We start from the raw sequence: 52,918 nt of genomic DNA on the forward strand, positions 1-52,918 counted from the left end.
TCCCCCAGGAATCTTGGTTCCTGCCTAGGTTGAATGCTCAGCCCAGTGACTGGCTTAGCTGCTCTGCCCACACTATGCTAGAACCTTAAGGTACTTCAAAGTTGATGCCGCATAGCTGCTGTCTCAAGGTGTCCCCCTCACAACCCTCTCCCTGCTTCTAGTCACTGTCATAAGTCCCAGCCTCTTCCACATCAGGCTCAGCACACCACCTTCATGTCTAGTCTGACTATTCAGGACTAGGCTAGCTTCTGTGTCATCCATGATCAAGTGACGTGACCAGCTTACCCAGGCCGGGAGCCTCATCTATGAATAAAATGGGAGCGCTCCATCTGGAACTGCTTCTCCTGAGAGAGGTTTCGGACAGCCTGGGAGTTGGTCTTCCCTGAACCACTAGCTCCAAATGTGTCTCCCTGAACTGCTGCAGATCTGGTCCTTAAGGAAAGTTCGGTTCTAAGCCACTCTGTTCAACATGGTCTCCAATAGATGAGGCTGAGGCTAGTTCTGTGGGCTGATATGCAGCCTACTGTTTGGAAGAGACCGGCAACCCCAATGACAATAAGAAGACAGAGCACAAGCTGCTCTCCTGCCTAGGCAGCCTCAGGAAGCAGTTGTAGGGAACTGTACAACCTGTAAGCTTCACCCCTCAGCTCAGCATAGCTGTTTCCCGGGATGGGCTTTATTGCTTTCATTTGTAAGTGTTATGTGGGGATCAGAAACTGGGTACCCCCGTGTTTGGGAGTGTGAGCTGGGTATGTGGCTGCTTTTGAGTCTGTATATCAGCCATTGTGGTTTCCAGGAGTGGCCGTCCACGAGAGCACTACAGAAGCACGAGGGTTTTCTTGTCTGAGAGTTCACCAGATAGCTCACACCTTTCTGGAACATGCTATGTAGCCAGACTAGGCTCCACTTAATGATCTTCTTGACTGTAATTCCTAAGTGCTGGGATAACAAATGTGAGCCTCCATACTCGGTTAAACATGAGTGTTTTTATTGCTAGTTGAGTGACAGTAGTAATTCCTGACCCTCTCTTCCTGTTCTTTTAAAATAAAGGGCTGGAGAGATGGCCCAGTGGTTAAGAGTGCTTGCCGCTGAAGCCAAGGACCTGAGTTCAGTTCCTGGTACCCACATGGCTCTCACAACTGCCTGCAACTCCACTTTGATAACTTCCATGGGCTCCTGCATGAATGCAGTGCACATAAATTAATGCAAAAAAACCCCCACATAACATAAACCTATCTTTTAAAATTTAGAAGACAAATAAAATACAAAGGCAGTCTACAAAGTGCTCAGACAAGTGTTGGGAGCTAGCTGCTTTTATTGGGTGTTCTAATTTCAAAGATAACTCCCACAGATCCATCTGTCACAGTCATGTGCCTTTGGTGCTTCTTCTAGTCCTAAGCAGGGTGTGAGAGCCTGGAGTCAGCCAGGAGGCCTCAAATAACAAGTTTCATTTGAAATTCTGGCATGTTCTGAGATAAGCAGTCAAATCTCTTTACCTCACTGAAGCTTTGTTTCCTAATCTGTAAGGCTTGGTGATGACAAGACCCACCTCTTGGACGCATGTAAGCAGGCAGGGTGCTTAGCACAGGCCCCTCCCAAGTCCAGGTGTAGGTATTTCCTCTGGGTTTAATGAACATAACCATGACCATCATGCAGCTGAGCAGCTGTGGTGACCTACAGACTACACTGGCCTGCAACCATAGCTGTGAAATAAATAACAATATCCTGATGTGGAGGTCTATGATAATGGTTATAGGGTTAACAGTCTCTGCCGGGTAGGAAGCAGGTCACCAAGCCCTCACAGGAGATTCCAGCCGCCACATCCGCCACACCCAGCTGCACCATTGTCTTGGTATAGGAAGTAGAAAATCGGCTGGGGGTGTGAATTACAGCGATGTACCTTTCATGAGTTGTCACCTATGCTGGGGTAGGGGCTTGGGGTGATGCAACTATTTGAGAGTTACTTACGTTCCTGTAAGTAACCCCTCACCGTGTTACCATAATCTCAGAGAACTCACTGGTTCATCAGGCTAGACTTGAGTGGTCCTTTGGTCTGTAGTGACCTATCTGGGGTGAAGAGATGTCCGTTCATATCTCCCCAGGAAAAGTCACATGATGCTAGCAAGGGACCAAGAGCCAGCTTGGCTTCCTCCCAGCAGAATCCCACACACTCAGAGGCCTCCCAGGTGCCTCTGCTGCTTGAGCACCCTAAAAGACAGGTGGACCTGATACTTAGGTTCACCTGAGAACCAAGGTGACCTGTCCACCCAGGGAAGAGAGCCCGCCATATGCTCACTACTAAAGAGAACCAAGGTATGGGGCAGAAAAGCTGCCCTTCCTCCATTCCCCAATCCCTTCCAGCCTTTCCAAGGATTCCTGAGAGGAAAAGAAGAGGGAAGGTTTCTGGAGTAAGCTTGGCCCTAAATGAACTGTAGGGCAAAGAGACAATGTATATAAATATAAATATATAGGCTGTATATATATTATAAATATCTATATATGTATATATGTACATGCGCAAGGGGGTTGATGGCAGCTGTGTTCCAGGATGGGGAGCAGGGTGGCCATCACAACAGTCATTGGAAGTTGAGAGTCCTGGTGTTGGGGATATAGAGGGACTGGGTCTGGCGGCTGCGTTGGCTGCGTTGTGGAGTGGCATTGAGGACATCCACACTCTTGCGGCTGGAGCATACTACATCAGCCACGAAGCTGGTGCAGTCACTGCAGACATCCTTCAGGACACAGCCATGGGCATAGATGTGGGGGAACTCCTCCTCTACGCTCCGCCACTTCGGTCCTTGCAGGGATCTAGGATGGAGAGATACCAGGAGAGAACCATGAGAAGAGAGAACCCTATTTAGGCCAGGATCCTCCAGAGGCCTTGTCCTGCCACTTCAAAATCCCAAACCTTGCTTTTTATGTCTGCAGTCACCCCTCCAAGCTGCCTGCTGCCTCATCTCTCCTTCCCATGACTCATCCACAGGAGTCTGACTGAGCATACCTGTCAATGTGCATCCCTGCAGAAGCTCTTCCTCAACTGGCATTGAGGTCCTGAGACCAGACCACCCAAGCTCAGTCCCCTACAACTCTGCCTTCAGAGCCCTGCCAAGTGACTTGACTGTTCCTTGGAGAAATCCTCACAGTGCGATAAGGCACTACCTGCCCTAGTTTCCTGGTTATTTTTAGTTCCTCACTACCACAGGATACCAGCAGCAAGGCAACAGAACATACTGAAAGGCATCTCTCCTCAGCATTGGTGTGGCTTTGGTAGTTGGCACCTTCTGAAGACTCTCAAAGCCAAGTGTGTAGACAGGGATGTGTGCACACTTCTTGGAAGGCATCTTCATCTGCAACACAGGGAAGAGTGTGGACAAGGTTCCTCACCAACCATCCAGGCACCCCAGGGGCCTAGAGACCCAAGGTGGCACCCCATACACTCATCTGAGGGCCCAACATAGGCTCCTCCCTTGTCACACTCCAACTACATTTCATGCTCATCCAAACTGTAACTTCTTAGGGTTTGGGAACTATTTTATGCCACAATGGGTGTAATTTTAGGTTCTGCACACAACCAGTATTTCACATTGACAAGGATGGAGTGTTCTTGTGGTCCAGGGACAGATTAGAGAATTTGAGAAAAGTAGGTTCCTCTCTCTGAGCTGAGGCATGACGGTCAGTACACTTCCAAGGGCTTCTGTCCTTTACCTCTGAGTGGAAGCTAGCATCCAAAATGCAACATGGTCTTGCTGAAAGCTTTCTCATGTCAAAAGGAGGATTTTTTAGGAGAGAGAAAAGCTGTGGGTGTCCAGCCTACTCACATAGAATACTTAAAAACTGTTCAAATGTTTTACTTATTTATTTTTACTTTATGTGTATGAGTGTTTGGCCTGCATTTATGTCTGTGCACTATGTGCATGCAGTGCCCTTGGGAGACAGAAGAGAGTGTCAGATCTTCTGGAACTGAAGTTACAAACTTGTTAGCTGTCATGTAAGTTCTGGGAACCAAACCCAGGTCCTCTGCAAGAGCAGCAAGTGCTCTTAACTTCTAAGCCGTCTCTCTAGCACCTTAAAAACAAGATTTAAGACTACTTATGAGGACTGGGCACAGTGGTGCACACATATAATCCTAGTACTCAAGGCAGAGGCAGGCATATTTCTGAGTTCAAAGCAAGTTTGCTTTACATAGCCAGTTCCAGGCTAGCCAGTGCTATACACAGCAAGACCTTGTCTCAAAAATATAAAAGAAAATACTACCTATGAGTGTTTTAAGAAACTGTAGTCTTGGCCAGGCATAGTGAGTTCCAGATCAGCTAGGGTTACATAGTGAGACCCTGCCTAAAAGAAACATCAAACAAACAAAACAAACTGGCTAATGTAATCCCAGCACGTGGAAGGCAGAGACAGGAGGAACTGGAGTTCAAAGTCATCCTCAGATACATAGAGAGTTTAAAGTCAGCCTAGACTTTATGTATTTTACACGCAAATATACTAATTGCAGTCTTGAGAAGTGTAAGAACAGATTCTTCTTAGAAGGGAATGGATGAAATGCCTCATAAGAGGGCGACTGTCCAACACATCCAATTGGAAGCAGCAGTACCCTATTCCACATCACCAAGACTTGAAGGTTCCCTGAATCCTCACCTTTACACTGCAGGAAGTGCACACAGCTCTGGAAGGAACAGAGAGAAAGCAGTGTCAGTGTAAGGAAGGCCTTCCCTGTCTGCTGCACACATCTGAGTCAGCCAGCCTTGCTTTTGGCCACATCCCTGGTCACTCGGTACTTCACTTTCACTTTACTCCAGAACCTTCCATCTTCCCGGAGCACATTCATTTACCTCTGCCTCTTATCTCTCTCAGGGATATCTGGTGCCTTTCACCATAGAAGCACCATCTACGTAGAACGGCTTTGAGTAAGATGTTCAGCTTTATATAACAATTAGCATTTTAAAGTTTCCACATCCAATTTCAGAAGTAAATGCCTGCCAGGTGTGGTGACACAGACTTATATAGTTCTAGCACTGAGGCTGGAGGATTGAGTTTGAGGCTAGCCTGAGCTATATAGTGAGGTCCTGTCTCATTAAAAAGAAAACAAAAACAAATTCCTTCTTGTAAAAATTCAACTCTAGTCGAGCAGTGATGGCACACGCCTTTAATCCCAGCACTGGGGAGGCAGAGCCAGGCGGATCTCTCTGAGTTTAGGCCAGCCTGGTCTAAAGAGTGAGTTCCAGGACAGGCTCCAAAGCTACACAGAGAAACCCTGTCTTGAAACAAATCAAAACAAAACAAAAAAACCTTCATTCTCAGGATAAACAGGGAGATGTAGCTAGGGGCTGCATTTTGACAATCCATGCTTTAGGATTAGGATGAGGCTAGTTCTTTTCCAAGCTCTGTTCTTCCTTTTGCATGCCTGCTCAGGGCTCAAGGACATCTTGGAGGCATCTCCAGGTCTCTCTGTGCTGTTCTCTCCTCTCCTAACCCCTTTCTAAGATCTCCAGTGCCCTGGTCTCCTGCCCCAGCTCCAGTTGGTGAGCAGAAACTCCCAAGGCCAGCACAAGCTCCCTCATCTGCCTCCTTCAGATGCCTGTGCCCAGTGTCTTAAAGACTGTTGTTTTATAACCTTTGCTTGATTGTTTGGGGCTGTTTCAGCCAGAAAGTAGAAGTTACCCCATCTTGGCTAAACATGGGTGTCCCTTCGCTATTTAAATTTAACCTAAGCCAGATGTGGTGGCACGTGCCTTTAATCCCAGCTCTTTGGAGGCAAAGGCAGGCAGATCTCTATGGGTTCCTTCCCTGGTCTACATAGTGAGTTCCAGGCCAGCCAGGGCTACATAGTAAGACACCGTCACAAAACAAAACCAAATAAATATAAATAAATAAATTTAACCTAAACAAAGCATGGTGGCACTAACCTACAGTCTCTGCTACTTAAGCAGCTGAAGCAGGCAGATCATGAGTTTGAGGCCAGTCTGGGGTGTACAGTGAGACCTGTCTCAGGGGTTGGGGACGACAGGAAGGAAGAAGAAAAGACTGAATTGGCTGGGTGTGATGAAACATCCCCCTTGTTAGTCTGTCTGCTGATAAAGGCTCACCTCTTGCAGAATAGACAGGTCGGCGGCCAGGAAAACAGGGGAAATTTGGTTCTGCAGCAGCAACATATCTGCAGGGAGAGGCGAGGTTATAGCATGGCTGTGGAAGGCCACAGGAGTCCAAGCCCAGTCCCAACAAGCCCTTGCCTCGGGGCTTCTACCCAACCACCCAGACACCTGGTCCCACCCTCTGTTGCTCAGAACAGCCCCTACCCTGCTGCCCAGGGCATCCAAGTCTCACCTTCCCCCTCTTAAGGCTGCTAAAGAGCTCCTTGTCCTGAAGAAACTTCTCCATCTCTGCCTTCACCAGCACTCGGCGCACATCCACCACCTCCTCCACAGTCAGAGCCAAGCTCTCCACAGGGTGGCTGAACTCCTGGGGGCAAAGGGTAGGGTCCTGCTTGCTCAACATCCTGGGGACCCCACAGTTACCTGGTCTCAGTCCAAATAACCTGGCTACTTACTAAAGTATGTGAATCAGCTCACTCACTACCGGGGGCTGGGTCTGCTTCAAGGAGGCTCTGCTGATGTAGCAAGGTTCCCCAGTGCCAGGGCCCCAGGACCCCATCCCTTGTCCTCACTGACCCCATGCCAGAAAACTCCATCTCCTGCTTGCAAACACACACCATGGCTCCAGCCTTCTCCAATCTGCCCACCCCGCTCTGCCCCTGATCTGGACTGTCCCCAGAAGCCCTGGGAATCATCTGCCCTACCTAGCCCCGAGTGTGCTCTTTTGTACTCAGCAGGCCATCTGCCCTAACTGGCATTATGGTGAGTGATCCTGGTTTAACCTTACTAGTGTGTGGCATAAGACTAGACACTAAACCTTCCAAGCCTACTTTTTCTGTAAAATGGGGCTGCTTCAGCTCCCTTGAGGCAATACAACATACAATTCTTTTTTTGTTGTTTGTTTTTTTGTTTTTTTGTTTTGGTGCCTGTCCTGGATCTTGATCTGTAGAGCAGGCTGGCCTCGAACTCACAGAGATCCGCCTGGCTCTGCCTCTGGAGTGCTGGGATTAAAGGCGTGCACCGCCGGCTCAACACACAATTCTTTTGTCTTTTTTTTTTTTTTTTCCCCCAGAGCTGAGGACTGAACCCAGGGCCTTAAAGCGCTCTACCACTGAGCTAAATCCCCAACCCCTCAACATACAATTCTTAACATGGTACCAGGAATACAGAACTCAAAACACTAGCTCTTGTTCGTGGAGGCAGATGGGGAACAGCATTCTGGGTGCCATAAGGATGGTAACTGGATGTTTTTTCTAGGATGTGCATTGGTAGCCCTGTGCAGGGCTACTTAGTCCTGGAACAGCACCAGCGTTTCTGCATGTCCCACAGGATCTGAGGCCCCAGGACTTCCAGCTTCTTTCTATTGTTAGTATTTATAGTCAGGAGTTGCCATGTCCAATGCAGAGGTTAGCAGCTACCTCTCAGGGGCTAGGGCAGGACTAAAGGCCACACCAGGTTCTCTGATTTTTATAGCTTAACTTTCAGAAAGTACTTTTTGAGATCCCAGAACTGAGAGGCTACTGTGGGACTTGTGGAATTTTAAAACATGCCCCTTCCTTCCTTGAACAAGAAATGGTCCTTAATTTTCTAGCCTTAAGAAATGGCTAGATGGGCCGGGTAGTGGCGGCACATGCCTTTAATCCCAGCACTCGGGAGGCAGAGGCAGGCGGATCTCTGTGAGTTCAAGGCCAGCCTGGTCTACAGAGAAAGTTCCACAACAGGCTCTGAAGCCACACAGAGAAACCCTGTCTGGAAAAACAAACAAACAAAGAAATGGTTAGACTTGTTAACACTTGCAGTGCATAGTGAGAGTGTGTCAATGCAGACACTTGGTCATAAAATATGCTGTGGCTTTCAGCTGCCATAGCATGCAATCCCTGTTTATATTCTACCTGAAACCTCAGGGAGAAACTAGCCATACCCCCTAGTTAAATTGCTTCTGAGGCAGAAGTGGAGCAAAGCAAGTTTGAGGCTAGCCTAGGTTATGTGATTTGTTCCAGGCCAACCTGGGCTACATAATTTGCTCCAGGCCAGCCTGAGGTAGAATGTGAGACTGTCTCAAAAATAAAAATAAAGGGGCTGGAGAGATGGCTCAGTAGATAAGAACACTGGCTATTCTTCCAGAGGACCCAGGTTCAATTCCTAGCACCCATATGGTGGCTCACAACCATCTGTAACTCCAGTCCCAGAGAATCTAACCCACCTCTTCTAGTCTCACAGGCATGGCATGCATGTGGTGCACAGACTTTCATGCAGACAAAACATCCAAACACATATGACAAATAAGTAAATAACAAATGAATAAGTGTTTTTTAAGAGCTGATGCTTCTGAAATTTTAATGCTCAGAAACTGTAAGAGAATGTTTATTATTATTATTTTTTTAAGATTTATTTATTTATTATGTATACAGTGTTTTGCCTACATGCATGCCTGCATGCCAGAAGAGGGCACTAGATCTCATTATAGGTGGTTGTGAGCCACCATATGGTTGCTGGGAATTGAACTCATGACCTCTGGAAGAGCAGATGGTGCTCTTAACCTCTAAGCCATCTCTCCAGCTGGAGAACGTTTATTATTTTAAGTTGCCAAATTGAGAAGTCATTTTTTTTTATTTGTTTTGGTTTTGTTCTTTGAGACATGGTTTCTCTGTGTAGCCCTAGTTATCCTGGAACTCACTTTGTAGACCAGGCTGTCCTTAAACCCACAGAGATCCACCTGCCTCTGCCTCCCAAGTGCTGGGACTAAAGGCGTGCGCCACTACTATACAGCTAAAAACAGTTCCTTAACATGTATTAATCTTATGTGTGTGTATATATGTGTGTAGAAGTTAAATGGCAACTTTTTGAAGGCGTTCTCTCATTCTACCATATGGACATTACCTTTCAATTAAAGTTAATGAGAGGGCTGGAGCAATGGGTCAGTAGTTAGCATCACTTACTGTTCTCTCAGAGGGACTCAGGTTCAGTTCCCAGAACCCACAGATTGGCTCACTCTCATCTGGAACGACAGTTCCAGGGGATCTGATGCCTTCTGACCTTGGCAGGCACCAGGCACGCACATGGTGCACAGACATACATGCAGGCAAAGTACTCAAATAAATAAATAGCCTTATTCTTACACAGAACTTACACTTTGTAAAGCATTTTAACACGTTTTAATCCAAGCCTCATGAGATGATGGTGTCACCCCACAGTTAATCTCCCTCCACACACATGTAGGATGCCCTGTAGGCTACCATCAGCTTTTACCTGTTACTTCATTTGATAAATCTGCACAGTGAAGTTCGGGCCCAGGTCAGGGCTCCAAGGCAGAGTATCAGTTCTTCACACAAACAACACAAAACTCATAGCTGATGGGAACCAGCATGTCAAAGTCTCAGCCAACAGAACACTCCCTGTAACACTGTACTGCCCTCAAATCTCGCAATTCAGGGTTCAATATCCTGACCACCCTTGGAATTGAACAAAGAGCACTTTAGGCCAGGGGCAAATGGTTGAAAGACAATTCTCTGGGTTTGGGGTTGCAGTACCAATGTGCACCAGCAAGTGGCAGCAAAGAGCAATCTCCCCAGATACAGGGAACAGGACCCTGGTACCCTTAAAGACAAAGCCAGCCACATCCTGAGGAATGCTGCCCATCTCTCTCTTGAGCATCAGGCTAGTGAAAGGATGAAGATGATGCTGAAGAGGCCATCAAGGGCAACCTACCCTGTCACTTACCAGCCACAGGTGTCTGGTATCTGGTGCAGAGGCCTCCGGTTTATCCACTGAGCTCAAGCTGCTGGGCAAGGCGGAGCTGAGGAAAGGCTGGGACTGGCCACTTGGAGGACAGAAAACTGGAGAAAGAAGACAGGCCCATTGGGACCACCGGGCAGGAGTGCTGTGCCAAGTGGACAATGGGGACAGCATGTATGTCCCAGTGGGGAGAGGGAACGAGCTTTAAGTGGAGCCGAGAGAGTTAGTGTTGGTTCTGTGGTTAAGAGTGCTTATTCTTGCAGAGGAACCAGGTTCAATCCCCAGCACCTACATGGTGGATCACAACCATCTGTAACTCCAATTCCAAGGAATCCAAAAGCCTCCTCTGACCTCAGCAGGTACCAGGCATCCATATGATACACAGACATACACAAACATGGTACATTTACATGCAAAACACCCATACTTATAAGATAAAAATTAAGTTAAAAATTTTAAATTACTTTTAAAATTTTGTAAGGAAGCTACATGACCGAAACCCACCTTCTGCCAGAGTTTGTACTTCCTGATATCAAAACATATGCTCAGGGTTGCACTCAGTGCTGAAAATTGCATTCTGCTCATCAACTGTCATTTGAAATTAGCCAATCATGCAGGAGCATGAGACCAAGCTCTGACCACTCAGAGGCACAGGACTCCTTTAGAAATAAAAACTGAGCCTGGTGTGGTGGCCCATATCTTTAATCCTAGCACTCAGGAGGCAGAGGCAGGCAGATCTCTGAGATTGAGGCCAGCCTGGTCTACAGATCAGTTCCAGGACAGCTGAGACTGTTACACAGAGAAACCCTGTCTTGAAAAACCAAACAAAAAACAAAAAACAAAACAACACACATCAAAAAAAAAAAAAAAGAAAAAGAAGAACTAAAAGCTCACTGGGGTCGCCTCTTGATTTTGACATGGCCGTGCACCCTTCTGCAGAACTGAAACGTTTTGGCTTGCCCAAACCCTCTGGATTGTATGGTCATGTTCTTGGGACCCCAGACCCATTTCTAACACTCCCAGCTCTTGATGTAAGTCCAGCCACTGACTGATGGGACTAACCCTGTGCACCCAGGCCAGAGGGGCTATTTCTAGTTTGAGTCCTCTGGTGGGGGACGGTGGCTGGTGATAGGTCAGGTGCTTCAAGAGCCCAGCTGTGCACAGAAAAAAGAAAGAAAGAGATGCCAGCCTCCTTACTACATCTCAGGATACCACCACTAACAATTATCCCTACGGAACAGAATCATGAGAATTTGAATTTTCTTTAAAAAGATTTACTTAGCTTTCTTTCTTTCTTCTTCTTCTTCTTTTTTTTTTCTTCAAGACAAGGTTTCTCTGTATATCCCTGGCCATCCTGGAACTCACTTTGTAGAACAGGCTGGCCATGAGCTCAGAGATCCACCTGCCTCTGCCTCCCAAATGCTGAGATCAAATGTGTGCACCACCACACCTGGCCTGATTTACTTATTTTTATTCTATGTGTATGAGTATATGTATGTGTACCACTTGTGTGCCTGGTACCCACAGAGGCCAGCAGAGGGCATTGGATTCCCTGTAACTGGAATTAGAGATGGTTATAAGTCACCATGTGAGTGTTGGGAATCATACTCTGCAAGAGCAGCAAGTACTCTTAACCACAGAGCCATCTCTCCATCCCCCAAGGATGCAGAAATGTTTTGCTATGAGTACGGGTTGGTTAGCTGGTTTAAAAAAAAAACCTCCATGGAAAGCAGGGATGCGTGTGTTAGGTGGTGAAGGACTCAGCACTATCCTTGCAGGCACAAGCTACACACCGTGGGTACCTGCCGGCTTGAGAAGATGTGAGGCTGCAACACCGAGTCCATGGAAATGAAAAGAGCAGCTGGTGTGAAGACTTACCCTGGTCTTGGGTGCTGGGTCTCCAGGAGTGCATGCTGCCCGCTCTGGCCCGAGGTGGCTCCATCCCTCCTGGGGGCTGAGTGACTGATTGCAAACCAGAGACCATCTCACTCCGAAGCTGAGCTAGGTCATGTTCCGAAAAAGAGCGGTCCCGCTTCAGGGTCACCTCTCCACAGGGGGACTCTTCTTCCTGAAAGCACACCAGGCACAGCTCCTTCCAGACCACCGCACCCTCCCGACCACTGCCCCTAGTTCTGACCACTACCTCCAGCACCTCTTGCTCATCCTTGGACCAAGGCAGTGGATCCAGGAGTGCTAACTAAGCCCACCAAGACCTGCACTGTTCTCTACATATCGCTAGCTCATATCTGCTATCTTCTGGACAGTTCATGGCAAGTGTCTCTATAGTCAAACCATTCCCTGAGGTCTTCCTGAAAACCCTGGAGACCACAGTTCTGTAGAAGGCTGAGCCCTCTGAGATGGCCAGCACTGAGGTCATCTTCTATCCTAGTGGGCCTGAGGTCCTCACCAGGACCAGCTTTTCATGCTGACGGAGGGCTACTCAGGCTATTCCTCCAGCCACAAGAAGAAAATAACTTACCAAACAGACCCCTGTCCCGTTAAGCCTTTCCCAGCCCCATCAGCATGATCTTTTGAAGAATCCCTATTCTCTGACCTCAGACGTGTTCATTTCTTCCATCTCTGCTAAGGTGGGGGCTTTAAGCAGGACCCGGGGCCGTGGACGCTGGCTTCCACTCCCAGCGTCTGTGACAGACAGGTTGATGCAGGAAGTGGACTTGATGTCCCCAGAGCAGGCATTGAGGATGCAGGGCAGAGAACCAAACCCTGAAGGCAGGAAAAACAAAGGCAGAGGTGGATGGTGAGTGGAGAGGGAGAGGAGAGGAAGTGAGCAGCAAAGGCAAGGAGACCAGGGCAAGGGTGGATGTGGGGCAGGGAGGGAAGGAGCACGAAGCCAGAGTGGATGATGAGCAAGGAAGACAAGGGGGCAGAGCAGGAACAGGGAAGGATGTGGAAGGTCAGGGAAGGAGTGGACAGTGAGTGGGGAGATGAGGAGGCCAGTGTGGGAGTGGACAGTGAGTGGGGAGATGAGGAGGCCAGTGTGGGAGTGGACAGTGAGTGGGGAGATGAGGAGGTCAGGGAAGGAGTGGACAGTGAGTGGGGAGATGAGGAGGTCAGGGAAGGAGTGGACAGTGAGTGGGGAGGACAAGGAGGCCAGGGTAGGAGTGGACAGTGAGTGGGGAGATGAGGAGGCCAGTGTGGGAGTGGACAGTGAGTGGGGAGGACAAGGAGGCCAGTGTGGGAGTGGACAGTGAGTGGGGAGATGAGGAGGCCCGGGCAGCAGTGGACAGTGAGTGGGGAGATGAGGAGGTCAGGGCAGGAGTGGACAGTGAGTGGGGAGATGAGGAGGCCAGTGTGGGAGTGGACAGTGAGTGGGGAGGACAAGGAGGCCAGGGTAGGAGTGGACAGTGAGTGGGGAGGACGAGGAGGCCCAGGCAGGAGTGGACAGTGAGTGGGGAGATGAGGAGGTCAGTGCGGGAGTGGACAGTGAGTGGGGAGATGAGGAGGCCAGTGTGGGAGTGGACAGTGAGTGGGGAGATGAGGAGGCCCGGGCAGACGTGGGCCGTGAGTGGGGAGATGAGGAGGCCAGGGCAGCAGTGGACAGTGAGTGGGGAGATGAGGAGGTCAGGGCAGACGTGGGCCGTGAGTGGGGAGATGAGGAGGCCCGGGCAGACGTGGGCCGTGAGTGGGGAGATGAGGAGGCCAGGGCAGCAGTGGACAGTGAGTGGGGAGATGAGGAGGTCAGGGCAGACGTGGGCCGTGAGTGGGGAGATGAGGAGGTCAGGGCAGACGTGGGCCGTGAGTGGGGAGATGAGGAGGCCAGGGCAGACGTGGGCCGTGAGTGGGGAGATGAGGAGGCCAGGGCAGACGTGGGCCGTGAGTGGGGAGATGAGGAGGCCAGGGCAGACGTGGGCCGTGAGTGGGGAGGACGAAAGAAGGTCAACATGGAAGTGAACAGCTCCCTGAGCACCAACCACTTGGTTTAATTCTCCACTTAGAAGGGGAAAGCTCGGGCTGCTGAGCCAGGTAACAGTGAGTTCTCTAGCTAAAGAGGAGAGCCGTCTAGTCTCCCAAAGGCCTGGCAGCAGCAGGTTGAAGTCCACCATCCTTAATTTTGCAAGGAAGAACAAGTCTCAAATATCTGAACGTATGTCTGGCTTCCAGTCACTTAGAAACTTGACTTTTATTTCATTTGACTCCCAAATGTTGAGATCTGTCATCCACTATAACAACATATAAAGGCAAAATCTGATCAAAACCTAGAGGACAGCATTATTTCACTTCACAAGGCCATTATAACTCCTCTAAGTTTACAGTTAAAAAAAATTAAGGGGTCCTGGGTCCTCTACCCATACAGGACTCTCGGGGCTAACAGTCCTCAGATTTGATGTGTAGCCCCAGCAAGGTCCACTGGGGGATGTCTTCTCCCCATCACTCACCCCGCCCTCACTCACCACGAGCACCTAGGTGCTGGGCTCCTACTGGACGAAGGCTCCGTTCCTGCTTGATTTCCTCCAGGATCTTCTCATGCAGTGTTCTCTGCTTTTGTGGTATAGGGCGAAGCCGTCTCTCCGAGACCTGCCGCCGACATGACACACTAAGTAGGAAGGGGAGGCAGGTGGTGACACGGGCCTGCTCTAGAGTAGGGACATGCTGGAGTAGTCCAGGAGACTCAGTGCTACCTCTCAGTACCTCAGAAGGAAGCACTAGCCAAGGAGGCTTTGTGCACACCTGGTGTGAGGTGTAAAAATGGCTAAAAGTTCTCCCCAAGAGGAAGAAGACACAGACCCAGAAGCCCTATGCCAGAGATCATGTCCAACCATCCAGCCAACAGGCAAAAGATCCCTCAATGGCCTCCCTCAGAAAGTAGACGTGATAAGATACCTCCCGGCTTGGTCACAGGAGAGCAGCAGGCCCCACAATCTCCAGAGGAGGAAGTGCAGAGCTGGTACCTGCTTTAGTGGGGGCCGTGAGCGGATGAAGTCCAGGATGAGCTCGTGTGCATCCTTCTTCACTCTGGGAGGGATGTCCCCATCAACCTGCCAGGAGAAGCAGAGTCACCCTGAGCTCGCAAGGGCCAACTGCTGGTGTTAGGGTGACCAGGAGGGGCTCACACAGCCCTGACTACAGCCTCGTCTTCACAGCCAGCTTCCCTCCTATGGCCTCTGTTCCCTGGGACTCAGCGGCTTCTCTAACAGGTATACAGCAGATACATGGGCCACATCCAGCAGTGGCTACAACGTTCAAGGTCTAGTGAGTTCTAAACTCAGCAGCCCGAGCTTCCTGAACCTAAGATTCTTCAGGAAATGGGGCTGTAGGACCCATCTCAGGGGTTGTCAGAAGAGTGATACCAGTGCACATAAGGCTATGCATATGTGTGTTACATGGGAAAAGGTGGCTGGCTCTTAGGGCCCCTCCTGACCCTCAAGAACCTTCTCCTTTCCCTAATTATTATACCGTATTCCCAATACAACCAAGAGCTGTGGAAACCAGCCACTCTGTCTTATTCATATCTGCAGATGAGTATCAAACTCTACTCAAGCACAAGGAACAGGGCAAGGGTTGCTAGCAGAGACAGAGGGCAGGGCCACTAGTCGACGGCAGCAGGGTAAGTAAGAACTTGCAGAAGGGAACAGGGCCGGGGGTGCTGGTGGAGGACAACAGGGCTGTGGCTCACCATGACTTTGCGCAGCTTATAGTTCCTGGCACGGATGTCCTGCATCAGCATCTCGAAGGGGGTGAGTTGGAACTCGGTGGGCAGTGGGTTAAACTCCTGCTCCTGCACTTTCTTCAGCTTCACCCCATGACGTAGCTCCCGCATGAGCTGGACCCAGAGCCGGGCCTGACCCAGACAAGAAAATGGCCTCAGCTCTGGCACCCACGGCTCTTCCGGCACAAACCTTTCTGGGTGTATTGTGCTCTCCTCTGTCCCAGGTCAGGAGGGGTCCATGTCTTACCCAGTCTGTGTGTCCCAGGTGGTCGAGCTCAGCCAGTGGCTTCTCTACCCGTGGCTCATCTTCCCCCAGCTTCTGCAGCATCTGGGACCACATGTCTAGTTAGTGCAGAAGTGGCAGAAGAGTGGCCACAGCAGGACCCTGCAAATCCCATCTAGCAGGAGGCACTTCTCCAGCACTCAGCCAGCTAAAGAGGAGTCACGAAGGCACCCGGCCCAGGCATTGGAAAGATCTGAGGAAACTATACCATAGCTTTGGAAAGGCACAGGGAACTTTTAATCTTCTCTCTAATGGCTTCTCTTGAGCAGGGCCTGGTGACAGCCCAGTGTCCACATGCACTGGCTCCCATCTGACCCACATGCTTTAGAGAGGCACTGTCCTTCACAGGTGGTTGATGCAGAAGGGGAAGCACTCCCTGTTGCCCTCCAGATTTCAGTTCACCCAGCACCTCGGGACACCCTGGCCAGCCCACGAGCCCACCCTTTCTCGTGGCTGCTTCTCTATATGCACGGCCCATACTAGAGGTCACCAAGAACCTATCTCCTAGAGGCTGTGTATGCTTCCTCAGCTGCTGTTCTAAGTCTGGAGCCAAGCACAGTGTGGCAAGTGTTAGGACTGGCAGAATTGATGAAGGCAGATGACCAGGATGAGTTAACCAGCAGGAGGCCGTCCAGATATGGAGTGCTAACATCATGGTGAGGGTCCAGGAAAGATGCCAGGGACTCAGGCAACTAGGAATTTGGGGGAAGATGCCAGACTTGCTGCTTTGATGGTTCTGGGTCTAGGGGGCAGCCTGGGGCTTCTGCTTTCACTAACTGCCCACAGTAGAGAAGCATCTGCCCTTCAGCAGCACCCAACGAAGACAGAACCAGTTACCTTGGCTTTCACCTTAAGCTACTTGCCAAACTGTGTTAAGACACACTATTGTGTGGGACTCCTGAGGCAAAGGGCATAGAGGATGGCTCTCCTGTCCTACTTAGAATAGCTACACCTGACCCTATGCACCTGTCCAAAATCGCCAGCCCAGACAAGCCCAGGTGTGTCTGTCCAGGACCCCGTGTCCCCAGCACCCATCCCCTGACTGTCTCTGGGATCAGTGGAATGGAGTGTAGAGGTGTGTGCTCCTGCTAAAGCTCATTTGTCTGGGTAAGGAACTGGTTTGAGCAACACAACAGACCATGTTCACAGAAGGACAAAAAACCCAAGGACCACCTGCCAGCCACAGGGAGCACAGGCAGAGAGTGTCTCTGAGACGCCAGGGAGGAGCTGAGAGGGAAGGGGAGCTGAGAGGGAAGGTGGGGATGATGCATGGAATACTGGGAGCTAAGTGGAGAGCCTCCCAAGACTGGCATGTGACAGTTACAAGTGAGGATCAATGGGTTCAAGCTGGGTCCCAGATTCCGTCACTCAAACATCCCTGAAAGCCTATGTAGGCTCCAAGGGTCAGAATGCTAGCTATGGCCCTTCTAGGCTACAGGAAAAGGGATACAGCACAGAAAAGGGCAGGGTGGAACCAGAAACCAACATCAACTAACTTAAAAATTAACTTCTGCTACCTGAGCAAGAGAGAATGACTTGACCCTCACCTGACCTGTTCCCAGTGTCCCTTTCATCATCAGTGAAATGTTCACAGAGGCCTGGACAGCCTACTTCACAGGGGGAAAAAATGGTTCTCCTCCAAGGAAGAATGGAGACAGTCACAAGATGCCAAGCCCTAACTCTGGGTCAGGGGAAGTCAGGACAGCCTAGAGGGAATCCAGTTTAGGAGCCGGCTGTATCCAGACAGGCTCTGACACTGGGCTGAGGGACCCTGACTCTCAGAGGTAGCATTTGTTCATTTGTAAGACAGGAGACCACCAAAGAATGAAGTAGGACTGTGGTAAGCACAGTAAATGCCCTGAGGGGTTCTCACCAGCCCACCCCAAGTCTCCAAGACCATGGGCCTGCCTGTGTGGTGCCCCAAGGGAAGAAGTGGCTGTCTTTAGCATCCCATTTTCGGAAGGAACTGGGGCTTGGAGAAGCCAGCCAGTGAGCAGTAAGCAGAGATGAAGGAGGAGGCAGGGAGGGAATGGCTAGTTGAGAGGCAACAGGAGTGACGGCCAGGGGCCACTGACTGATTCCCTTCTCTGAAAACCGGTGAAAAGAAGGCATGAAGTTAAAAATGTATGAAACATTTTGGGCACTGCCCAGCATGGGAGAGGGGGAAGTTACGGGTATTCCTAGGAAGGTGCAGTCAGGCACCAAAGACCTTAGCCCCGTTGGACAACTGAGGATGGGGCCCCATCGCCTCCCTAGCCCCATTCCCACCCCGTTTGTACCCCCATGTCCCATCCATCCTCCTCACTCCACCCAGCATCAGCCCTTCATTTGCAGCCCATATCTCACTCACCTCCTTGGCCTCCCTCACCCGGGCCAGGAAGGCACGAAGCTCCAGCGTCTCCACAAACAGAGCTCGGCACACTGCCTGGTAGTGGGCCTGTGCGCCATGGGGGTCGGTCAGGCGCGAAGCGCACAGCCGCATGGCCTGGGCAAAGGTTCGCACGGCTCGGGGGCCACCCTCGGCCTCCTCCTCCTCTTCTGGACCCCCATAGCCCTCATCCGCTGCCCCACAGCTGCTGTCCTCACAGTCACTGTTGGCCATGAGGTCGATGAGCCTCTCCAGCTGGGGGCTCAGCTCTCGCTCCTCACTCTCATCTAAGCCCCAGTCCAGGGCACGGTAGATAGCGAAGCCCAGGGACTGCACCATCTAAGGGACAGAGATGTCATATGGTCACCAGAGATAGCACTCTGAGCCACAAGGGCACTGGGGCCCACAATCAGCAGCACCCTCCATCATAAGACAGAGACACCAGACAGAATGACAGGCAGGGAGAAGAGGAAATCACAGCACGGCTTATAATGATGATATAGAAATACCATCTCGGGGCTGGAGAGATGGCATAGGCTGCTCTTCTAGAGGACCTGGGTTCAATTCCCAGCACCCACATGGCAGCTCACAACTGTCTGTAACTCAAGTCCCAGGGGATCCAACCCCCTCACACAGACATGCATGCAGGTAAAACACCAATTGATATACACCAAATAAAAACAAATAAATCAATAAAAAAAGAAATAACACCTCTTTGCCAGAGGGGAATCACAGCACAAACAAAACATGGACCACTGTTAAAAAGATGTCCCCCAAAGAGCACAGTCACTTCAGAAAACAGGAAAATTCTTACCAATATGCATGGAACATGTGATTCAGCACCTCCCCTCCTCCCTGGCATTTAACCCAGAGAATGGAAAAGTACATCCACCCAAGGTTTGTTCATAAACTACTCATGTGTTCTTCATAGTGGGGACAGGTATGTGCCCACAGCAGGGCACTACAGAACAGGAAACAGACAAACACAAGCATATACCACACAGATCAGCTGAAAAACTGTTATACAGTGTTGTCCCGTTAGCATGACTCAAGCAAGCTGAGCCCATCCACGGCAAGAGAAGTTAGTAGCCCTCTCCCTGAGCTGGGGCACAGCTGGGATGGGAAGGCTCAAGATGCCTTTTACGTAAAAGGAGACGACTTGTCTTAACTCTGGTGCTGACTGCACAGTATGTATGACCCCAAAAAAGATAATTAGGAATGAGATAACCCAGCTAAGTATTAGCTTCTCGTGTGATATAACAGGGTGGCTGAAATCAAAGGAGAAGGCCCGGCTGACGCGGCAGTGACCACTGCTGCGATGCTGTTTAACCACTGGAGTTTTGGGGGCTGGGGGGTTTCTTTTTTTTATTTTTATTTTTATTTTTTTATTTTGCAGTGCTGGGTACCAAACCCAGGCCTTCACACATATGGGAGTACTCTACCACCATATCATACCCCGGCCCTAGAGTTTAATTCTTAGATGTCCCCCAAAGGCCCATGTGTTAAAGCTTTAGTTCTCAGCTTCCTTCCATTGGGAACTGGTAGAACTTTTAAGAGGCAGGCTTGCTGGTCATGGTCACACCTTTAATCCCAGCATTTGGGAAACAGAGTCAGGCAAATTTCCATGTGTCCCAGGCCAGCCTGTGCTACATAGTGAGTTCTAGACCAGCCTGGGCTACATAGTTAGACCCCGTCAAAAGAAAGAAAGGAAGGAAGGAAGAAAGGAAGGAAGGAAGGAAGGAAGGAAGGAAAGAAGAAAGAAAGGAGGAAGCGTTAAGTGGGAAGTCTTCTGCTCACTGAAGGTGTGGCCTGGGAGGAGCTATTGGAAACTGGCCTCCAACTTTTCTTCTTTTCACACCCAGCCAAAAGATAAGCAGCCTTCTCCTCCTGCCATGAATATGTTACATCACCATAGTCCCAAAGCATTAGGACTACGTGATCATGAACTGAAACTTCCGAAACTGTGAGCCAAAACAACCCTTTTCCCCTTTGTGGAGCTTGAACCAGAGCCACATGGCATGCTGAGGATGCACTCTGCCACTGAGCCACACTCCCAGCCAAACCTCACCTTCCTGATTATCCGAGGAGTCTGTTACAGTAACAGTCGACTCACATCATTGTAAGGACAAATTGACATCTGTACTCACTCACACACACAAATTATGTCATGCTGAGCAAACAGCTCACACCTTTAATCCTGGCACTCAGCAGGTAGAGGAGCTAGTGAGTTTGAGGCCAGCCCAAGTTTTAGATCAGCCAGGGTTATACAGTTAGACCTTGTCTCAAAAAGAAAAATATTATACTTCATTATACTTTGTTGTTTGTTTGTTTGAGTCAGAGTCTCTCTACCTAGCTGTCCTGGAACTCACTATGCAGGCCACATTGGCCCCAAACTCACAGAGATCTGCCTACCTCTGCCTCCCAAGCGCTGGGACTAAAGGTGTGCACCACCATCCCGACTAAAAAGAAAAATTATGTGTATGAGCATTCTACCCAAATACAAGCATGTGTACCCTGTATGTGCCTAGTGCACTCTGAAGAGGGGTTACAGACAGTTGTGAGCTGCCATGTGTATACCAGGCATTGAACCTGGGTCCTCCGAAAGAACAAGTGCTCTTAACCTCTAGTCCAACTCTCCAGCACTATTTTTCTTCTCTTTATTTCTTTTTTGTTTTGTTTTTTTGTTTTTTTGTTTTTTGTTTTTTGAGTCAAGAGTTTCTCTGTGTATCCCTGGCTGTCCTGGAACTCATTCTGTAGACCAGGCTGGCCTTGAACTCACAGAGATCTAACTGTCTCTGCCTCCCGAGTGCTGGGAATAAAGGTGTGCACCACTTCCTCCTGGCTTTTTTTTTTTAAAGCAATTAATTTATTTTTATGTGTATTGATTGGTATCTTGCTTGTACCTCTGTGCACCACATGAATGCAGTACCCATAGAGGCCAGAAGAGGGCGTGAGATCCCCTAGAACTGGAGTTACAGATTATTTGGGAGTACCCACGTGGGTGATGGGACTTGAACCAACGTCCGAGCAGCTGATGTTCTTAGCTGACAAGCCATCTCTTCAGGCCCTCTGTTTGCTTTTATTTGTTTGTTTTTTGAGGTAGTATCTCATGAAGCTTACTCCTAGTTCTCCTACCTCCACTTCCCCAGAGCTAGGACTACAGGTCTATGCCCAGCTAGTTGTTTTTTATTTGAGACAGGGTATCTATGTAGCTCTAGCTGGCCTCAAATTCATGATCCTCCTGCTTCAGCCTCTTGAGTGTTGGAATTGTAGGCACACTCCACCATATCATAACCAGCCTCATATCTTTTTAAAGAAATGTTGTAGCTGGAGAATTTCTCTCCAGCTCCCGCCACCAAGTCCCGCCAGTCCCAGAGCCCACTTATAAAATAAACACACAGACTCTTACATTATTTAAACTGCTTGGCCATTAGCTCAGGCCTGTTATTGTCTAGCTCTTACTCTTATATTTAGCCCATTTCTATTAATCTTTACTTTGCCACATGGCTCATGGCTTACTGGTACCTTACATCTTTCTTGTCCTGGCGGCAGCTCCAGGCAGTCTCTCTCTTCCCTTCCTGTTCCCTCAATTCTCTTCTCTGTTAGTCCCGCCTATACTTCCTGTCTGGCTATTGGCCAATCAGAGTTTATTTACATATAGCGATATCCACAGCAAAATGTAACTTTTCTATGTCTATACATTTAACCTGACCAAAGCGGGGAGGAAACACTCTACATAATAACCACTCCGGAGGGCACATGATGGAGCATGCAGACACCTGAGGGCATATGATGGAGGATGCAGACACCAAGGGCACATGATGGAGCATGCAGACACCTGAGGGCATGTGATGGAGCATGCAGACTCCTGAGGGCATGTGATGGAGCATGCAGACTCCTGAGGGCATGTGATGGAGCATGCAGACTCCTGAGGGCATGTGATGGAGCATGCAGACTCCTGAGGGCATGTGATGGAGCATGCAGACACCTGAGGGCATGTGATGGAGCATGCAGACACCTGAGGGCATGTGATGGAGCATGCAGACTCCTGAGGGCATGTGATGGAGCATGCAGACACCTGAGGGCACAGGGGCAGACCCTGGCTATCTTGCTATGTAGTCTTGGGTGGCCTCAAAGTTTTAAGCCTCCTGCCTTAACTTCCCAAAAGATTATAAGCATGTTCATCATGCCTGATAATAACTCTTTAATTTTTGTTTTCATTTTATTTTGTGTGTATGGGTGTTTTGCCTACATGTAAGTCTGTGTATCACATGCATTCAGTGCCTGTGGAGGCCAGAATAGGGTGCCAGGTCCCCAGGGACTGCCGTTAAAGACAGTGTAAGCTGCCATGTGGGTGCTGGGAATCAAACCCAGATCATCTGGAAGGTCAGCCAGTACTCTTAATTGATGAGCCATCTCTCCAGCCTCAGTAATGCTTTTTTTAAAAGCACATCAAGCATCTTTGAGGTCTTTCTGTAGAGTCCTCTTACCTCAGCATTTCTCTATTTCACTTGGCAAGGAACCCTGTCTTCACAATTTACCATCAATGACCTGGGGACAATAGCTCTGTGGGGTGCACTGGAGGATGTTGTTTTGTGTTCACCCCCCAAATGCTGCCTGCACCTTGATTCTCTGTGCCCATGTGACCACCCCCCTGCCTCAGTTAGGTTTAGTAGGACGGAAACACTGCAATGGGCTGCCAGCATAGCTGAATACACAGGGGGATTAACAGTATCCCTAATTTGCATAGCATTTGCTTTTATGTTGCAAAGGACTTTCATACATTTGGATGAGGAGGCACAGACCTGTGATCCCAGCACTTGAGAGGCTGAGGCAAGAAAATCCTAACCTTGAGGCCAGCCTGGGCTACACAATGAAAACCTGTCTCAAAACAAATAAATATAAATATGAGGCTTATAGGCAGGACTTGGTGACACAGCTTGTTAATCCCAGCTGCTCAGGAGGCAGCGGCAGGAAGACTGCAAGTTTAAGACCTTCCTGGACTACAGAGTAAGTCTGAGGCCAGCCTGGACAATTTAGTGAAATTCCATCTCAAAATAAAAAGATAAACTGAGGCTGGAGATATTGCCTAGCACATGCAAAACCTGAGGATCAATCTCCAGTACTACTGAATGAATGGTTTTCATATTTTCCTTCTTTGGACAGACTATCTGGGACTGGAGAGATGGATTCTGTGGTTAAGAGTATTGGGTGCTCCTCCAGAGGACCTGGGTTCAACTTCAAGTACCTGCATGATGTCTCACAACTTTCTATAACTCCAGTTACAGAGGATCCAACACCCTCTTATGACCTCCTCGGGTACCAGGTATACACAGTACATAGACATACTTGCAAGCAAAATAAATAGATAAATAAATACAAAACCTATATACATAAAATATTTGTTAAGAAGAAAGAAAAGACTATCAAAGGCACATACACACAAAAATAACAGCTCTACTATGTAGACACTATGCTAAGCCTATGTAAAACATCCTGTTTAACCTCAACAACCCACCGACACAGACTCCTATCTCGTATACAGAGGGACAGAGGCAGAGAGGCTAGGCCACTTCACCACAGCTAGAAGCTGGCCAAGCTAGCCCTTGGAGCTGGTCCTGTCTGTGCTATGCTCTAAGTTTTCTGTTACATTGCTAGGGTGAGAGGACACTGCTGTAGCAGATGGAGCCATAGTCCCATCAGGAGACTGTCCACTCTCTGGTACTACCTTGCCCCAGTGGCCTCTCCACTCATTTCTGGCTAGCAAGGTATCCCAGGAAATCTGAGCCTGAGGCAGGCAGAGCAATAACAGGCCAAAGACAGAGTCAGGCAAGAGATAAGGGTCTCTGGGTCCTACAGGGACATCTCAGAAGACGCTGGAGCCTAAGGGGTCTGAGGAAGGTAACCCCTGACTTATCAAGACTGGTGGAAAGGGTAAAGTCACAGTGGACCAAAGCCCTGGACCACCCTCGGGGCTGCACTCCCCCTACTTTTATCTCTACTTTAAGCAGGTTGAAGTCACAGACTGTTTCCAAGGCACACCCAGAATGCCGAGGAAGAGGGCATGGCACTAACATCTAGTGGCTGGTCACACCTGACAGGTGGCAAACAGCAGGGTTTTGGCCAGCAGCCAGGATGGAGGACCCTGGGAAACTGGAGACTCCAGAGACTATCTCAGGACCGCTCTTGGGTATGACAATGGAAAGAGAAAGCTAGCACGGTAAGGGGACAGAAACATGGAGAGGCCACACAGTAAATCCATTGGTTGTAGAGGTAGATGCCAGGTAAAGGCAAGGTGGTGCATGATCTCTAGTGTGCTTCATAGCTCTGTGAGGCTCAGTTGTGAGGCACAGTCTCCAATGGAAACCACATGACTCCATGGAGGGAGACAGGCTGAGAAGCAAGCAGGAAGCCCTCCTACCCACCCCAGTGCACACTGCAGAGAGGTAACCCGATCCATCCAGGCCAGTCTTTTTCCAGAGTGCTGGCCTACACTAACACCAAGTGAGGGAAGGGTTAACTCCAGCAAGCCTCTTATCTGATGGCTTCTTTGGTAAAAAGCTTTTCTGTGCCCAAACTCGCTGGAAACTTTCTCTGGAACACAAAGAATGCTTTCCATTAGGAAAATCCTGGGCACCTGCCCAGTCTCAGGACCTCCAACCTGCACGGTCAAGCATGGCCATCAGCCTGGAATCCGACTGCAGTTAGAGGGGGCTGCCTGGGCAGTTCTTGAAACCTAGGCAGCCAGAACGAAGCGCAGGTTTTGAGCGGCTCCCCTCACGCTCTTTCCTGGGATGGAGCCTTCAGGTTAACATTTGGGCCTCTGAGAACCGTCCATGAGACTCCCTCATTCAAAGCTTTTACGAGGATTTTTTATGGTGTGTAATACTAGGCATCCTTTAGGTGGTAGGTAACAGTTTCACCTCTGTGAACTCTGGACAACCAGGGTCAGCTGACCTCCCAGGCCAGCAGACATGGACTTAGGGAAATAAACTATCTAGGATATTATACAGCTGTGAATACAGATAACTGGCAGCCACATGACAAAGCAGATGTCTTAGAAAGAGTTGTTCTCCCCCCAGTTTACAGCTACCTGTATGTGAAAATACCTCTTCACAGAGTTCCTACGTGACACACAGCGGTGTCGCTTAGGTGACAGCATCCCAAGGTAGCAGGGCTATCTTGTCACTGGCATTAAGAATTATGTGTGGTGGTGAGATGTAGTGCCAGCCGGTGTACTGGCACACGCCTTTAATCCTAGCACTTGGAAGACAGAAACAAGTGGATCTCTGTGAGTTCAAGGCCACCTTAGTCTGCATAGTGAGTTCTAAGACAGTCAGGGCTAGGTAGAGAGACCCTATCTCAAAAAGAAAAAAAAAAACTTAAGGAAGTATAATATTTTTCTTTTTGAGGCAAGATCTAGGTAGTAGAGAAGAAAGAGGAGGCAATGGCAGCGGCGGCAGCACATGGTGGAATCCCTTTGGTCTATGCTCACCTCTCCCTTGGAATGCTACCATGCTAAACACATAAATGCAAAGGTTTCTTTCCCCCCTCCCTTCATATCTCTTCTTTATTTTTCCTCAAAGCTTCAGTCTCCCAAATAGCTGGAATTACAGGTATGTACCACAGCATCCAGCCCTATAAGTTCTTATTATATTAAAATTATGCCGGGCGGTGGTGGCGCATGCCTTTAATCCCAGCACTTGGGAGGCAGAGCCGGGCGGATCTCTGTGAGTTCGAGGCCAGCCTGGACTACCAAGTGAGTCCCAGGAAAGGCGCAAAGCTACACAGAGAAACCCTGTCTCGAAAAACAAACAAACAAACAAAAAATTATGCTTTGAGGGATTGGGGGTTTAGTTCAGTGGTAGAGCGCTTGCCTAGCAAGCGCAAGGCCCTGGGTTTGGTCCTCAGCTCTGGAAAAAAAAAAAATGCTTTGAAAAGGCCATGAAAGGCCACATTTCAGAGAAAGAAAACATCAGAGCAGGCAACATGTCCTGGAATCCCTCTCTCTGACCCTGTTTGCCGCTCAGATGCTGCTCTTTTCTGGTCCCTAAGGCTCCCTTCTCATCCTAGGACACGAGTGGTCTCCACTCTCGATGCCTTTTGGGAAACAAGCAGAAGAAACAGATGCATCATCACTCATTGAAAAAAAAAAACAAACACTGAAAGAAATAAAGGAAAAAGGCTGTGGAGAGCCAAGCACCGTAGCTCATGCGTGTAACCCCAGCATTACCTGGGAGAATGAGCCAAGAGGATCGGGTTCAGAGTTCAAAGTCTCACCCAGCCTCAGCTACACGGTAAGTTGAGGCCAGCGCTGGTTACACAAAACCATTAAAACAAGAACCGAAATAAACATCACACTCAGACCATTACCACAGGACAATGGAGGTTTGGGTTCTAGGCATTGGCTGGTTTCTCATTTGTCCTAAACTCCATGCCCTGCAGACCACATCACTTCCGGTGGGCCAGGGCGAGGTCAGCAGTACTGTCTCCCTTGCTTCCCTGGTACGGGAGTGAGATCAGTATCTAGGGCTGTGACCATGCTAGGTTCCTTACCCGGCCTGTCCCCTGTGAAGAGCTTCATCAAACTTCAGTTAAGTCCTTCATGTGGTTTATCTGTCTTCCCTCACCTAAAGGACTGTGTGAGTTTGTGTACTTTATAATTTACATTCTACAATAAAGGTGTCTTAGTTAGGTTTCTACTGTTGTGATAAAATACCATGACTAAAAGCAACTGCAGAAAAGATTTATTTTGGCCTACTACTCTCAGGCTGTAACTCCCATCACTGAAGGAAGGAACTCAAGCAGGAACTGAGGCAGAGCCCATGGAGGGCTGCTGCTTACTGGGGGCCTTGCTCCTCATGGCTTGCTCAGCCTGCTTTCTTAGACCATCCAGGACCACCTGCCTAGGGGTGGCACTACCCACAATTGGCTGCAATCCCCATCAATCAGGAACCAAGAAAATGCCCCACAAATTTGCCTATAGACCAATCTTATATTGTCATCTTCTCAGTTCAGGTTCCCTCCTCTCAGATGGCTCTAGCTTGTGTCAAGCTGGCAAGCTAACCAGGACAACAGATACGTTTTATTATATATCAGGTAATCTAAAATTGCCTTTCAGTACCTGGGCTTCTGAGCTGGCTGGCGGCATCACTGTAGTTGTAGGTTCTGTAAAAGAAAACGGTGAAGGTCACATTGGAAGCCCCAGACAACACTGCTTGCTCCTTCTCCCTCTGCTCCACCTTCCCTAAGGCATAAAGCACACCCCCAAAGAACACCAGAAAGCTCACAACAGGCTGAGATACCTGGCCCCTTGAACAGAAACCCCAAGGCCTAGCCTAAGCCAGCCCTGGATAGGATTCAGGCTACAGAGCACAAGTGATGTGGACCCTGCTCTTAGACAGCTGTCCATCCCCTGGTCCATAGCAACAGCTCAGAGGAGAAAGTCAGGGCTGAAGGACAGTCAGCAGACTGTGTGTATGTCCAGGCTCTGAAGGAGAGGGGCTGCTCAGTTGTCACTGCAGGAAAGACTCATGATCTGAAATGGGGATACCACTTCCTAGAACCGAGGTCCTGTGAGCCAGAACACAACAGGAAGATAAGAAACCCTGACGGCCCTGGTTTGGGGTTTTTCCAATGGCACCTCTCAAAGGAGTCACTGGGTTGAAGGGCAGGTAGAAGCTAGACTCTACATTTTATTTACAGAACACATCACTGGTAAATGCCAAAAAGTGAGTCAGCATTTCCCAGGGCTTACTCATGTGGCTCAGCTACAGCCCAAGAGGTGGATAGCTCCAGCACCCATTTCACAGATGAGAAGCCAAAGGCAAAGAGTAAAATCTGACTCCAAGGCATCACAGGGGAAGGGGTGGTGGCTCAAGGTGGCAGGCCAGAGACCCTAGGATCTGTGCAGCCAGCAACCCCCAGTTAATTACCCCACTTCCAACTGTCCCCTCCTCGGGCTTCCTTTAACCATGTATAAAGGTAGAACCATGTAATGATATGAACTACAGCTTCCTTAAGTTCTAGGATGAAGTGAGACATAAAAAATAATAAACCATAAAATTGCCTGCTAGGTAAATCTGCTAACTCTACAAATATGTTCAAATTGCATCAAGAACCAGGAAGATTGCCAAAGATAGAGACTGTGAGATCCATTAAAATAATGGAAAACAATCCATTCTCCAACATCAGTGAAACAATAAAGAAAGTGAGCTCAAAGAGCATGCTGTCGGGGTATTTGTGATCCCAGGGACTTGGTCCCCAGCCCACTTTGGATGTTTAACGAAACTTTGTAGATGTGACTGGACTCACACACTAGAAAGATGAAAGAGAACTGATCGAGTATAAAGGTACTTCCTGGAAAAGGCGAGTGCTCTGAGTCAGGGGGTCATGAACGCAGGGCAGGCTGGTGGACATTCGCCAGTTCCGCACACAGCCAGTCCTGGTCTTCAGCTCTGAGCAGCTTTCTGGTCAGAACTTTTTAAAAGACAACTTCTCATGTATCTCAGGCTGGCCTTGAAAGTCACTATAGCTGAGAAGGACCTTCAATTTCTGACCCTCTTGCTGGCATCTCCCAGTACTGGGATTATAGATGTGTGCAAACACACCCAGTTTATGTGGTGGTGGAGAGTGAACCCAGGGCCTCCTTGCTGTGTAAGTACTATACCAACTGAGGTACAATCATAGCCCATGAGTAGACTATTTTTAATGCTTAAATAGTCAATCTTAACAAGAAAAGTACTGGGGCTGGACAGATGGCTCAGTGGTTAAGAGCATTGGCTGCTCTTCCAGAGGTCCTGAGTTCAATTCCCAGCACCCACATGGTGGCTCACAACCATCTGATGCCCTCTTCTGACCTGCAAGCATATATGTAGGCAGAACACTGTACATATAATAAATAAATCTTTAAAAAAAAAAAGAGAGAGAGAGAGAGAAGTCCCAAAATTGTTTATGGACCTAATTATGCTTCAAGTTACAAAGATTTAGGGAGTTTGGTCATTGCTGTCTTGGGGATAGAATATTATTTTCTAGCTCAAAGACATGACAATCCTCCTGCCTTGGCTTCTTCAGTGCTGGGATTACGAGTACATCCCACTATACCAGGGGAGTCTTGGGTTTTAATGAACAAGCTATGACTTCGTGAGATTCTGGGATGACAGTGACCACCACACAGCCAGAGGCCAGGCCCAGAGATGATATAAGACTAACAAATGTCAATGGTTTCTCCAACACTGTGCTGAGTGGGGGGACTGTGAGTGTGCACCATCACACCCAGCTTCCGAGATGTCTTCTCTACATAGGAAGAAACTGGAACTCAGGCGGACTAAGAATTTTACTTGAAATCATACAGATGACAAATGATGGAGCTGGGCCAAGGAGTTCCCATTATGTCTGAAATGCTATGTCGAGGTGGAGCTGGAAGTGGACCACCAAGTTTCTGTCGGCATCATTTCTGCGAAGGACTCAGACTCAGCTTAGTGCTCATTTCCCCAAGAAGGGTAGCCTCATGCTGAAAAGAAATTAGCCATTCCAGATGATCTTTTTAAAATAGCAACTTGATTTCTGAGGAGAAATCAAGGGGCTAGTGAGTTTTCCTGGAAACAACCCTGTGTCGTGGAAGTAAGGCAGCAGGTTTGGAGAACTGCCTGTGGCTTCTGCATCCCCAGCCCCTTCTCCAGAGGGAGCATCCAGGGAAGGTACGTCTGTCACCAACGTGGGAGGAGCAGCTTGGCAGCTGGAGCCACCGTTTGCCTCCAGGGAGCCAGCTGTCCAAGAGACTGAAGCCAGGTTCTGAGCAGTCCACGGTTATGGGGCAAGTGCCTGACATCACTTCAACACCCTCGCCAACGCTGCCTAACTTATGGTATCACCTCAAGGAAGAAGTGAGGTAACAGATGCAGAGACGCTTCCTAGGGTGCAATACCGGATGAATGTGGAGTGCCCGGTCATGCAGTGGTACAGTGGGATGGTAGGACCTCTGGACTCTGATTCCTTTTGGGGCTTAAGGGCAGGGGCAGGGTTAGCTAACCACTCTACGTGATATAACCCCTCTTCACTCAGCTAAAGGGGACTTTATACATCTTAGGAAGGCCTTCTTCGACACAAGACGTTTCCCCACCTCAAGTCTAGACTCCTGAGAGTATTTTGACAGTGAATGAAAGCTAAAGAGCAGTCGTTTTAAGTCCAAAAGACTTCCCGTCCTGCATCTCAGGCACAGTGCTCACAGGTCCCTATATGGCCAAAACACACAGTTGAGGGGCGTGCGCAATGAAAACAGGGATACACAGTTCCTGGTGGACAGGGGAACTGGCCACAGCCCTCACAAGGCAACCTGCCAAGTCCACAAAGCTACACACTCTCCCCTTCTGATCTGGCAGGCCAGGCTTTAGAAGGCACACCCACGCATCACAACACCTATGAGAACACTGCTGAATCTATCCTACACCAAAATGCATACGTGCCCACTGAAGACAGACACACAGAGCATTCACACCCAGGACGTTAGGTGTCACTAAAAAGAACAGGTGGCCAGGAAAGGTGGCAGATTAAGAAATTTACTTGAAACCAGATCTGGGTAGCTGAGGCAGTAAGATTCCAAGTTTAAGGCCAACCTAGGTAACAGAAAGAAAGACCCTGTTTCAAACAAACAACCCAATAAGATGTCTTTTGTGTGCTGAGTTGATCCAAGGCCCCCACTCAGGGGAGAGAAAAAAACAGCAGCCTGACTTTAGGAGGAAGTGCCCAGGCCTCGGGGCTGGCATGTGCAGGAACCCTCACATTCTTGGCAGCCTGTGAGGAGGGAGGAAGGGCATCCAGGCACCGTGACACAGGGCTCCTTCAAGGCCTTCCCTTTCAAGTTTCTGAATCTGAGCGCTGGCTGGTCTTACAGAAGACTCATTCCATTCCCAGCACTCACAGGACAGTTCACACCCACCTGTAACTCCAGTTCCAGGGGATTCAATGCCCTCTTCTGGCTTCCATGGGCATCAGGCATGCACATGAGACACATACATACATTCAGGGGAAACACTCATACATAGAAAATAAAACTTAATGTGTGGATTTGCTAAACTCAAGAAATAAGTTTGGAGAAGTGAAAATACAGCACCTACATATGTCCTAGATCAGGGTGCAGCCTCCAGCCAAGGGACTGTGGAGTCAAAGGTCATATGACTGATGGTGGCAGTTCCTTCTCACCAAAGTGATATCACTTACCACCGAGGGCTTGTCAGGATTGAGTGAAAACACACCCAGTGACTGGCACTTAGTAAGCCACACGTACAGGGGGTGGCTTCCATTGTCAAGAAATGAACAGTAAAATGAGTTGTGACCCAGGTCGAGTGTCAGCCTTAGAAACTGGTGAAAGCCAAGAGAGAACCACCCACAAGAAGGCACAGAGTCAGAGTCCTGTGCTTGTTGAACAAACAGAGTTCTGTGGGGCAAAGGAATATAGGTGTGTCCTTCCTCCTCTTCCACATATGGGTGGCGGCTCGTCCTGGACTGAGTGAGAACAGCAGCCTTCTCTAAGCATACACACACACACACACACTGCCCACACACCCCTCCCAGGAAGTGTCTTCCTACAGCAGGAACCCAGTCCACCAGTGGCAGATCTGGAGGGGACCCACATCAGCAGTGATAATATCAGACCCACGTCACAATTAAGGTCTGCCTTACATGTCAGCAGTGCATGATGTGGAGGCCTGCCTGGCATCCCAGGCCTTGAGTACTCATGACTCTCTAACAGTGGGCAAACCGTGGGGACTGTGAGGGTGGGGTAAAACAACGGGCAGGCCTGACTTCCATGTTACACTTCCATACCCAACCTCTGGCGACACATCTGGGGACATCACCAAGATCACACCACTGGTCCTAGCAGGAAGATAGAGCACACAGCTGACAAAATTAGATTCTGCAAGATGGCTCAGTAGATAAAAGGGCTTGTTTTGCAAACCTCATGACCTGAGTTCCATCCCCAAAAGTGCGGTGGAAAGAAGGGTCTGAACCCTGGGAGTTATCCTCATGTGTCAAGGCATATGCATGCTCATACTCACAGACGTCTGTCTGTCTGTCTGTCTGTCTGTCTGTCACACACACACACACACACACGATGTTATAAAATAAAATGTTAAACAAAATGTGTTAGAAAGGGGAAGTCTGGGGGGCTGGAGAGATGGCTCAGCGGTTAAGAGCACTGGCTGTTCTTCCAGAGGTCCTGAGTTCAATTCCCAGCAACCACATGGTGGCTCACAACCATCTGTAATGAGATCTGGTGCCCTCTTCTGGCCTGCAGGCGTACACACAGGCAGAACATTGTATACATAATTAATAAATAAATCTTTAAAATAAAAAAAGGGGGAAGTCTGTATTCCTTTGGGGTGGGACATTGGTGAAATGGCTGGGAGGGTAAGGGCACTTTTCACCAAGCCTGACAACCTAAACTCAATCCCTGGGGCCCATGTAGTGGAAGGGAGAGAACCGGCTCCTGCGAGTTGTCCTCTGACTTCCATGTGTGCTATGGGATATATATTTAAAGATTTATTTATTTTTAGTTTATGTATATGAGTGTTTGGTATGCAGTGCCCACAGAGGCCAGGAGAGGACATCAGATCATCTGGAACTAGTTACAGACAGTTGTGAGCTGTTTTGTGATGCTGGGAACCGAACCCTGGTGCTCTGCCAAAGCAGCAAGTTCTTCCAGGCCATGAACCATCTCTCTAGCCCCACACTTTATTTTCTTTCCTTTCCTTCCCCCCCCCCCCTCCTCTCTCTCTCTGTAGCCCTGGCTGTCCTGGAACTCTCTATGTAGACTAGGCTGGCCTCAAACTCACAGAGACCCATCTGCCTCTGCCTCCCAAGTGCTGGGATTAAAGGTGTGCACCACCACCACACGCTGGAAGTATTTTCTTGCTGGCGGTGGTGTCGCACGCCTTTAATCCCAGCACTTGGGAGGCAGAGGCAGGCGGATCTCTGTGAGTTCAAGGCCAGCCTGGTCTACAGAGCGAGATCCAGGACAGGCACCAAAACAACACAGAGAAACTCTGTCTCAAAAAAAAAGAAAAGAAAAGAAAGAAAGAAAGAAAAAAGAGAATGTCATAATGAATTCCATTTTATGTATAAATAATATGTGATAATTTAAAACTTTTTTTGGTATTTTTTATTTTTATTTATTTTGGTATTTCTAGATATATGGATTCTTAAACTGGAAGCGAATATACTTGTGTTATTTTAAATCAGTTTAAGGGTTTTACAAAGCCATAGGAACCTCATACATTCTCTTTTAAGCTCTGCCCACCCTCTCCTCTTGCTTCCCTGGGGAAAGCACCACAAACCCACTGTCCTGGAGTAAAGTAGGATTCACTGGACTGAGAAAGCAGTGGCTGAACTTCCTCCAGGTACTCTGGTCCTTAAGCTGATTTGCCTAACCAGCAGGGTATCATCTCCAGGCAGAAGGCCTTCCCCCTTAGCACTGTCTTACCTAGAGGCCAACTCTCTCTGAGGAAACAGTTAATGACCAGAGCAGAAACCCTAGTACATCTGTTGAAATGGTCTACATTCTGGAACCAGAACTCCCAGTATGAAAGGCTGAGAGGACCTTAGCTGTGCCCAACACCTTTAATATACTTGTGCTGTGCTGGACATTAAAGGATTCTCTGTGGACACCATGTTGGCAACAGATGAGTGTGGAGAAGTCCAGGGCCTTAGACATGGCAGCAAGGCCACAAGCCGAACCAGGCAAGTTACACAGAGACCCCACAGATGCCTTAAGACTTGAGGCTTTCTCCTTCTAGAAGCACAATGAAGAGCATGTAAACAAATGTTTGGGCTAGTATCCTGACATCATGTATCTTGAGGCCTTCTGGGACAGCCAACCTTAGGCACAGGCAGTATCGCAGAGGGAAAATACACTTGAAAAATTGCCTTCTTGCAAGGCCTAATTCAGAGGTGAAACTAAATCAGAAAAGCTGTACACACACACACCCAGCTCACAGACACACCCAGCTCACACCCACATCCAGACTGTCCAGGCATCCTGCCACAACCCCACAGCATTAAGTCCTTACTTCTGAGTGGGAGGGCTCAGCAATAGGGCACTGGCCGTCAAGAAGTACACAGGCAGCCCTTTGCAGAACTGCATTCCTCGGATGCAAGCCACATTTGTGTCAAGGGTTCATTTGCATGGACCCTGGACACTGCATCCCAAGCTGAGTCCGGCCAAGGTACACAAAGGTGTGGCACATGGACACCTGCTGCTGTGCCCCGGGCCAGAGCTCCCTTTTGGTGCTGTGCTGTAAGGCTACAGAAACACAAACACTAGCTCTGAGGCAGGTGCCAGGTCATGCCCATCTCATTGACTTTGGACAGCTGCTTCTCTTGTGTGACCTTCAGTTTCTTTGTGTGCAGAGTGGGGATCTCAACAGGATGCTCTGGGGGAAGAGTAAACCCAACACTGTTGTGCACTTGCCCTGTGAGCACCTCTGAACAGGCTCCAGTCACCCATCCACGGTAGCCTGGTGTTAGCCCCACCGTAACTTAGCTGAGCGACCTTCACAGAACACAGGACTCACAGCTCTGGGGTGCCTTGCGGTAGTGAGGTGGGTAACACAGCTGTGACAGGGATTCAAGAACTATGGGCAGGAACCACATGGGAAGGACCTGGCTCAATAACCATGTTTCAACCACAAATATTCTGGCATTGAGGGGGCTCTGGAGGGACAAATTCCCTCCTCTGCAATGGAATGTTTCCTTCCTAGTCATTTTTGGGTCCTCTCGGGATGACTGGGAGCACTGTCCCTGGACAGGGCCACATGCAATACTAGGCTGTTTAAGAAGAAAAGCCAGCTGAACAGGCAGCCCTAGTCATGGTGAAGCTCGGGGGCTTCAATAGCCAAGCCCCAGGTTGTGGCTTTTCAACTCCAGTGGTCCAGTGATAATTCTCAGAAGCCAAAGATCTACTTTAGGTCAAAGAGGAAGCACGGGACTGAGAGACAGACAAGTGAGCACCCAGTTTAAATAGATGGCCCATTTACACGTGCAGTTACAGTGACAAGCTACACAGGCAAGGTGGAGGACAGAACCCTGGCTGTGCTTCTTGGACACGCTCTCTCACTCGCCCACACTGCCTCATTCCAACCTGTCCCCACCACTGCTCTGTGACATGCAAGTGCCTACTCTTTAGCACTGTTGGGCAATAAGAGTGAAAATATACCAGGCGGTGATGGCTCACGCCTTTAATCCCAGCGCTCGGGAGGCAGAGGCAGGTGGATCTCTGTTCAAGACCAGTCTGGTCTATAGAGTGAGTTCTAGGACAGCCGGGCTGTTACACAGAGAAACCTTGTCTCGAGTGTAAACATAATTGTAGTTCCACAGACACAGAGTCAGTTCTAGTCCATACTGGAGCTCGGGTCTACAACACAAGCAGGGTTGGGAAGCCTCACATCCACGCAGGATAAGCTGGAACGGGAAGCTACCCACAGGAACCCAACACTGAGATCTAGAACTTTTCAAGGGACAGTGAGCCTCAGACCTGCAAGCAGAAAAGGGTGGGTGGAGAAGGGGTGTGGAACTGAGAGGCACCCCAAATGCAAGATCGGGCCACCTGGGAAAAGGCTTATCAAAAGTTATTAGGGGCAGGTGTGGGGAATATAGCTCAGTTGGTACAATGCTTGCCTAATGTGAAGGAAGCCATGAGTTCCATCTCCACCACTGCACAAATCACGTGTGATATTACACATTTATGACTCCAGTCGTTGGGAGGTGGAGACAGGAGTAACAAAAGTTCAAGGTCAACCTCAGTTCCTGTCTTAAGGTTTCTATTGCTGTGATAAACCACTATGATCAAATGCAATTTGGGGAGGAAAGGCTTTATTTTAGCTTACAGTTCCATATTATAGTCTATCACCGAGGGAAATCAGGGCAGGAACTCAAGGCAGGAACCCAGAGGCAGGATCTGATGCAGAGCCCATGGAGGGGTGCTGCTTACTAGCTTACTCCCCAAGGCTTACTCAGCCTGCTTTCTTATAGAACCCAGGACCACCTGCCAAGAGTTGGCATCACCCACAATGTGCTGAGACCTTCCACATCAATCACTCATTAAGAAAATGCCCCACAGGCCAATTTGGTGGGGCATTTTCTCAGCTGAAGTTTCCTCTTCCCAGATGACTCTAGCTTGTGTCAAGTTGGCATAGAACTAACCAACACATTTACACAGTGAGTCAAGGACAGACTGGGACGTGTGACACACACACACACACACACACACACACACACACACACACACACACACAACCACCAAACAAAAACCCCAAACTCCCTGAAAATAGAGAATTGTATGTACACGAGCATGAAAAGAGAGCAGGGAGGTAACGGGAGAAGAGACGACATAACACTCACTCCCACTTTGGAGGACGGTGAAAGATGCTAACCCCCAGTTCAGCCTCTGCCTGTCCACATGGGTTTCCTGCAGGAAGAGAGGACTGACAGCAGATTCAGGCTGGTGGGTCTGGAAGCTGCAGACTCCATGAGGCTGATGGCCAAACCCCACTTAGGAAGTGGTCATGTCATGTTCCTGAATAAACTACCCTGGAGCTTGAGATAGACAAAGGTCACTGAGAACTGTGGGGGTCCCTGATCTCTAACCAATCTCCATTTAAGGAGCTGGCTTTGTCCCTGGAAACCATCACCTGATAGTTTCTTATCTGGGCTTTAAAAACAAACAAACAAACAAACAAACAAAAAAAAAAAAAAAAAACCCACTGTCCTAGCCAGGTAATGGGTGTGTACACCTTTAATCCCAGTACTCAGGAGGCAGAGGCAGGCAGTTCTCTATGAGTTAAGTTCGAGGCCAGCCTGGTCTACAAAGCAAGTTCCAGGGCAGCCAAGGATATACAGAGAAATCCTGTCTTGAAACATCCCAAAAGAAAAAAAAAATCACTCTTTCCTCAACATTCAGTTTTAGTAACTCTACATGTTACTACATGTAGCTCTGCTTTCTCACTCTCTGCTCCCCACCAAACAGCTCAGTGGTTAAAAGTATCTACTGTCCTTCCAGAAGACCTGAGTCTAATTCCCCACACCCAGGTCAGGTAGCTCACAACCTCCTGGAACTCTGGCTCCAGGGGACATCCAATACCTCCTGAACTCGGGAATGTACACACACAATTAAAAATGATAAAAAAAATAAATACTAATAAAAAAATAAGTCAGGTGTAGCGGCAACGTTAGCACTTGAGAGGCTGGGGCTGGAGGGTCTTGAGTTCCAAGAACCTGTCTCTGGTATACACACACACACACACACACACACACACACACACACACACACTTACTTCTAGGGTGACTATGAAGCTGTCTTCCATGAAGAACTGAATTTGGATCTGTAGCATCCATGTAAAAGCTGAGCTTAGCAACAGGGGCCTATAACCCCAGTGCTGGGGACATATACCAGGTGGCAGCCAGTCTAGACAAAATGGTGAGCTCCTGGCTCAGTGAGAAACTCTGTCTCAAAAAAAAAATAAGGTGGAGAATAAGACCTGCATGGCTTAGAGATTGGCCTAACTGGGTGACAACCTCCAATGGACCCAACATCCAACGCGGCAGATTAAGAAACTCTACTGGCGTCAAAAACAAACTCAAATGCTGACAATGAAGATTGAGCATATTTTGGACAGCTACTTCAAGAATAAGCTACACAAATTCTTTAGGGAATTCACTAGTCGCTCAAGTGCTACAGAAAAATGCTAGGCTGGCTACTTTCAGGGGGGTGGCTACCTTAAACTTACAGCTGATTTGTGACGCTCAGAGACTGTTCTGGTAAATACAGTGGTTTTTTGGTTTTTTTTCCTTTTGGTTTTTCAAGGCAAGGTTTCTCTGTGTAGCCCTGACTGTCCTGGAACTCACTCTGTAGACCACGCTGGCCTTGAACTCAGAGATCTGCCTGCCTCTGCCTCCCAAGTACTGGAATTAAAGGCGGCACCACCACCTGGCTTCACTTCTCTTAACTCTTTTTTTTTTTTTTTTTTTTTGGTTTTTCGAGACAGGGTTTCCCTGTTTAGCTTTGCGCCTTTCCTGGATCTTGCTCTGTAGACCAGGCTGGCCTTGAACTCACAAAGATCTGCCTGCCTCGGCCTCCCGCGTGCTGGGATTAAAGGCGTGCGCCACCACCGCCCGGCACACTTCTCTTAACTCTTAAAAGAGCCAACGAGGCCCTGTAGTCCCAGCATCATAGGGCTGAGTGGGAGAATCACTTGACCTCAAGAGTTCAATATCAGCCGGAACAACAAAGCAAGATCCTATCCTAAAAAAAAAAAGCAAGTCATAAACCTCATTCACCTTCATAAGGTTTGTTAACCAACAGACACCAAAGATAAGCTGAACAGAAAGTGAAATTGGACTCCTTGGTGCCACAGACAGGTTCCCCTCCCCAAAGGTCAACACTGAGTGCCTTTGCTACTGGTCTGAGAACAATAAGGCAGTACAGACACAACTCTGGGGGATGGAGAACAGGCTAGACTGCCCTTTTTGATGCTCCGGAGACCCAACAGCTCAGCTTGGTTTGGTCACAGTGTAGCCCACCACTGTGACAGCAAGCCACTTGCAACCCTAGGCCTCAGCTTCCCTGTCTCTAACATCAGCGGGCTAGCCCGAGCGGGCTCCCTGCAGTCTTGCTCTGCAGTCCTGGGAGCCAGATCCTGGGTTATCTTCTCTACGGCAAGCCGTGGAGTAGGTCCAGGAATAGTCTTCTAAGGAGGCTAGAGCCTCAGAAGTAAAGTTCCATGAACGTGCAGGCTGCAGAGTCCCCAGGTCAAAGCAGTTGATGGTTCGTGTACCTGTCCCTTCAGGCCAGCCTTGGGAAGGTGAAGCAATACAGTGATTCAGAGCATGAGCACCAGTTATGGCAAATTATGCTACTTTCTGAGCAGATGTGGTCAAGGTTAAACCTCAGCCTACCTGGGTGCTGTGCTTATTATTTCCCTGTGAAATGTATCAGTGCTTGTGTGAAAAATTTAACAACTCGCAAGTGTCAGGCAGGGGTGTGGAGGGAGGAGGGAAATGGGTACAGGCTAGGAGGCCTGAGAAAGCAGGGATGGCTCCTGTGTGCGCACAATGGGCCCTCCCTGTTACAGAAGCAGCTGTTGTCCATTGCTTCTCATTCCTGTTCCCCCGCAGATGCCTGCGTGGGGGAATTTCTGCAAGCCCACAGCTCTCAGGGTTGGAGAGAGGCCAGCCTTCATTCAGCAAACACACAGCCTGCCTTTGTGCTCCCAACAGGGTATCAACTTTTAGGGTAATATCACTGTATGCTGTATACTAGAACTACAATTCTCCAGGGGGGAAAATAAAGGGGAACAGTAAATAGCTGCTTGAACTCACAACTTTGAATAGACTTCAAGAATCTTTCAAAAGCTTAAGTGTTGGTTCTTATTGATGTTTAAGTTTTTTTAAATCACAAATCATACACTTTTCTTGCACTTTCAGTTAAATTCAGGAAATCAGTATCAACTCAGAACAGATTCAGAGCAAGGCACACAACCTCCCCACACACACAGAAAAAGACTCACATCTCTATGTAACCTTACGGTCTGCAATGTCACTAGGAGAGTGCCAGCTTCATGTGAAGCCTCAAGGATTCACCCACAGGCCCTACTAGAGCAAGACCAAAGGGCTACAGACTCCCCCAAACCCAGCTTGGAGAGAATAGGCTACAGAAAGGTTTCGAAAAGAAGCCCTCCAGGACTTTAAGGTAAAAGATACTCAGGCTTCTAGCCAATGCCCCTCTCCCTAGGGGAAAGCGTGCCCGGGCGCGAGCAGCCAAGCGACCGACCGCTGGCCTGCACATTAGGAACTATGGGGCTGCTGGTAAGATTATCCTAGACGGTTTGTGTGTGTGTGTGTGTGTGATGGTGGGGCTCTCCTAAGTCGAAAAGAAGACAAGGAGTCCCAGATTCAGAGGGCAGGGTGGGGCCTTCCCGGTCCCGCAGAGCGCTGTCTCCGCGCTGATGAGAGAAGAAAGGTCGAGGCCCCATCACCTGGCACCCGGTGTCCTCAGCGGCCTCCCGCCCGCCGCGCCGGCCACACCCCCACCCACTCCACGGCGCCTTACCCGGCTCCAGCCGCGCGCCAACCGAACCGTCCCTGCGCAGGAGGATGTCGGCCGTGTCCCGGATGCGCCGCACGCCCCCCGGCTCGCCCCGCAGCCCGCGGCAGCCCTGGAAACACACGGCCCAGGCCTGCTCCTCGTTGATGGGCTGCTCGTACACCTTCAGCACTTCCTCTAGGGACAGCTCCCACGGCTCGGGCCGCGCCGCGCCCCCCGCGCGTTCGGGAGCTGCCGCGCCGCCGCCGCCCGCCCGGGCCATGGCCGCCCATCATCGCCGCCCGCGCGCGCGGCGGGTCTCCATAACAGCGGGCCGACGCACCGCCGAGCGAGGGGGCGGGTCCCGCGCCGCCCGTGTGCTTTGTCATTCCGGCCCCGCCCCTCGCGAGCAGATGCAGGTGAGGGCGGGGGCTGCTGGAAAGGAGGACGCAGGCGGTCAAAGAGGCGGGGCCCGACAGGGTGAGAAGGGAAGACTGGCTAGGGAGGGGCGAGCCTGGAGGAGGGCTGAGGGCCAGCTGGGGGGGGGGGGTGTGTGTGCACAAGGGCAGAGGACTAAGGAGATTTGTTAGAAGTGGGAGGGTGGGGGGAGAAGGCGTAGAACATGACTGGGAACACACACACACACACACACACACACACACACACACACGTACACTCGCTCCCTTGGCTCTGGCTCTTTAAAGCAGACAGTGCCTGTGGTGGTCTTTCTGGAAGGCCTGGATGGCAAAGTGACCTTAGAGGGTTTCTATCATGTGATAGACACGAAAATGACAGCAGCTTTTAGGTCTTTCTGGAAGACCTGAAAGGTCCTGTCTCTGCTAGGAATAGAGGCAAACAATGTGACCGTGATAACACAACACCTCATTTCCAGAGTGTATTGCCTTCATTCTAGGCCAGTTACTACGCGACACAGAAGTGGTATCAAGCTGAGCACAGCACACAGCTTTGTTGAAAGAAATCTCAGCCATATTTATAACTGTTGAGAACAACAGAGCAAGAAAATGCAAGTGAAAGATAAATGATAACAAGGCGATTGGTCTCAGGTCTGGCCACCGGACACAAAGCCAGGACCGGATCTGACCGGATCTGGAGCAAACTCTGAACTGTGGAGTTCCCTGAGGTTCTCACAGCCAAGGATGGAACCACAGTCATAAGATAGTTTCACCTCATTTGAGGGAGACTTGGTCTAGGGGGTAGCTGATTGTTTCTTTTAGGTTCTTAGTCTTCAACTGGAAAGAAACTTGATACAAATGAATTTTGCCTGGAAGCGTTTATAATCAACAGCTGGGCAAGTTTCACATCCTTCTCCCAGTTTGCAAGCTTATGAGACACAACTGATTTAGCAGGACCAAAGGACACTGGGGAAGAGGAAATGAAAGAGGAAGCTTGCTTTGTTCAGAATACATTGTGCAGACAATCTGGAACTATGGCTCCTCTCCCCTAACCATCAGAAAGGTCAAGGGCTACCTCAGGAACAGTAGGAACCTCCCACCGAGAGTCTTGTTTGTGTTAGGAGTGAGAGTATGTATGCCAATAGTTTAAGGAAAGCCTCCTACTCACACAATGCCAAGTGTGTGGTGACAGGGCCCACTGAAGAGGCCAGCCTGCTTCTTGTGGGCCGATTCAGGGAGTAGTTTCTGCTTTTAGAACTGGTGGGAATATGACCTACTAGGAAAGCCTCCACACCAGCTCATCAGAAACTGGAATCATGACTCACTCAGTCAAGGAGTGAGCCACCTAAAAGCTTTGTTTTCCCAGGAGTGATGGAGTACAGCTGGGGATATCACAGCAGGGGAGAGTCTCTCAGGTGAACAGGGAAAAGTACGTACGATAGGGAGTCCCAGTGAATAGGGGTCCCTGATCTAGAGGCAGAAGACAGGCACTGTGGGGTGGGGTAGGGAGTTCTCTCTCTACTGGGCTCCCTCTGCCTTGCCCTATTTTAGTGGCAGAAGTACCCATCATCACAGTCAGTGAAGTGAATGGATAGAGTTCTGGGGCATTTGGACATAGCATGGAAATTACCTATGGGGAAGCTATTTAGGATGTAGCAAAAATACTTATTATCATTACAGTGCTCACATGTGGAAGATTCGAGCCCTAGCTGTTTGCACCAATCACTAACAGGTGATTGAATCATGAGGTCTCTGACATAATCGGTAGCTAATCGACAGAAAGATTCATTATTTTCTTATTGTTATTGTGTGTGTATGATGTGAGCATGGGTGCATGTGTCCCATAGCATGTCTGTGGAGATCAGAGGGCAACTTTAGGGAGGTGACTCTCTTCTTCCACTGTGGTTTCCGACTCAGAGAGTCAGGCGTGTATAGCAAGGCTTCTTACCTAGTTCGCCATCTTGACAGTCCTCGAATTGCAGTTTCAGTGGCATCAGGGAAGTGGTGGGGATGTTTGGAGGTGGACCCCAGTTAGAGAAAGCAGATCACCAGAAGCAGGTTCTTAAGGACTGTGTCATGTTCTAGGACTCTTCTTCACTAGTCTCTTTCAGTTCACCGGGAGGTCAGCCACTTTGCCACAATACTCTGCTTTACTATACAGTAGGATTCAGAAGCAACAAAGCCAAGCGACCATTGACCGAACCCCTGAAACTAAGCCAAACTAATTCTCCTTCCCTTCAGCTGTTTTTCAAGGAACCATGGCACAGCAACCCACACTAGCTAGCGTACCCGCCCTCTTTCTGTGGAAGCTTTGAATTTTCCCCTTAGCTACGACTGTTCGGGCTCTTATCTAATAAGTGTAGGCCCCCAGCAGCTGCTGGCTTTTCCACCTGGAATTATTGTCGGGAGAATCCCTAAGTACTCCCAAGATATCAGTCATGTTCAGAACAGTGGGTTACACATGCACACTCACACGTGCACACAAACACACATACATACACACATGTACCTGGAGGGGAGTTTCTGTCCCACCAGCAACCCCCACATACCCCGCAGCCACTTCCCAAATTGCCACTCAGAGTCTTATATTAATTATAAATGTCTGACTGATGGCTCAGGCTTATTATTAACTAGCTTTTACATTTAAATTAACCCATTCCTATTCATCTCTTTATTGGCACGTGGTCCATGGCTTACCGGTAGGTCCTCCAACATCCTGCTTGGGCCACTTGCGCGCAGGCGGGCGTCCGTCTCAGCCCCTCCCCTCTTCCTCTGAGTCCTAGTTCGATTCTTTCACCTAACCTTATCCTGTCTTGCTACAGGCCAAAACAACTTTATTATCAACCAGTGAGAGAAATACATATTCACAGCATACAGAAGGACCATGCCATAGCACACACATCTTCTTATGATCCTGGGGATTGAACCTAGGGCCTTGTGTGTACTAGGAAAATGCTCTAAAACTGAACCAAGCTGTGACCCTATTACTAATAAATGTACAAATTAGGTTCTACTATCCATCTCCTCTTATCTAAAGGAGGATGACTGATTCCCCCTAGCCATGGCCAACATGAGGAAGCAGAAGGGCTAGTCATCTCTGTAGTCACTTGTAGAAAGCATTGCATTCTTTCCTCCCAGGTCATTTACTTATACATTCCCCAAGTGCCAGAGGAACCCAGAAATGGACCTCAGGTAAGACGTTAGACCCAAACCTCTTGATGGCCACCATAGCAGCAAGAAGGATTTCTGCCTTGTAGCCTGGGAGCCCTGAGTGACTTACAGCCAGCCATCAGAATTAAAGAGTGGGTCAACTCAAAGATTGATTAAACTGACCCCCTGGTCCTTCAACTAGATGAATTGGGTTCTGACTTGATTGGTGTTCTTGGTGCAGTGATGAATTCACCAGTTTGTATCTGATGTCAGTCAAGACAACTGTTTCCACTATTTCCTACAGTTAAAAGTGGCATGACACCCGCACCCTGCCCATCAGTGCCTGCAGTAGCTGGGAGAGATGGCCCTGAGGTCATAGGAGTGGGAGAGCTGTCCCTGCCCTCCACCAACTGCAACACTCGGGAGAGCAGGCCCTGCACCTCGCCTAGGCAACACAATAGAGCCAACCCTGTTGGTGGAGGTGTGGGTGAGCCAGGCCCAACGTAATGAGCATGGGAGAGCTTTCCCCATTACTCATCTGTCTCATGGCAGCATGGGTGGGAGAGAGATGCCCCCTGCCCATCAACACCTGAGGCATGGGAGAGCTGGCCCTGAGGTCATCAGAGTGGAAGAGCTGTCCCTGACCCACACCAGCTGCAGCACTCCGGAGAGTGGCCCCTGCATCTCAACACAACAGAGCTGGCCCTGAAGGTATAGGTGTGGGAGAACCAACCCTGAGGATGTGAAATCAGGAGAAATGGCTCATCATTGCAAGGGGTGAACTAGCCAGGGCCGTGCTGGAGATCTCACCCTGGTGGCGAAGACTGGAGAGCTGGTGGGCTGACCAACCCTGCAGCTACCCAGGCCCAGAACCAGGGTTTTGTGTTGGCCCAACCACCCACCCCATCTGTGATCTCCTCCAGCATGGGGGGAAGGGAGCTTGGTCCTGCAGACCCAGGGATGCAGGATCTCCACAACACAGGGCAGCAATGGGATGTCCAGGAAGAGTCCCAGTGAGGGCCCAGTGTCGATGGTGCAGCAGAGATTAGCCTCAAACCAAACCAATGATTCTTTGGGATGAACACCTGTGTGTGAAAATGTATGGATAAAGGGATGTGCTGCACGACTCTGTGTCACACTGCAGCTTCCATGAGGAGATTCTTCCTTTCTTCCGTTTTTTAAAAAATTAATTTATTTTTATTTTATGTGCGTTGGTGTTTTGCCTACATGTATGTCTATGTGAGGGTGTCAGATCTTGGAGTTACAGACAGGTATGTGCTTCCATGTGGGTTCTGGGAATTGAATCCAGATCCTCTGGAAGAGTAGTCAGTGTTCTTAACTGCTGAGCCATCTCTCCATTAAAAATAAATAAATCTTTAAAAGTGGCACTTGGCTGGGCGGTGGTGGCGCATGCCTTTAATCCCAGCACTCAGGAGGCAGAGCCAGGCGGATCTCTGTGAGTTCGAGGCTAGCCTGGTCTACAGAGCGAGTTCTGGGAAAGGCACAAAGCTACACAGAGAAACCCTGTCTCAAAAAACAAATAACAAACAAAAAAGTGGCACTTGAGTTGTGGCACTTGAGTTGGGTGGTGATGGAACACAACTTTAATTCCAGCACTTGGAAGGCAGAGGCAGGAGGATCTCTGTGAGTTCAAGGCCAGCCTGGTCAACAGAGTGAGTTCCAGGACAGCAAGGACTACACAGAGAAACCCTGTCTTGAAAAACCAAAACAAACAAACAAACAAAAAGGAAGAAGAGAAGGAAGGGTAAGTGAGGGCTTTGGGTACTTGGTAGGAACTGGTTTATTTATGTTTTTGGTCTTACTCTGTGCTTGGTGCTTTGAAAATACTAATGGGAATTTTCTGAGGGAACTGCAATTTTTTCCTGTGTAGTAGCAACACCTGGGGATGGCTGTGGGCTGATTATTATGCAGCCACAGATGGAAAGCTCTAGAAGTTAATCTGTGAGCATCTTTAAAGACACAGATGCTAGAAAAGTCCCAATTTTAGGTTTCTGTAGGTCAAGTGGGTGGGGGGGGGGGAGTGATGGATCCTCAGGTATTCTGTGACTGCAATTTGGAGGCCATTTCATGGTATGAATTGCAGGGCTGCAAGATTCTGGAGCCTCTAATGACAGCAGAACAGGTGAAGCTCCTGGCACCAAGGCCAGAGACAATCAGGCACACAGCCAATTTCAGAGCAAAGGTCTCCTCCATTCACCTAGACACAGGCAGAACCGATCCACTTGCCAAAAGTAGAGTGCTGGGGCCCCTGCCATCCAAATCCAAGTCCATTTCAGATTCAGGTCGCCTTCTCCCCAGAGACTCCGTGTATACTGTTTGCAGCGACCAACCAGGCTTTGTGTTACCTGAATTCAAAGGCCCCTGAATGTGCTCTTTGTCACATTCTGTGCGGCCAGGTAGAGCCAGAGTTCAAGGGTCCAAGAGGAAAAGCTGAAATGTGAGAGACTGGTTTTGTGTTTAGGTTTATTTTTGGGATAGCGATAAAGGCTCTGAATCTCCAGGGGTAACAGATAGAGCCATGCTGTGCTCAGCCAATGAAAGAACTCAGGACAGCTCACAGGGAGAGATGCTGGGAATTGGTGTCACAAGGTTTCTGGGCTAGTGGTTGGAGGTACAGAGGCTGAACCTGGGTAGTGAGAAAGGATCCAGAGAATAGGACCACAATTGCCACAGGGCACAAGAAGGTTCCAGGGCGAAGTCAAAATGAAGAGAGGGAACCTAAAATCCAAACTGCAGAGAGAGAAGCAGTCAGAATCCTTTGAGATGCATGATGCTTCAAAACACAGATCATGGGCTGGAGAGATGGCTCAGTGGTTAAGAGCACTGGCTGCTCTTCCAGAGGACCTGGGTTCAATTCCCAGCACCCATAATACAACTCTCTGTAACTCCAGTTCTAGGGAATCCAATACCCTCATACAGATACACATGCAGGCAAAACATCAATGTACATGAAATTAAATATTTAACACACACACACACACACACACACAGAGTCAGTGAAGCTGGAGATGGGAGAAGGGAACTTACTGTCGAGATCAGGAGGTAAAAGCATTTGAGTGTTTGATGCCCATTGGGAACAGTTGAAGTCATTTGCCAATTTTGAAACTGTTCCAGAAACTCCAGTGACCAAACATGAATGGAATGCTGTCCTAGGGGCTCACTAGTTGTTGCTACAACTGCTCCTCACAGCTGACATCCAGTCTTGGATGATGATATGAGCATCTACTACTTTCCCAGGGGCCCGAACACTGTAAGACTGAAGAAATGGTTGTGATAAATACCGTTCAAATTGAGTTTGACCCAGTTTGATGTTCAAAGAGTCAAAAATGGTATGTACTGGAAACTCTTACACTCCACACTGGTCCCAGCCACTCACATTCTTCTCGGAGACAATTACTGCAGTGGTGTGCTGGCTAGTTTTGTATCAACTTGACACAGGTATTAGTCATCTAAGAGAAGGAAGCCTCCATTGCGAAAATGCCTCCAGAAGCTCAGGCTGTAAGCAGACAAGCCTGTAGGGCAATTTCTTAATTAGTAATCAATAGTTTAGCCCATTGTAGGTGGGGCCACACCCTGGGCTAATGGTCCTGGGTTCTATTAGAAAGCAGGCTGAGCAAACCATGGAGAGCAAGCCAGTAAACAGCACTCCTCTATGGCCTCTGCATTAGCTTCTGCCTCCAAGTTCCTGCCCTATTTGAGTTCCAGCCCTGACTTCCTTCAATGATGGATTAGAATATGGAAGTGTAAGCCAAATAAACCCTTTCTCCCCCAATTTGGCTTTGGTTATGGTGTTATATCATAGTAATAGTAACCCCAAATAAGACAAATGGGCTTTATGGTTTGAATAAAAATGTTCCCATAGACCCATGGGGGTGGCACTATTAGGAGGTGTGGCCTTGTTGGAGGAAGTGTGTCACTAGGGGATGGACTTTGAGGTCTCAAAAGCTCACACCTGGCCAGCGTGTCACTGTCACTTCCTGCTGCCTGTGGATCCAGATGTGGAACTCTCAGCTACCTCTCCAGCACCATGTCTGCCTGCCATGATGATAATGGACTAAACCTCTAAACTGTAAGCCAGGCTTAATTAAATGTTTTCCTTTATAAGAGTTGCTGTAGTCATGGTGTCTCTTCACAGCAATAGAAACCCTAACTGAGACATTTTCCTTCCCAAAGTCATTTACCCATGACAATAGGCACATCTCCTATTTATATAAAGAGGCATATCACATACCCTGCTCTGCATTTTGAATTTTACCACAGTCATGAGAAAACAATTTGTACCTTTGTGCAAAGTGCTTCTGCGTTCTACAGAACTGCAGATCTCTTTGTGGGTATTCCAGAATCGGCTTTCCAGTTCTCACTGAGGGACATGGAGGTTGTGTGCAATCCTAATCAATAGTCCACACTGTTTTAATAACTGCCTCACCCAACTTTTCACAGGGTAAGAGTTTAGATGATTCTTTTCCATATCTACACAAGTGGTGTTAATCTCAAGAAAGGAACTCCCTATGGGCTGGAGAGGTAGCCCAGCAGGCAAGATCACCTGTTCTTTCAGAGGACTGGGGTTCAGTTTCCAGCACCCACATGGTAGCTCACAACCATCCATAACTCCAGTTCCAGGGGATTTAGTGCCCACTTCTGTCCTCCAGGGGCACCAGGTATGCGCACAGTGCACTTACATACATGTAGGCAAAACTCTAACACACATAAAATAAAAACAAATGAATTCAAAAAAATTAAAAAGAAGTTTCCCTGGATGAAAAGGATATAAATTTATAATTTTCTTGCATGCCTAGGAGTTAAACTCAGTCCCATTCAGCCAGTGTTCTACATTTGACTTACTCTGGACTTCAGAACAGGAACTTAAAACAAGTATCAGTAAACAGCCCTCCCCAGAGGCTGTCTCCACTTGTGCACACATCTGTAATGTTTGAAGGTATCTGTTTTCCTTAGCTCCCCTGACAGAGAATAGGATGAGACTCTTCAATCCGCCAGATGTGGTAGCTCATACTTGTCATTAGCACTCAGTGGGCAGAAGCGAAGGGATAGGGAGTCCTTATGCTGACATGAGCTACTCGGTGAGACCTTGTCTCAAAAGCAAAATGAGCCATCCTGGCGCACACCTTTAGTCCCAGCACTTGAAGGCAGAGGCAGTTGAATCTCTGAGATTTCAAGGCCAGCCTGATCTACATGAAGAGTTCCAGGTCAGTCAGGACTACACACTGAGACCCGTCACACACACACACACACACACAAACCCAAACAACAAACAAAAACAAAAACAGGCCAGGAAGATGATTCAGCAAGTAAAGGATTTGCTGCCCAAGCCTGATGATCCTGATGATCCTGATGATCCCCGAAACTTACAGGGAAAGGAGAAAATAGACTTCAGGAAGTTGTCCTCTTACCTACATATACACCATGGCATGCACACACCTAAACACTCTCACACCCTGTCCTCTCTCTCTCTCTCTCTCTCTCTCTCTCTCTCTCTCTCTCTCTCTCTCCACACACACACACACACAATAATAATAATAATAATAATAATAATTAATAATAAAAATTAAAATCTTTGTGAATCTTGGATAGGTGTAAAATGGCTTAATATATGTTTTGCTTTTTAGAGTGAAGAACAGATTAAAAACTTTTGTGTTATTAGTGGGGCGGTGGTGGTACATGCCTCTAATCCCAGCACTTGGGAGGCAGAGGCAGGCAGATCTTTGAGTTCTAGGCCAGCCAGGGCTATATAGAGAAACCCTGTCTCAACCCCCCCCCAAAAAAAAACTGTATTATTGTATTATAAATTAAAATTTATTTTAATATTTATTTCTCTTTTTAACTTTTTTTTTTTTTTTTTTTTTGAGTCAGGGTCTCTCTGTGTAGCCCTGGCTAGGCTGAAACTTGCTTTGTAGACCAGGCTGGCTTTGAACTCACAGAGATCTATCTGCTCGTCTCTGCCTTAAAATGCTGTGATCAAAGGCATGCATCAGTAAGCCTGGCTTTTTTGTTTGTTTGTTTGTTTGTTTGTTTGTTTGTTTATTGTGTATGCCAGCATAAGTGCACTGTGTGTCCCTAGGGGCCAGAAGAGAACAACGGATACCCTGGGATTGGAGTTATGGACTGTTGTTAGCTTGTCGTGTGGGCACTGAGAATGGAACCTGGTCCTCTGGGCAAGCAGCCAGTGCTCCTAACCACTGAGCCATCTCTCCAGCCCCCTAATCTCTTTCTAAAGCCAAGAGTGAAGGATGGCAATGACTGATGTGCAACTCCCATGGCCAAGCAACACTTCCATTTTGGTAGTCATCTACTGCTCTTGCTGTTCAAACCTACCAGCTCTCTTCTCCAACTCCTGGGATCACCACAGCTGACCCACGGCCCAGGGCCAAAACCATAGTTTTTCTTACCTGGAAGATCAACTTTCAAATCCAAGCTGATTCTCCTAATCAGAAGCACCTGGCTTGCTCTAGGTCCGTCCCAAAGGCCTCAGTGTGTTTTCGGCACAGAGCCCAGCTCAGGTCCAGTGGTCCCTTTCAATGATCCTTTGAATGAATGCCAAGGTTTTCCACAATCCTTAAAAAGACCCTGGTGGCCCTGCTCTCCCCCTCCCTCTTCTCTTTCCACCTTCCCATTGGTGTCTTATAGCATTTGTTTATTTGTAGTACTGTGGACAGAACCTGAGGCCTCCTGCATGCTAGGCTAACACTGTTGAGCCCTACCCTGGCCCTAATTTACAGTTCTTTATATCTCTCAGGGCACCGTATACATCTGCTATGCTATATTTTACTTATTTATGCCTCTGCTCTCACTAGACCACATGGCCCACAAAGGCAGGGATTTCCGCCTCGTTTGTTGTTGTTACTGTTTTTACTGCTTTGTCCTCTGGCCTAGAATAGCGCATGGCGTGGAAGAGGAATCCAACCAAGCATGCACACAGCTCTCACCAGTATGCTAACACTTGCAAAACAGTCACAGTAATTTCACTGATAACACTTCATTGTAGTCTCACCGTATCCCTCTGAGACAGGTAGAATATGTTCTTCTGACAGAGTGGGTCGAGCTGGGATACGATCTAGATTTCCTCTTTTTCTCTTCTTTTTTTGTTTTCATTTCTGTTTTTTTTTTTTAAGACAGGGTTTCTCAGTGTAGCCCTGGCTGTCCTGAAACTCTGTAGACCAGGCTGGCCTCAAACTCACAGAGCTCTCCCTGCTTCTACCTCCTGAGTGCTGGGATTAAAGGCGTGCACCACCACCCGTTTTGTTTTTTTCTTTTCTTTCTTTTTAAGATTTATTTATTTATTTATGTATACAGAAGAGGGCGCCAGATCTCATTACAAATGGTTGTGAGCCACCATGTGGTTGCTGGGAATTGAACCATGTGGTTGCTGGGAAGAGCAGTCAGTGCTCTTAACCTCTGAGCCATCTCTCCAGCCCTTCTTTTCTTTTCTTGGGACAGGGTTTTACACTGTAGTTCAGGCTGGCCTGGAACACACAGCAATACTTTTTGCTCAGCCTCCTAATTACTGGATCATGAGGATAAGTCATCATACCCAGTGTTTTCCTTATTCTTGGTACAGGGATCTTTTGAGAGACCAGAGGCTGGAAAACTCTGGCATGCTGGTCATATTTTGGCCCACTCACTGTTTTTGTAAATTAAGGTTTTTGTTGTGTTGTTTTGTTTTTCAAGACAGGGTTTCTCTGTGTATCTCTGGCTGTCCTGGAACTGGCCCTGTAGACCAGGCTGGCCTTGAATTTACAGAGATCTACTCTACCTCCCGAGTGTTGGGATTAAAGGTATGCACCACTGCCCAGTGTAGATCAAGTTCTATTGGCACATAGCTACATTTATTTGTGACATACTTGTGGCTGCTTTAAGCTACTATAGCAAGTTGGGTAGCTATGACGAACACTACATGGCCCACAAGGCTAAAATATTTACTCTCTCCCTTTACACTAGAGTTCTCTGCCGGGGCAGCTGGCCTCCACCTGTGACCCATACACGGAGGTTCCAGGTGCCCTTCAGGGTATCCACTACATCAAAGTAAATTCCATACTGATGCTGTTGTGTAAGTTTTCACTATGCTGACACTTATAATGACGATACAGAAGCAGCAGTGGGTGTAGGAGTTTCCTGTAGCCACTGAAACAAAGCACCACAAATGACCATGGGCCTTAAGCAGAGAAATTCATTCTTTGTTTGCTGAGATAGGGTTTCACTATATATCCTTGGCTGGCCTAGAACTCGATATATAGAACAAGCTGACCTCAAACTCACAGAGATCTAATCTGCCAGCATCAGCCTTTGCCTCTGGGACTAAAGGTGTGTAGCACTATACCTAGTCAGAAACCCATCCAGAAACCTTCTGGAGGCCAGAAGCCAAAGTGTGTATGTGCTGGAGCTCCCTCCAGAGGCACCAGGAGATAATTCTGTCCTTTGCTTCTAGGCTGACCTGGAACTCATGGCAATCCTCCTGCCTCAGCTACATCTGGTCTTAAATCTGTCTTCATGCTGTGTCCTTGTCTCTTCTGGGTCATCTTTTATTCTATCTCCTGACACTTGCCATTGGGTTCAGGAGTCTCTCAGCAATCCAGGATGCTCTTGAGAGCCTTTGTTTATATCTGTAATGACTATTCCCAAGATTCTTGTGAAGTAGAAGCAGGAGGAGCAGGTGTTCAAGGTCATCCTTAGATAAAGGGTGAGTTTGAGGCCAGATTGGGCTATATGAGACTTTGTCTCCTCAAAAAACTAAACAAAACACGGGCTGGAGAAACGACTCTGGGTAAAAGCACTTGACAATCTTCCAGAAGAGTTAAGTTCCTAGCACCTACATCAGGTGCCTTACAACTACCTATAACTCCAGCCCCAAAGGATCCAGCGTCCTGTTCTGGCTTCTGCAGGCACCCACATATGTGGCACACCTTCACACAAGCACACAGCCATACAAATAAAAATAAATCTTTCAAAGCAAAACCAAAATCTAAGAGAAAATAAAGAGGAAACAAGAGTCCCAGCAAAAGCACTGTTTAAGGAGCCTGTGGGAATCACCGTAGAACTGTAAGGAATGAACATAGGGGAATGCTGCAATCATAATGTAGAAGGTATTTATGACCGTG

The 52,918-nt window shown here is 48.6% G+C and overlaps 1 protein-coding gene across 1 annotated transcript; it reads right to left on the reverse strand.

The window, feature by feature from the left end:
* Positions 1-2,460: 2,460 nt before the first annotated feature.
* On the reverse strand, positions 2,461-40,507 carry Spire2 (spire type actin nucleation factor 2). The gene is made up of 15 exons (XM_059263850.1): positions 40,252-40,507; positions 27,274-27,317; positions 18,132-18,488; positions 15,746-15,826; positions 15,466-15,630; positions 14,741-14,827; positions 14,243-14,366; positions 12,385-12,554; positions 11,709-11,898; positions 9,816-9,931; positions 6,328-6,462; positions 6,090-6,157; positions 4,642-4,669; positions 3,232-3,347; positions 2,461-2,808 (listed from the first exon to the last, which is right to left on the reverse strand). Exons 1-15 carry the CDS (start codon positions 40,505-40,507, stop codon positions 2,577-2,579), a joined length of 2,169 nt encoding a protein of 722 aa, XP_059119833.1. The 3' UTR covers positions 2,461-2,576.
* Between the last annotated feature and the right edge of the window lie 12,411 nt (positions 40,508-52,918).

This window comes from Peromyscus eremicus, chromosome 5, assembly GCF_949786415.1.
Source record: "Peromyscus eremicus chromosome 5, PerEre_H2_v1, whole genome shotgun sequence".
In the NCBI taxonomy this organism is placed as follows: domain Eukaryota; kingdom Metazoa; phylum Chordata; class Mammalia; order Rodentia; family Cricetidae; genus Peromyscus; species Peromyscus eremicus.

What these genes read in the sequence shown, in the direction of transcription:
- Spire2 (XM_059263850.1), bottom strand. Translation starts at nt 40,507, where the DNA reads ATGGCCCGGGCGGGCGGCGGCGGCGCGGCAGCTCCCGAACGCGCGGGG. An exon ending in CCAGCACCTAGGTGCTCGTG is followed by an intron (nt 12,555 to 14,242) that starts GTGAGTGAGGGC and finishes TCCTGCCTTCAG; the next exon opens with GGTTTGGTTCTCTGCCCTGC. An exon ending in ACCCAGCACCCAAGACCAGG is followed by an intron (nt 9,932 to 11,708) that starts GTAAGTCTTCAC and finishes TTCTTTCTCCAG; the next exon opens with TTTTCTGTCCTCCAAGTGGC.